This window comes from Nansenia antarctica, assembly GCF_963989245.1.
Source record: "Nansenia antarctica genome assembly, chromosome: 15".
In the NCBI taxonomy this organism is placed as follows: Eukaryota; Metazoa; Chordata; class Actinopteri; order Argentiniformes; family Microstomatidae; genus Nansenia; species Nansenia antarctica.
The window spans coordinates 28521226-28593288 of record NC_137685.1 but is presented as its reverse complement, the minus strand read 5'-3'; the positions used below and the strand labels follow the sequence as shown (position 1 = coordinate 28593288).

General features: G+C 44.1%; 4 protein-coding genes across 4 annotated transcripts; 3 read left to right on the top strand and 1 right to left on the bottom strand.

The window, feature by feature from the left end:
- Positions 1-14967: 14967 nt before the first annotated feature.
- On the top strand, positions 14968-17731 carry LOC308171293 (transcriptional repressor scratch 2-like; the record flags this gene model as incomplete). Its single annotated transcript, XM_080546127.1, has 2 exons — positions 14968-15130; positions 16899-17731. Exons 1-2 carry the CDS (start codon positions 14974-14976, stop codon positions 17729-17731), a joined length of 990 nt encoding a protein of 329 aa, XP_080402253.1. The 5' UTR covers positions 14968-14973.
- A 6167-nt stretch (positions 17732-23898) lies between these two features.
- On the top strand, positions 23899-25209 carry LOC308171063 (transcription factor 15-like; the record flags this gene model as incomplete). Its single annotated transcript, XM_080545936.1, has 2 exons — positions 23899-24447; positions 25150-25209. The coding sequence occupies 2 exons, from the start codon at positions 23899-23901 to the stop codon at positions 25207-25209; spliced, it is 609 nt and encodes a 202-aa protein (XP_080402062.1).
- A 7636-nt stretch (positions 25210-32845) lies between these two features.
- csnk2a4 (casein kinase 2, alpha 4 polypeptide) lies at positions 32846-57475 on the top strand. Its single transcript, XM_080545666.1, has 13 exons — positions 32846-32929; positions 48421-48624; positions 48844-48955; positions 49071-49172; positions 49265-49315; positions 50182-50241; positions 51475-51558; positions 51941-52051; positions 52453-52554; positions 52643-52743; positions 52965-53113; positions 53380-53469; positions 55856-57475. Exons 2-13 carry the CDS (start codon positions 48524-48526, stop codon positions 55972-55974), a joined length of 1182 nt encoding a protein of 393 aa, XP_080401792.1. The 5' UTR covers positions 32846-32929; positions 48421-48523; the 3' UTR covers positions 55975-57475.
- Positions 57476-57828: 353 nt separating this feature from the next.
- slc2a10 (solute carrier family 2 member 10) lies at positions 57829-60583 on the bottom strand (the record flags this gene model as incomplete). Its single annotated transcript, XM_080546126.1, has 5 exons — positions 57829-57928; positions 58036-58171; positions 58393-58515; positions 58691-59998; positions 60580-60583. 5 exons carry the CDS (start codon positions 60581-60583, stop codon positions 57829-57831), a joined length of 1671 nt encoding a protein of 556 aa, XP_080402252.1.
- Between the last annotated feature and the right edge of the window lie 11480 nt (positions 60584-72063).

Sequence of the window (72063 nt, the reverse complement as noted above, 5' to 3'; positions counted from 1 at the left end):
TGGGAATATATTCACCAGGCAAATCTTCGAGCAAGATCTGCCGCTTTGACCCTCTCCACAGACTTCTGTGCAATTTGAGGTGACTGCAGATTGGTCTGATCCTCCTTCTCCCTCCCCGCCATCCTCAGATGGGGCTGAAGGCGGAGGTCCTGGATGAAGAGCCGTGGTGTGGCTGTTACTCTCACATTCCATGCACTTGATGGCTGTGGTGCAGTTCTTGGCTAGATGAGTAGTTGTGGAACAACATCTGAAGCAGACACCGTTGTCTTTGAGGAAGGCCTTGCGCTCCTCGAGGGGCTTGCTTCTGAAACCTCTGCAGCGTGTTAGGGGGTGTGGCTTCTTATGGAGAGGGCATAGTTTTTTAATGTCCACTGCTGTTCGGCCTGAACCGTCTTGTGTGTCTTTCTCGTGAGAGACATCTGTCTTATGTGCAGAGACCATGCTCTTACTTTGTCTCTTGAATGGCTGCTCTGACTTCATCTGGGCTGTGTTACTCATCGATAGCCTGAAGCTTGGGTCATTGCGAGCTCGTGCCTCTTTGGTGATGAACTCGCAGAAGAATGTGAATGGGGGAAAAACTACCTGTCGCTCAGCTTTGTATCTGGAACCCTGTGATATCCATTTCTCTTGGATGTTGTAGGGCAACTTGTCTACGATGGGCAAAATGCCGCGTGAAGTGTCCAGATAGCTCAAACCAGGCAGGTAACCTTCGAACATGGCTGCTTCCAACTCTTGGAGAAGGTCACTTAGCTCTCTCAGCTTCACAGGATCTTTATTGCTGATCTTTGGGAAGTTCTCCAGCCTGTCGAAGAGGGACTTTTCAATTACCTCTGGAGACCCGAAGCACTCTTCTAAGCGTTCCCAAGCTTTGCATAGACCTTGAGATGAATGACTTACATGTACTGCTCTTATTCGTTTCACGTGCTTTGCAGATTCACTCCCTAACCACTTAATCATGAGGTCCATCTCTTCATTAGCACTGAGTAGTAGTCCGTCAATGGCGTTCTTGAAGGACGACTTCCATGCCCAGTAATTTTCTGGGTGATCATCGAACTTGGTGAGACCGGAGGTTACGAGGTCTCTGCGTGCTAGGTACCGAGCCACATCACTGATGTCCAGTGGCGGGCGGTGCATTTCACACCTAGGCCTTCAGTGATGTCCGACACAGTCCTACCTGAATTATTCTACCTCTTAATACCATCATTATGACGCCATGGCTCTAGAAACTAGACAGAAACACAGTATAACCGGGCGTTGCATCACCTTAACATAATCAGACAAGTACAACAGAGTTATATTAATATTTCCGAAGCATTTTTAATCAATAAATCCGCATTTACAATGAAGAGTGTGATCTTTAAGATCGCTTCGCTTGGATACTGTCAAAACGTTTAAATAAAGGGCACTTTTATCGTCAAGAAACGTGACAAAACAATTCAACAAGTCTCCTTGAGTACTTTTACTGCACAGCTGATTCACGTGCGCCACCCACGTAATCTCCACATCTCTTGCAACCTGCAACAGACGCATCAAACATTTATTTTATAAGCCTATATTTGTCATTTTAATTACCTATATATTAATTCGTTAATATTGAAACAAAATAAAATGAATTTTAATTACCTATATATTAATTCGTTAATATTGAAACGAAAATAAAATGAAATAACGAAATAAAATGACAAAATATATACAAATAAAATAAAAAATAAAATGCTTTGTACTCACCATAACAACTTCATTTGAAAACAAAATCCATCCTCCTTTCTTTCCTCAGGAATACTTCAATTACTCTGTTGTAGAGTTTATCTGTACGCTTCAGCTCCATCAATAAGTGCTTTTCAATTGACATGGAAGCTAATGCTGAAAGCCGAGTCTGTCCAGTAGCATTTCTGGCATACGTTTTAATTCGCTTTAAGGCCGAGAATGACCGCTCGACCGAAGCAGTGGACACAGGGATGGTCACTGCCACACATGCCAAACTGTAAAGCTGCCCCATGGTCTCACTCAGATTTTTCTGCTTAAGGAAATGAAGGAGATCAGTCGGACTTTTCCCTTCAAAATCGGTCATGGCATACATTACAGTCAGTTCTGTTTTTAGCCGGGACAGATCGAACAGTGTTCCGTGACTCTGTGTTAGGCTGGAGAAGGCTGTTTGCGGGAATTTCATCCGGTAGGTCTGAAAGTGCTGGGGGTCGAGGAGGGAGAGAAACATTAACTTCTCGTGGTCTTGGAACCTGTTCCGTATCTGACAAAGAATGTTGTCCAGAATATTGCTGTGGAGCTGTTGGTAGTGTGCGCGATCTCCTTGTGCTGTACGTGGGCCTCTGCGTGCGCTCGGACCACTTGAGATGCGCGCTGTGTCCTCGTAGATTTGTCTGAACCGGCACCTCTCTCGCTCAATTGTGTCACAGAACTCGTTCACCCTGGTCAGACAGAATTGCACATCCAATGTTTGCTTCTGGAGTATGGCAAAGAGCACATCTGAATGCTTAAAAATATCATTGAATGTTTCAAGCAAAAAACAAAACTCAAAATCATCCAGACGTGCATGAAATCCTTGAGCGCTAAGCACAGTATCCCCATCATACTCATCATGATGTTCTGGTATGTGGTCAAACAGCTCCTTGAGGGCAACTCTCTTCTCAAAGACTGCATTGACCAATCTCGAGGTATATTGCCACCGCGTTGGTGCAACCTTAGGAAGACGACGCTTGCAAATGTCATCCAGCAGTTGGGTGCGCTTAGGGGATCTGGAGAAAAATGCTGCAAGGCCATTGAGGCTGGCAAAAAATACCTTGCATTCTTTAAGCTTTGAGGCCCCTTGAGTCAGTACTAAATTGAGTCGATGTGCATAGCAGTGAATGAATAAGGCCATAGGTGCCCTCTCCTTAACTTTAGCCTGCACCCCATTTAGTCCAGATGCCATGACCGCTGCACCATCAAAACACTGTGCCACAACTTTATCCAGGCTACATTCATATTCCTCCAAGAAACGTAAAATAAGAGCGGCAATGTCATCAGCTCGCTTGCCGCTTGTAACGTCTTCAAATCTGACAAACCGCTCCTTGACACCTGTGTCCGTCACATAACGCAGGACAAGTGCCAGCTGTGCTACATTACCCACGTCTGTCGTCTCGTCCACCATAATAGCGACAAAGGGTGCCCTTTTAATCTCCATTTTGATCTCTTCTCCCATCACTTCAGAAATAGCAAAAATCAGGTCGTTTTGTATTTTGCCTGACGTCCCAGTAAACACTTTGTTTGTGGACAGGTGGTAATGTAAATCTGGGTTGTTTTCAGCCAGAAAAGAAAGAAGCTCAACGTAGTTCCCTCTGTTTGTGGACTCGGAGGTTTCATCATGTCCCCTAAATGAAAGTTCTTGTTTACCCAAAAACAGGACACAATCGATCAGACTTTTCAGTATGTCCCTATTTTTGGTCACCCTTTCGTTGTGAAGCTCCGTTTCCCTCCGCACTTGCTCGTTGAGCTGTAAATCCACTCGAGTGTCCCCAAAGGTGTTCAAAAGCACCGTTGCTTGTAAGTGCCCAGCCGTGCTTTGGTGTCTCGTTGCTCCCTTGGTTAGACAACTCAAGTTTGCAAAACCAGTGTGGCTCCAAACACCCGATCGATCTGTTGCAAATAGCAGGCATTGCCAGCAGTACAATTTGCAGTGCCTTTCGGAGCCTGTGAGCCAGGGGTACCGCTCGTAGTTAGCGATCTGAAAGTGCCGGACAAACCCTTTTCCCCGCTGAGAAAGGCTCGCAAGAGTCGGGGTTGGCCGTTCTCTGATAATGTCTATCTTTTCCTGGAAAGTTCTTCTAGAAAATGGCGTTGTTTTAAGATCTGCCACCACATCTGCCTCTTCTCCCCCTTCCGCCATTGTAGCTGATTGCAGACGGTATAAAGATACGCAAATTACCTTGCTACGCATCTCAATAGTGCGTATCCAATCAAAAGACGTGCTGGGTGCTGACATCAGATTGAGCCTTCCAGCAGGCGCCGTTGTTGATTTTGCTCGCATCTACGTAGGTTTACTAGGAACGCCACAGGTTTTCTCGTTCCAACGTGAAGTTACAGGTCGAATTCGCGGCACCGTCTGTTGTGAAGGCGGGCAGATTTGGGAGCCCCCTAGCAACACATTTTGATTGGATAAAAGCTCTAACATAAAGGCCAGCCCTCCAAATCTCAATTGGAGACTGGAAGCAGCGCAACCAAGAGGAAAGCTATGAAATGAAGAGAATAGACTATGGGGAATAATTCATACATATTTGTGGAAAAAATATATTAAATAAAATGTATATTCTGATGATGTTTAGGCCAGCAGAGAAGGCCTTGCTGGCCCTGACGGCACACCACTGCTGATGTCGGTTGTGTCACCGCTTCCTGTTGGTTTGTATGGTGAACCCTTGGGCCTGCTGGGTGTGAGCTGCTCTGATGTCTTTGGCCTACTAGGTCGCAGTGATGGAGAGCTGTGCTCATGCTTCACGGTGGAGGAGTGCTGTCTCTCGTATGAAACAGTCAGACGCTGTCTGGGTGGTGAGGAGGATCTCAGCCTATGGACTATCGGTTCCAGATTGGCTATAGAGTCCTTAACGTCTTCGGCAGATAGTGGTAGCTGTGACTGTTGTTCTACGTACTGGCGTGTGCGGTCAACAGTGGCATGAATGACAGCTTCGATACCGTTGTTTTCTTCCTCCGCTGCTGCTTCAAGAACATTAGCTTCAGCGATGGCTTCTGCCACTTCTTTCTCATGCAGCAAGTTCTTTAATTTTGCTTCCATTTGGGCTTTTTCGATCATAATCTCTGATTCCATTTTTGCATAGCCAGCACGTGTGCGTGCTACTTCCACTTTGACACGTGCATTGACAGCTGCCCTACTGGCTGTTGATTTAAAAGACCTAGATGTGCTAGAGGCCACTGACCTTGTCTCAGCATTGCTCAACTCTTCCATCATGAATATTGCTGTGTGCTTGGCGTGAGCAAGGATGATGGGGAGCAGTGCTTGCGCTGAAGATCTCTCTCCTTGAGTCGATCCGCCCGCTGAGTGGTTGCTTTTTTACTATTCTGTTCCCACTGCGCGTAACCAGGGCGCAACTTCCACAGATAGCGAACACACACTGACACATAAATGAATCCTCAGACGCTGGAGTAAAGTTTAGTTCTTTACTCAACCCTCAGAAACATGAGTGGTCGTTTGGTTATTTTGTAAAACTATAAATAAACATAAGAGTACAATTACTGTAATGCTCAAAACTATACTGTTACACTTTCAACATCAACAGTATGTAGCCAACATATAATATCAATATAGCAATACAAATAGTTATACTTAAATAATATAAGCTATGTATTTATAAACATATACATTATACATTGTAGTTAAACAAGAAAAGAAAAGGCAACTTACAAGCAAAGCCTTTTCCAGGGCAAGAATGTAAACAAAGAGATTCTCCGGAGCTTTTTCTCTCAACTAGCTGTTGCACGAGCTATCACGTCTGAACAGTGTGCTCACGTCATGTGACTAATGTTCGTCATGTGACTAATCAAAACCGAAACTGAATAAAGGCAGTAACAAATGTAATGTCATAAAATGTCCACTAGATGTCTCTAAAATGAAAACCTAAGAAACCATGACAGGTCGTCTTTTGGACAACTGTCAGGTCAGCAGTCTTCCCCATGATTGTGTAGCCTACAGAACTGGACTGAGGGACCATTTAAAGGTGTTTGCAGGTGTTTTTAGTTAATTAGCTGATTAGAGTGTGGCACCAGGGGTCTTCAATATTGAACCTTTTCACAATATTCAAATTTTCTGAGATACTAAATTTGAGGTTTTCATTAGTTGTCAGTAATAATCATCAATATTAAAAGCAATAAACACTTGAAATATATCAGTCTATGTGGAATGAATGTATACATTATACAAGTTTCACTTTTTGAATGGAATTACTGAAATAAATCAACTTTTTGATGATATTCTAATTATATGACCAGCACCTGTATTGTCTCTGAAAACAAGATATAGCACACTTATGTATTATTGCTTTAGTTTTCAACAGAACAGTCTTTTTTAGGGTGGTGTACTATCTTACATTTATGTTACGATAATCATGTAGGACTAGATATCGAGGGATATCAACATCTAGTCCTACATAACAGTATAATATTAGAATCATTTTAGCATTGTAAGACATGAAAGACCTTGTGAACTTCTATGACAACCTAGCTTTTTCTACAGTATATTTATGCTTATATGAAATGTGACAAGACCAGACAAATATAACTACACTGAATTATACCCTTGATCACTCAACTATCTCATTTCATAGGATTCATGGAAGCAGATTCAGGACACTAGAAAGAAGTCAAACTGCATTTTCTGATGTCTCAAGGTCTCAGAGTATGAAACCACTCTCCATCAGAAGAGAACAGAGGCTGAACAAATGGGAAGATGACGTGTCAGAGATGTGATTGTGCCCGCTCATCCGTCTTGTATGGAGTGAGGGCGAGAGGGAGAGAGGGAGAGAGGGAGGGAGGGAGAGAGGGAGTGAGGGAGAGAGGGAGGGAGTGAGGGAGAGAGGGAGGGAGGGAGTGAGGGAGAGAGGGAGTGAGGGAGAGAGGGAGTGAGGGAGAGAGGGAGGGAGTGAGGGAGAGAGGGAGGGAGGGAGTGAGGGAGAGAGGGAGTGAGGGAGAGAGGGAGTGAGGGAGAGAGGGAGGGAGTGAGGGAGAGAGGGAGGGAGTGAGGGAGAGAGGGAGGGAGGGAGGGAGTGAGGGAGAGAGGGAGTGAGGGAGTGAGGGAGTGAGGGAGAGAGGGAGGGAGGGAGTGAGGGAGAGAGGGAGTGAGGGAGAGAGGCTCTGTGGGTGAGGCAGACTCGTCCCATTCAACAGCTGTTCTTCTCCCCGTCTTGCTTGTGTCGGACGGCCGTCTTCTGCGAGGCTGACGTGGGGGGGACGGGACAAAGAGAGTCACATGACTTCCCTGGGTCTCAGGGAAGAGCAGCACAAATTCATCACAATGAGGGAGACAGCTGGGTGCCCCACAGCCTCCTATACCTCATATACCAGCACTCTCTGACCTCGGCGAACTGCCAAAAATGAAGTACACATTACGCATAGACACACGCACACACACACACACACACGCACGTACGCATACACATCACACACACACAATCATAAAACAGACATAGACATGTAGTGTGATTTTTCCATCCGAACTCTACGCCCAAAATTCTCAAGAATGTGTCCCTCTCTCTTCCAATCCAGTTTCACTCTGCAACAGTCACCCACAGGTCATGTCCAGTAAAGCAATACTGTTTTTCAGTGAATACATATATACTCTATAGGCTACTGCATTTCCTCTCACCAATGATCTTAACAGCATTTGCGTTGCATAGACACCTTTGTGTGTGTCAGTCGGGGCATGGGGGTACAGGGTATAATAAAGTAGCAGCCCCTCAATCACCATGATTGTATCTGCCGTGATGGACAACCCCTCCATCAGACCAACTGTATCTACAGCCATGGGGGGAGGGCCACACGCTTGACAACCGCTCAATCACCCTAATTGAATGTGAACGACTCCCAATCATCCTTGCCTTGTCTTATGAGCCTCCCATAGGCAAGCTGGTGGAGACAGGTGTTTTTAGGTTCTTAAAATGAAATACAATACATGCATTTATGTATTTTATTTTATTTTATTTTATTATTTTTTTTACTTATAAGCACATCAATAGTTTGTAAATATTTAGCTGTGGTTACAAAATACAATCCAAGATTATATACAAATATATTATACAAATAACAGTTGAGCTTTAAGTTTGAAATGATGACATTAGGAAAATGGAAATGATCATCTCCCATTATTGAAAATGAAAGCAATTTAATTTGAGCAGAACAAGTTAACGGATTCCACCTTGGTTTTGACATTCTAAGTTAGGCTGATAATTTTCCGCTATAAACTTGATGTGTTTATTATTCAAATGCAGCATAGACCAACCAATATCATAGGAAATATCTGTAGTCACATACCATCGCAATAATTAACTCCATTCCCTGATTGCACTCCATTTGTTGCATTCAGATGTAAAACACAGACTGAGAGTGTGGACCAGTTGTGGGAGGTGTCAGATGGTCTCTGACACACACACACACACACACACACACACACACACACACACACACATACACTCACACACCACTTTCCTGCACGACCTGGTGTGTATGGGTCTGCATGGAGCAGTTTGGAGAGGCCCATCTGCTCATGGGGGTCACACACACACACACATACATTATTTCAAAGAGAGAGAGAAAGAGTGAGAGCTCCACAGCTAGAGTGCTAATTATCTAAATGAGACAGATTTTTGCTTGGTGTTGATTTGCATTTATGAAAGGCGGCACACATACGTTGATACATTCTGTTTGCTTATAGATTTTCATATGAAATATGCTGTTTCTGTGTCACTCCGTAAACAAGCAACGAGGCAGCATTGGAGAGGAGGCACTTGTCACATAGGATGGCGAATTTGACCCTCTCTAAATGTACTGATTGGACATCTGAGAAAGAAAATCTAGGGAGAAATAGAAATGTAATAATAATATGGCGTGACCAATTTAGAAATTGAGGGCATATAAGCAAGTTCCACTTCGGGGTTGTAGAAGTTCTTTCATTTGCCTCATTTCAAATAAAAGCAGTTCATTTTAGGGAACATAAAGGCACATTCTAAGATAGTTATGAGTTGGTTCTTCTTCTCGTCTGAGTTCTGGTCTGTTTCTGCCTGTAGCCTACACGTGTCCGAAGCCGGGTACGTTTAGTTTTTTCACCTGTCTGTTGAAAAGTAAAATGGCAGTTAAACCAAAGTGACTGATTGGGGAAATGGAGAGTCATTTCAGCGAGGTCACAGGGGACCTGTAAACCCCCCTCCCCGTGTCACAGAGCTCCATGCAGCCTCCAATCCTGGCCTGGGTCTGGCCTGGGTCTGGCCTGGGTCTGCCCCAGCCAAGCAGCTGAGGCCCTGCTTGTCGCATGGCTTTAAGGTGACGGAATGTAGCCCTCTCCCATTCTCCGACCCCCCCCCCCTTTCTCTACCTCACACCCGCTCACGCCCATTACGAAACCCTAAGCAGATGGCCCAGAGACAAAAGAGTGTGAGAGGGTGAGAGATTCCCCCCCCACACTCCCTGCCCCCTCCCCTCCTTACTAGCAGCACACAGCCGTGGTCTCAGCCCTACAGCTGGCCCCTATCACACCCATTGTAACCCCTACTCAACACCCCTGCCCCCCACACTCTGCTTTCCTGGAGCATAAGCTTGCCACGTGCCTCTCAATTAAGCAGAATTGATGGCACTTTCTCTCATTTTCCTTTTACAACGTATGCAGATACAGCAATTATTGTCCAGTACTTCCATTTTCGAAAATTACCTTATTTTAAATGCTGGACATTAGCAAAACAATACATTCTGTTCGGTCTTGCTACAAGTCCCCATTTGAGTCCTGCAGGTAATTCCCCTTTTGACAATGCAATTGAACCGCCAGCTCTGAAGGGCTATTTGGCAAAGAGCCATTTAGTGTAAGTGCTCTCAAGGCCACCGAATGACACTTGTAGAGACAATGTCTCCCCAAGTGACACCATCAGTTGATTGTATATTGAATAGCGAACGGGGAAGTGATATATGCCCCCAGCCAAAAATATGCAGCATTATTGGCAGCTTGAAGTCCAAGGCAAGTGTCCTAGTAAAGTTAATTCACTTCTGGTGCAGTGGAGGTCTTTATCAATATCAGGTGCCAAGGACAACAGGATATGGACTTATAACCAATACATGAGCTTATTTCAGTATGGTAGTGGGCACAATGGTCTTTTTTATGGGGGTGAAGTAATGTCATGGATCTCCACTCTTTAGTAGTCTTTTTCCAACAGTAAGAATAGTGTGTACCCTACTGTACCCTACTGTACTTGTCCTGTCTTCATTTTTACGAAACCTACTTGTCTGATATTGTATCCAACGGTGAAGTTGTTGATATGTTGTTGACCTGATGATTCAGTCATTTGTCTATTATTTCAGAATACTGACTCAATCATAATTCTAGTGATCTCAAAAAAACAACACATCCTCATGTATTCAGATATGTACATGGAGTACATGGAGCAGTACAAGAACAGTAGTGCTGTTTACATGGAGCAGTACAAGAACAGCAGTGCTGTTTACATGGAGCAGTACAAGAACAGTAGTGCTGTTCTTTCTTTTGTCCCTCTGGCATGTCCCCACAGCCAGCCCTCTTATCATTATGCACCACCTTGTTTTTTTCCTTTTTCTTGGCCTTTTCCTTTTCGGCAGCATCTGTAGCGCGTGGGCTTCCACCCCGGCTCCCGGGAGACGGTCCTCTCTCCCCTAGCGCCACAACAACAGACACGGGGACCGGAGGGAGGGACGCGTTTGATTGATGAGCCCCGGAATGGAGAGGAGAGAGACGGACAGAATCCTTTTATCAGGATTGAGACCTGACTAGATTAAAATGTAGTTGTGCAACTCCCCCTTTGGTGCCCCCCAGTAGCCACCCACGTACCTCCTACCCCCCCCCCCCCCTCAACCCCACCCCCAGGTCCCCCATCACATTGCCTCCCTGTCACTCACTTCAGCTGATGGGTTGAAGTTTTTCTCATCTCCCTCCAAGACCTCTCATCTGACCTCCTACTCAAGGGTCGAAAGGTGAGGTGGTCAGGATGAGCTTGATTGGACAAGCCTGATGTGGTTGATTGTACATGCCTGTTTCAGTAAACTGGAAATTGAAGTTGAGGTTTTGTAATTTGTTTTGTCCTTTGCAAAAGGGTACACAAGACCATATACTGTATATGTATGTATTGAAGATTTTGTGAAAAGATTATACAACACCCATATATATATATATATATATATATATATGTATAATCTTTTCACAAAGTTATGTAACCATTATGCTTATGTTTTATGCTTATGTGAGCTAAGGACGGTATACTAAACACAAGTGTTTTCTTAGAGGAAAATCCCTTATCTTCAACTATCCACACATACCCGATAAGGGAGGAAAGAAAACAAGAAAACTATTTTCCTTCTTTTCTGATTCACTCGCTGCTAACTGCTGATTAAAAGAAAAAAGACAATCCCTCTCATTCATGGGCTTGCAGCTGTCTCATTGTCAGGTATCGAAGAAAGCGACTTTAGCCAGGCACTGAAAAGACATCTTACTGAAAAGGACTTGCATTTGTTTTTCAGAGGGCTCTCTACCAATGACTGGGGATGCGATTAGCACAAATTATCTCACTTATCGCTGCTAAAACAGACCTGCAATAGCCACTCTCTGGTTCCACACTCTCCATGGCCCCTACTCACTATGCACTTAGTCAAATGGAGCACACATGATGAACCAATGATGTGTATAGGAGAAAAACTCACAAGTGCACAACATGTGCATATTGTATTGTATGCATACTGTACCCAAGTGTCCTCGTTGATAGCAGGATTGCAAGTCTTCTATGCCTTCATCATTCCCTTTCACCAACATTCATGGACTATAAAGTCAGACTCAGACAGATTTAACCATTTGTGAGTATGAAATGTGTATGTGTGAGTATGAAATGAAAATGTGTGAGTATGGAATGAGAATGTGTGAGTATGGAATGAGATATTTGCGTTTTTTTGGGGGGGGCTGACAAGTTGTTTTGTACACTTCAGAATTCATCCTGCTGCTGCTGTCAGCAGTTACATCATCAGTGAAGACGAGTGAGCCAGTTCCAGTGGAAGCCATACATGCCCAAGCCATAACACCCCCTACACTATATTTCACAGATGAGGTAGTATGTCGTGGATATTGGGCAGTTCCTTTTTTATCCTTCGAACTTTACTCTAGCTATCACTCTGGTATATTAATCTTTGTCTCTTTTATCCACAAGACCTGTTTCCAAAACTCTGCAGGGTCTTTTAGGTACTTTTTTAGCTAACTGTAACCTGGGGATCCTGTTTGTGTGCCTAACTAATGGTTCGCACCATTGTTCCCCCTACTCCCCACCCCTCAAAAGGCTGTGCCCTTTGCCAGGTCGGCGTTGGAAATAAGAATCTGTTCTTAAAAGTCTTACCTGGTTAAATAAAATAAATGTAGCCTCTGTAATTCTGCAGGTGAGGGTAGTCTCTGACACATTCTCACATTCAAGGAGAGTGTTCCTGATCTCTGGACAGCTGCTATGGAGTTAGAGTGTTCCTGATCTCTGGACAGCTGCTATGGAGTTAGAGTGTTCCTGATCTCTGGACAGCTGCTATGGAGTTAGAGTGTTCCTGATCTCTGGACAGCTGCTATGGAGTTAGAGTGTTCCTGATCTCTGCACAGCTGCTGTGGGGTTAGAGTGTTCCTGATCTCTGCACAGCTGCTATGGGGTTAGAGTGTTCCTGATCTCTGGTCAGCTGCTATGGGATTAGAGTGTTCCTGATCTCTGGACAGCTGCTATGGAGTTAGAGTGTTCCTGATCTCTGGACAGCTGCTATGGAGTTAGAGTGTTCCTGATCTCTGGTCAGCTGCTATGGGGTTAGAGTGTTCCTGATCTCTGAACAGCTGCTATGGAGTTAGAGTGTTCCTGATCTCTGGACAGCTGCTATGGAGTTAGAGTGTTCCTGATCTCTGGACTGCTGCTATGGGGTTAGAGTGTTCCTGATCTCTGAACAGCTGCTCTGGGGTTAGAGTGTTCCTGATCTCTGGTCAGCTGCTATGGAGTTAGAGTGTTCCTGATCTCTGGACTGCTGCTATGGGGTTAGAGTGTTCCTGATCTCTGGTCAGCTGCTATGGGATTAGAGTGTTCCTGATCTCTGGACAGCTGCTATGGGGTTAGAGTGTTCCTGATCTCTGGACAGCTGCTACGGGGTTTCATCCACTGTAGACGTCTTCCGTGGCCTACCAGGCCGTTTGGAGTTTCTGAGTTCACCAGTTCTTTCTTTCCTTTTAATGATGTTCCAAACTGCTGATTTTAGTAGGTTCAATGTTTTGGCTAGGCTTCTGATTTATTTCTGATAGTTCAGCCTCATATACAGCCTTCCCTGACATTCATTGATGTCTCTTTGGTCCTCTTGTTGGCTGACACCAATAACAAACTCCAGAGGCAAACGCAAAGCCTAGAATCAATACTAGACAGCAATACTAGAGAGTTGCCTTATTAAACACATCTAACCAACCAGAAACACCTGTCAAGGCAATTGTCCCTTCACTTGGAAAAAGAGGGACTATGCCAAAAAAGTGTTGTAATTTCTGATTGGTAAAAACAATATGTACACAAAAAAATAAAAGCTGAGAATCTCTACTTTAACCTATTAGTAATTATTTTATTATGTATTATTTATTTAAAATCCAAACTTTATTTGGACATTTCTATAATGTACCTCACATTTGATCATGTGACTTCTGCGCCGTTTGTTAGCCGTTGTTTTTTTCATGCTGTTTCCCTTTTGAAAATAGAGTCAGGGTCAATTAAGCTTTGATGCAGCAGCTTTGAGGAAAATCTGTCTTTTACACCACAAAATGTGGCCAACGATGCTGTACACACTGTACCGTCCTGAAGCCATCTGTGTGTGTGAACCATCCAGGCTGGGTTTAAGCCCTGTTTCTCTCTACCCCTGCGTAGGTTGACCCCATGACCCCTCTGACAGACCAGGGTCAGCCTGCCACAGACGCCAGGCCAGAAGTCACCGGGGGTACTATTGGAACTGGAGGAGGGTTACGTGGGGGGGGGGGGGGGGGGTAGAAATTCTTAAGTGGACGTAAAAATGCCACAGAGATATACATCCAGCCATATCAAACAAGGACGGTGGTATTGTTCAAATTAAACAAATTGGACAGTAAAATTAATTAATATAAGTCATGTATTTTAATGTGGTTAAATGTAGAAATGTAGATAAGTGTTAAGTGGTTTATGCTAATAAGAACATACACATCAACATAATGCATTTGATCAATTTCACCAAATTGAATCAAATTAAATGGATTGCATACACATGTTACAACATTGTAGCAGTAGGTTAACATATGGCAGGTGTATATTGATGTGTAGTGAAATTCATATCCCTATTTATATAACCAACACAGCAAAAAGAAGATTATCATGGAATTAAATGTCATTAATTGAGCATGAGCCTTTGAGGATAGAACATTCTGAGAGCTGCAGGACGGGGGCGGAGGGGGGACTGACCGAACAGTTGTTGTTGGGGCAGCATAAACTGTGTTAGCTACTTCATTGGAAAACAATGGAGGACAAGATGCTGTGTGTAGTGTCACCCACGTGCTTCTGCCTTGCTATTGTCTGCTCTCCCTCTGTGTGAGGGGGGAGATGAAGGGGTGAGAAGAGGGGGGGTTGACTGGGTTGGCTGCAGAGTGTGTGTGTGTGTGTGTGTGTGTGTGTGTGTGTGTGTGTGTGTGTGTGTGTGCGTGTGTGTGTGTGTGTGTGTGTACGTGCGTGCGTCAGTGCGTGTGTTTGCGGGGATGCACAGACGGCTCGTGGTAATTTGATGTGTGTCCCCGGGGATGTTTGATGGATTAATGCTAAGCAGCTCCCTTTTCCAAAGCACCACCTGATCTTTGGGGGCTCGTGCCCCATATAAAAGCCTGCGTTAGTGCTGAGCTCAGCTAGTCTAGCCATCTCTCTCTCCTCCCTTCATCTCTCTGTCTCTGTCTCTGTTTCTCTCTCTCTCTCTCCACTGTCTTTCTTCCTCACTCTCTCCTCTCTCCTTTCCCACTCCCAAGCACGTTCCTCCTTTCCTTTTTCACTTCTTTCTGGCATAGAGGCCATCCTGGCCTGAAAGAGTTTTTGTTGTGAGGGAAGAAAAAAAATCTCAGAGCATCTTTGGCGTCATTAACCTCCATTTTGGTTTTCTTTGACTTTGGCCTGCCATAGACTGTTCAGGTCTATTTTTCTTTCCTTCTTCATATGTGGCACTAGGATCTATCTGCCTGTTGTGAAAATGCCACGTTCTTTTTTGGTGAAGCAACTGAAGGTCCATGATTTCTCTACCTCCTCCTCCAATCATCATCATCAGCACTATTCGGATGGGTCCTACACACTGACACGTGCCATCACTGAGTCTGCAACCAACTTGGCGGTCCGTTTGAGTGAAAATGGTGAGTCAAGATACCTCTGAATTGTGTTTTTCGGGACGGACACCAATCTGTTTTCTGTTCATATGTAGATACTGCAACATCATATTGCAATATCATAATTGTCAATAACAATATTTGTTTACTCTGGATTATTTTAAATGTGCAAGGTAACATCATTATCAATAGTACTACTACGCTAAAGGAAGGGGAAAAAACAACAAAAACAAAACAGACCCAAACCGTTGATTCCTGATATTCCTTCTGCCTTTCAGCCTGTGATGTTGTGTTTGCTACCTAATCCCCCCCCTCCCCCCTCCCCCTCTCCCCAAACCAAACCATGCCTCCAGACTTTTGTTTTCTAACTCCAGCGATGGTAAATAGTATTCAGGTCACGCCGGACCAATCAGCTTAATACAGAGCAGATCACACAACAGGCTTTGCTTTAATGCCATTGTGTACATGCATAATGGCTATACATGTATGCAGCAGGCATTAGGCGATATAGAGGGATCTGATCCAAGCCTTTTGTGAGGTCCCAGAAACCTCAGCAGAAAGCAGATATCCACATGGGACTTGGTTTGTCCTTAGCTGGTGCCATTGCCCTTGAGTCCTCCTCTGTTATCAGTAACCCCCCCCCCCCCTCCATCTCTCCATCGCTTCATCTCTCCATCTGATCCTACAGGATGTTGGGTACCCGCAGGGGGTTGTATTGCAGCAATCTAATCCCTCTCTCCAGACCAATGAGATAATATGACAGGTTGATACAGAGAGAAAGGCATTGGTTAGAAAATAAGGAGAGAAAAAGAGCATGAGGGTTATCATAGTAGTCATTTCTGTTTAAAGAAAATAAAATAAACGAATGAACCTGATCTTATTATTACCCTATAAAGTTCTATTTTAAAGAAATAGGAGTCTATAGAAATGTGTGTTATGTTTGTGTTTTTTGGTGGAATGTCCTTCAGCATCACAGAGCTTGCGAGATCATTTGTCCACAGATTTAGGATGCCAGCTGTCTGGTTCCCTTTGTGTTGCGGGGGGGAGCACAATATACTGCATGCTGCTGTCAAGATCAGACTATAACCCCCCCCTTTCCCCCTCCCTATCCCTAAATCACACTCCACCTGTCACTCACTCTCTCCATTACCATACTCACAGGCACTTTCAACACCACAGATGGGGAATGATCTGATTAAAATGATTTAGTGGTTAGGGATTTCTCTACTTAAACATTGTGTGTTTTCCACTCTATGATAACAGATTTAGATATGGTGCTATGGGTTTGCGACAGGCGGATAAATTCTATATAGAACTTAACTAACAAGTGTTTTTTGGTAGTTTTTTTTGTGAATGTTGTGTTAATTTTATGAAGGAGTATTCATCTATAGGCCTATTTTGCGTTTTGATATTTATGATAGCGCTTCTGTTCTGAGCCAGATGACTTATTGATTGGTGCAAAACTGCACTGAAGAGTCATTCATATTTAATTTGCAAAGCTTGCTGAGCCAAGCACTTGCAAATGGTTTCCTGTATACAATTTCATATTGATCTGCAATGCACAGAAGACCATGAGGAGTTTTTTTTCACCAATTTGCTTTACAAATACAAAATAAATGCAACGAATGCTGTGAATTTCATAAGGATCATAACAAGTGCATTCCAAAAAACCTATAACATTGTGTATTATGAAAGGTGTTTACCAAACCATTTTTCATCCAAAACATCTTGTAAAAGTTTTTGCCAAAGATGGCCTTTATTCTTACAAAATCTTTTTCTCTATTAAAACCCCCAGGCTACATCCAAGATTACGTCATCCCTTCAATATGCCAGAGCACAAAGGAGACGGGGTCCAGGAGGCAGACCGGGCTCTCCTCAGGGCCCCTGTACTCCCCGGGGAACGGAGGGGGGAGTGGAGGGGAGGAGTTCTCCGACCACGACATGGAGCAGCCAGACAGCCCCCGGTCCAGCGCCGCCGAGTCGGACAGCAGCAGCATCCTGAGCCCAGAGGAGGGCTGCGCTGTGGACTCCTTCCTCATCTCCGATGGCCGCTCCCGGAGACGGGGCAACAAACCGTCCCCCCGCCAGGGAGGCCCAGACACAGACAGCAGCCAGGAGGCGTCCTCCACAGCCTCCACGCCGACCAAAGGCAAGTCCAAGGGCCCGGGACGCCATTCGTGCGGCGAGTGCAGCAAAACCTACGCCACCTCCTCTAACCTGAGCCGCCACAAGCAGACGCACCGCAGCCTGGACAGCCAGCAGGCCCGGAGGTGTCCCACCTGTCACAAGGCCTACGTGTCCATGCCGGCCCTAGCCATGCACATGCTCACCCACGACCTGCGGCACGAGTGCCACGTGTGTGGCAAGGCCTTTAGCCGGCCCTGGCTGCTGCAGGGCCACATGCGCTCGCACACGGGGGAGAAGCCCTTCGCCTGCGCCCACTGCGGCAAGGCCTTCGCCGACCGCTCGAACCTGCGCGCCCACATGCAGACGCACTCGGCCTTCAAGCACTACGAATGCAAGAGGTGCAACAAGAGCTTTGCACTCAAGTCCTACCTGAACAAGCACTACGAGTCAGCCTGCTTCAAGGGCTCCGGGGACGAGGAGGACTGCTGCTCCGAGGGTTGATCCAGTAGAGAGGAAACACCACTGTTTATGTTCTCTTTATTTATTGAGATACAAGAAGGATCTCCTTCACTGGAGAGACCTGGTCCAAGACACCACGTGTCTTCCTGTCCCTGCCTTTTGATTGAAAGCAATAAGGTCACTAGGAGGTGTTGAAGAAAATAAGAGATGATTGGAGATGAAAAGAATTGAATAACCAAGTCAGTATTTATTTGAAAAATATGAATATTTTGTATTAGAGCATTTTCGATGGATTGTTATTTATTTATTTGCAATCATTTACATTCCAGTGTTATTTTATGTGCCAATTACAGTAGCTCTCAAACACTTGCTGAAAAGTGTATTTGTGTATTTATTCATTTATTTATGAATGTATTTATTTATGAAATTGTTTATTTATTTGTTAAAACATAAATTCATTCATTCATTGTGCATGTATTTAGTTGATCCATAAATAGATCTCAGAAAATGCTGTAATATATTTCAGCAGACAAAGCCATATATGGTTTAATAATAACTGTTGATACCCATGTTCTACACAGGAAATGTTCAATATACCCATTTAAATCTATGCAGAGGCTGTTAAATGTAAATACAGTGTTATGCAACATGGTGATACTTTGACATTAAAATAAAAAAATACGGTAATACTGTTATGCCGCTATGATGGAGGTTTGGTCTACCAATTTGGTAGCTACCATAAATTGCTTATTTGCCCTGGTTATTGGGCTACCACAAGGCTGTTGAATCTGAACTGTTCTCAACTATATAACAGTATGTAATTGAGAAACAATTATCAAGTCCTATTAATTATTAAAAGATGATATTTTGATTACGTTTCTCACTGTTTCCTGTGTATTTTATCTGAGTCATTCACCAGCATCCGTAAGTATCAACTATAAACATGTGAGGAGATACACCCAGCACATAGAACTTTCACAGGGAATGTTACAAATATCTTTATGATTAGAAGGTAAATGTAGTACATTTATCAATTCAGAATATTACATTTTGTTTGATGCATGCTTTCATTTCCTTTTCATTTTACGCAACATTGTTGAGTCTATTCAGCAAGCAAATAACAGACAAACAGACACCAGGCCAATCCCAGACACTGACAGTACTGGTTGCCTCCCTATAGTCTTTCCTCAGTTCCTCAGTTCCTCCCCTTAGATCTCCTCCAATGAGAAAAAGCACTTTGAGAAGGAAGCCAGGAAGGAGGATGTGAAGAAAAGAGGACAGACTGCTGTAGCTCTTCTTCTTCTCCAGCAGAGGGGGCAACCACTTTGATCAAACTGGAAATCCATCGCAAAGACACCTCCATATACAAACAATAACATTTCCATTCACATATAGGTGTGCTAGTGGTGTACAGGGTTCCTCCTCTATATGGGTACTCTTACGAGGTCCAAATCTCCAACTGCATCTCCGTTGGCTCTACTCAGACCAAGGGCAAAAAGGCCCCTTCACCACGCCACGCTGCCGGGCTGAGGACAGGATGTGTACTGGGTCAGGTGTCATGAGAACCAGGCCTTTCCCCCCTCTGGCCCAGACGGGTCTGAGCCCTCCCCCCGGGCTCCCGACCCATGGGCCCCCTAAGGGAAGGTCAACTATGCTATGAGCAGCGCTCTAGATGACTATTTTGAGACACAATGCTGTCCGTGCGCATACACATGCACACACATGTACACACACACACACACACACACACACAGATGCACACACACAGATGCACACACACACACACACACACACACACACATGCTTTTCCAAACCACAGGCTGTTAAAAAGGATGTAGTCATAAAAACAGCTCAACCCCACTGTACATAAGCAATAGGGTCCACCCTCCAACTACTCCATCAACTAGGGTCCCCCCCTAGTCCCCCCTCCGTCTTTCTAGCCAATCAATGCTAGGTATGGGGGGGCTCCATCAAGTGCAGGTAGAGTCAACAGAAGGCTGGAACGGATGGGGCCTTTTTATAGCCTCCTTTATCAAACCTTTCACCTTGGATGTAGGATCAGAGGATCAGAGGAGAAGAGCTTTTATGGCCGTCTTGTAGATTTCACCGGGCTGATAAACCTCCCGACCTGCGGACGGACTGGATCTGAGACAAGGAGCCTGCGGTCCCCAGCGGCCCATGAGGAAGCAGTCACATGTGAGCCAGAGGAACCGCAAGCCTGGTTGGACGGCTGTTAAGGAGAGCGGCGGGCTTCTCCGAAGAATCGTCGCGTGTGAGAAGACTTCCTGTCCTGAGGGGTTGACGTTCGGCCTGTCTGGGAGCGACCAGGGTCTCAGAGGACGTGACGAGGACATGCTAGTTCATCAGCCTCCGAATCTGACGGCACCTGTTGCTGCTATTGGATATCCCTCCTCCCAGGGCTGTTGTTAGGAGGTTAGGACATTGGGGGGCTTAGCTCAGCCCACGTTGACGCGGGACTGGGGGACTTGGGGACTGGGGGACTGGGGAGGGGGGGGGGGAGTCGGTGGTAGCAGAGTTTTTGATTGACGGGTGGTAGCTTGCGCTAAATCGATGGCAATGCGCTAAATTGATGGCAACGTTTTAATTTAAAAAAAGAAATTCCCCCCAGGATCCGGAGAGCCGGGGCTATTCAGAAAACATTCAGGGCTTGAGCCACAGATGACCAGGCCTAACCACATGCCTGCCTCCTTCCATAAAAAAAGGCCTGTGGTTGATGTTGTTTTTGTTGGTATGGTATGGTTAATATTCTTCCCCTTGGAAGCAAGGTCATGATGTCATCATTTCACAAAATGCAGTTGTTACGTTAAAAAACGTACCAAAAAAGTACAAATCCTTTCTCAAGGTCTACATTCTGAAGGCTCTTCATCTTCAGATGAGAACCGTAACTGGTTGAGAATGCAGTCAGTCATACTACTGAAGGCAGAGGCCATTTGTTGCTGCTGAACTTTAACGGACAGTCTCACCTGCCTTGATCACTCAAGATGTCACAAAATGTGTAAGACGATCAGTATCTTTGGCACGGAGAGGGAGGGAGGGGGGAAGGGGGGAGTGAGAGAGAGAGAGGGGGAGGGAGATGAAAAGGTATACTGTTGCTACTGTATCTCTCACTAGTCCTAATAAAGTGTATGAAATGGAGAGCAAAATACCAAGCTGGTTCTTGCCTCCTCTCCTGAGTTTCTGTCACTCAACCCAACCCAAACTGAATGTACAAAACATAATCGCTCACTCCTGGTGGGAAGTAAGGAATACAAGGTGTGCCATTATCTCATTGAACCATAAAGCCTTCATGAGGTTGTTCTGGGGAGATCTGGTGTTTGCAGTGGGACCACCTCTCTAGCTTTACAGGTACTGGAAAAGTCATCCAACCTATTCTAGAATGCATGCTATTTTCTACACACTCTTCTCCACTATTCTTACTGAATCTAATATAGACATTAGATTGTTAGAACATCGATTGTAGATACCTATTTCAGATATTGAAACATATTGTAGATATTATTCAATCTATTGTAGATATTAAACCTATTGTGGACGATTGAATCCATAGTAGATATTATTGCAGGACGTCAGCCTGCAGCTGGCTGGTTTGCTGCTCAGAGGAGCTTCTTTAGCCTCCCCCGTGCAGCTGTTCTTCATGGAGGCAGTGAGTCAATGTATGTCTGACCACAGAGAGAATCACCCAGTGGCTCACTGTAGCCCTGCTCTGCTGGGCTTAGCACAATATTGTGGCTGACTTGCACTGTAGTCATCATATCATCACTCACAACGATGTAGGGGTTATCCAAGAGCAGGGGGGGGTGGGGGTGGGGGAGGCTAGGGTGAATCAACGAGGGGTGGTGAGATGTCTGTCATTGCTTCAACATTTTCTCCTCTTTTCTTTTGTCTGGTCCTGTTATTTTGCCAAGACGTTTCCAAATAAATGTATTTATAATGTCATGATTACAGCTGTATGTCAGCATCTAGCAAACTGCAAATATCTGTTTCTTATTATTTCCCCTTCTGTTTTCAAGACTTAACTTTCACATCCTACTCTATCATGATAGTCTTATCGGAAAACACTTTCACCTTAGCCTTACCCACCACACACTTCATTATCCCTTCATCACCATAACAGGGTTTTTAATGGCATTCCTTAGATGCAGGGGCAAAAGTATTTATGGTTCCAAACTGTGAGGTGGTGGAGAAAGCGTGCAGGGGTCGTGTTGCTGCGTTGGCCGAGCGCAGTAAAACTCACGGTGTCCCGCTTTACGAGTGGAACCAGGTCTTCTGTGGGTCGCCATTGTTGGTGCAGCTGAGCTGGGGGCCAGAGGCCGCTCCTGGAGGTTTGATGTGTCAGGGGTTGTGTTTGTGAAAACAGGCCCTTTGATGACACTCTGCCAGTGGATCTGGAAGCCATTTGCTTTTTTTTCCACCAGAGAAAGTCGGTCTTGATCACCTCTAGCATCTGCTCAGTGTTTATTTACCCACAGCACTTAACCCAGTAGACAAACTAACCTGGCTCACTGTTGCGCCACTGTTAAATTGGCCTCTGAGGAAAGTGTCCGTCAAGTATCTGTGTCTGTGTTTAATTTGACCTTATCAATACTATTTTTCCATGTTGAAATAGACTTTAGACCTCCTTGCAAAAATAATACACTATATTGTCATTGGATAGATACAATTAGTGTCTGTTTTTTTATCATCAATTGGCTAATAATAAATAAATAAATAAAATAAAATAAAAATAGAAATATATATAGTGTGTACGCTAATGTAAATATTAGCGTACGGGTAAACAAATTTATACGGTGCCATTTGGACTTCATAACTTGTGAAAAATAAATTGTTGATTTATCTATATTTTAATGTTCTATTATATAAAGGACATATCTAGCTTGCTGAAAAACAGTGGTCGAGCTCAGGCACCTACATTTTATTTTATTTAGAATACCCTCTGTAGTTGAATAGGGCGAGTGTCTCCAGAACAGAGTGGACACATAACAGGGTGGACACTAACAGGGTGGACATTTTGAGTTAAAGTTAGCCTTTAGCCTGCCTGTGTTAGCATAATGCCTAGAATGACCATGAATACATGATGAGGAATCTAATTTGCACTAAATACTTTTTTTGGAAATTATTCAATTTGATTGATCTCCTCAATATTTAGGCATAACAGGGTGGACACGTTATGGTCAACCACATTAAACTCACTGGATAAAAACATAAAAATCAGATGGTAAAAGAGGTAGAAAATCACACAGCTTACCACATTTGAAATCCCCTCCACTGATGTGATGTCACCTCATGAGAGTGATGTGATTGAGAAATATGGTTTTCTTTTAAAAGGGACATTAACACAGCATAACAGGGTGGACAGTGATCGCAGGGACAAGCAATATTGTAAGCAAAACCTTATTTTTTTGTACAAAAAAAAAAAATGGATAAAAACTATATTTGATTTCAATAGATATTGATCAGGAAAATGAAATAATAATAACATATTTGGAAATGTATATGTTTTTAATAGTTATTTTTTGGATTGAAGTTGAATGAACAACACTGGGGACATCCCAAATCCCATGCAAAATCAAATTTACATCTTTAACCAAAGCTTTTAAAATGTAGAAAACAACAACTTAGAAGCCCATATCATTGTATTCATAATAAATAACACAATTGACTATACATGGAAAAACCTAATGGAATTAGTATTTGTCCAAATTTAGACAAAATACAACATGATTTAGTACTGGGGACGGAAAAGGCACCGTATAAAAAAAAGGACACATCAATATCAGACGTTTGTTGCTCTAATTAGGCCATTTGTGGTACAATTAACCTCTTGGCATGAAGGTAGGTCGGGCTATTGTATGACAGTGGGTTTGGATGACAGCGGTTCTATTGGACAGTTATCGGTGTGCATGTCCCAGACCACCCCTCCCCTTCTGCTGCAGAGCCCCAGTATAAGAGCCCACTCTGGGACAGTTACACACGCTCTGTTGACCACCCGGCCGCACCATCCTATGGGGATATGTCAAAACAATATTTTCCTATGCAAGGGGGAATTAATATTAATGGGCACGTTCTGATTGCAACGGCTGCGAATGCACACAAAGTAAATTGTAGGCTACTTTATTGCAAATAAAAAAAGGATACACGTTTTTTTTTTTTACCATATTTTTCTTCTTCAATTAAGCATTTAGTTTATAATGGCTTTTACTATGTTAAGACCGGTGGCAACACACCCCTTCTCCTACCCTCCTCCTGACCTCAACACGATGTCCGACGACGAGGAGAACAGGAGCGAGAGTGACGGGAGCTCGGACATAGGGACATCGGACCATATGGACCAGAGCTGTGGGTGCGTCTCGGATCAGAGCTACGGGACCGGGTGCGTCAGCGCAGAGTTCCACAGGGTTTCCCATGTGGTCGGAGTCGGTGGGGTTGTTGTGGTCAAGCAGCGCAACGCAGCCAACGCCAGGGAACGAGACAGGACCATGAGCGTCAACACCGCCTTCACTGATCTCCGGACACTCATACCCACGGAACCGGTGGACAGAAAACTCTCTAAGATCGAAACGCTCCGGTTGGCGTCCAGCTACATTTCGCACTTAGCCAACGTGCTGGTGCTGGGGGACGGCCGGGGGGACGGGCAGCCCCCCTGTCAGCCCCCCTGTCTGCACCGCGCCCAGGGGGATGGAGAGGCCAGGCAGCCCAGGACCATATGCACCTTCTGCCTGAGTAGCCAGAGAAAAGGGGTAAGTGTGGCCACAATGTAAAGTTGTCTGGATGTCAGATATTGGTTTAATACATCACTATCAACAACCACAGTTTGAGAAACGCTCGCTGTTATGTGTTATAGCCTACATAGACCTCACCAGAATAATGATGCTAAAAAAAGTAGAATTATTGCATTTGAACAAAGAAAATGTGCATTGCAATACATCTGATAACAAAGCATGGTTACAAACAGTCAGATCATTTACCAGATGATTTCTAATAAATACATAATAAACATGCAATATAATTAGCTCGATGTCAAAAAAGTTTAGCCTATTTCCTGATAATGCAAATCAGGATTGATTGACATTATTAGCTTGGAACAGTCTGCCAATACTGTGTTTAGACTGATTATCTAAATGACCGTGGAAATGATCCATCTCAGTATTATGATTTCCCTATTGGGACTTCATTTATTTATGTCATATGCAGCAGGCCTATGCTAAGATATCCTTTAAAGGCAAAACAATAAATAGTCTATATTTATACCAGTTACTGACATCTAACTGCACTCAATTATTTTTTTATTTGTTTACTAGTTATCCACACAGGAGAGGATAAAATGAAGGCCAGAGTCTAAGATTTCTAATGTTTTGATCAACAATATTTCCTACTCTGGATTATGTGTTTGAGAAATAAATCTGGATGAATTGTTGGTTAACATGGCATTTGTTTTGCAGGTGAAAGATGGAAGAGACTGTAGGCATGGAGGCAGTGCACTACGGATGAGTCGGCGATAGGCACAACTCTCTGGTTCCAAGGAATGTTGATTCCCAGTCAGAGAACTCAGGGAAATCTCACTTACACACATTGTACACACCTGTGTATAAATCAGAATACCTACAACCTTTGGAAAAAAGACTTGCAGATGGGATCAGTTTCAGGGAATCTGGAGGAAAAAGACTGCTCCAACCAAAAGCTGGTTATGAGAAACCATTCTAAGGCTACTGTTTGCAAATTGTGATATTGAAGGAATGTTTGTTATAAATGAGACCATATAACCATATCAACCCATTTTGTATTTTACTTCCAAATTAAATATTTTTTTTACATAGTTGTAGTTGTCTTGTCAGTCCTCCTATAATGAACATTTTTATTGTGTGGATATTGTGATAATGGGGTTTTGTTGTAATTTACATATAACTTACAGATGTCATTCAGGAAGTATTATAATTCAATCAGTCGAAACATGAAACATTAAAACTTCAGAAAAAACAGACACCTTGCATTAAGGTATAATAATTTAAAGAAAAGCATTGTAAAGCATTTCTACTCATTTAAATTACCTATTAGTTTCTAGACAGTTTCTGAATATGTGATAAACTGTTGTAACTCAATGATTGAAATTGTATACTATCACTTAGATAGTATCACTTTGCTGGCGCGGTAGTCAAGGGAATATAGTGCACACAGGATTAGAGACACTTTTTGCTTTTGGTCCCCCAAGCACTAATGTGACGATCACACACTTCTAATCATTGAGTTATATTCTGTATCAGTACTGTTTATACCAGATTAAAAAAAAAAAATCTATAAACTTACAAATCTTTAATAACATTAAACCTTTAATGTAAAGTGTTACCTCAGTAGCAATGGAAACAGGTTTACAAATAGTCTCAGGGCAAAGATTACATTTTTATCCAGTTCTTCTGTGTAATGCCAAGATATTTCAAAAGAGGAAGTCATCAGTCTTGTCCTTTGTAGTCAGGGCTTTTCAAAAATAGTTTGACCCACTCCAGAATAGAAGAGCAAACGTCATTCTGACTATGGCATAGCTATGCCAGTGTGTGAGGAAGACATGAATCACACCGAATCATCATATTCTCTGTACAAAGGTAATGGGAAAACAGGAAAGGCAAATGAGTCGTGATGGTAGAGCTATTGTAAAGACTAGTGATTACTCATGTGGACCATCAGAGAATGTGACACATTTCTGGACTGATGCCCAATAATATCTGTAAAAGTGGGTAAAAGGTAGTCAATTAAATGTTGGATTGACTTATCAGATGTTGAATGAAATACGTGTGCGTCAATCTACTACAGCATTATGCATTTACAGGAGAAAACAATTATTATCATAACGCATTGAAATGTATTGAATACCTGCCAAGTCTTGCAGAGTATACAAGAGAGAGCAAAAAGGAGAGGTCAGAGCTTTAACACTGGTGTGTTCGAGTGGATCTCATGGTTTTTTTAATGCACATGTGTTATTGATTAGTCACAGCTAATATCACCTACAGCCTGTGTCCAGAAAAACACAGCTGCTGATATATGAATGGTGTAAATCACTAGTCTCTGGTGGAAAGGTTTAGGGGTTAAGGTTTAGTGTGTGTGTTTATTTTATTCATACCTGTGTGTGTGTCTATATATTATGTGTACCTGTGTGTGTATAGTGCACACCTGTGGTGTGTGTGTGTGTGTGTGTGTGTGTGTGTTACCAATGACTTGATCAGCCGTTGTCATGTCAAAGTCATCACTGCATTATATATAGACTACACAATGTATGATATAAATAAGAGTTATCATGGTAGATAACTTGTTATCATGGTAGATGGTAAAATCGCTTCATGGTAGTAAGTTACATGGCCTCCTCCGGGGAGTCGCTTGCATAAAAACACTCCCAACACTGCTCTCTGTCCACCTGCTGTCAAACCTAGCCTAATTAGAAGCTGCTGCATGAGCTTATCCTGCAAGTCTGTGGGCCCACCGGAGCCTTCCAAATGACTCCCACAGGGCTCTGAGGCAGGAAGATGTCATAGAGGAACAGGAAGGAAAAGCCTGAGCGGCCGACCCCACAGAGGCCCTCCCTTGGGGCCCAAGTCCTGGGTCAGTGCCAGTCCTGACATCAGCCCGAGCTGGGACCCAGATGTCCAACTTCTAATTTTAATTCCTGGGTGGAAAAGCCTGGCATTCTAAGTCCAGATGAAATAGCACAAAGAAGCACCAACAAATGCTAATACTAACAGCTAACAGTGTATCACATGGCATGCATGTCGACATGTTCTTGGCCTTAATTGGACCATGTAAGTTGGCTGAGAAGGGAACACATTTACAACCTATAGCACCTGTATTACGTGATATCTTACAATGTCTGGTTGCGAGACAGGTTTACACGGTGAGGTTTAAGACGGAATAAAAGTCAAAAGTCGACATTTGGAGGGAGATTATGCTGTCAAAGTCCTCAGCAGCACTTTTGAATTGAATTCCCTGCCATCTGGTAGACATCTACCAAGGATACCATGGGACAAATATGAAGAGGTAATATTGTGATACAGTTCCTCCGCCGTGCTCCGACCAAAACAGATCCTTATGGTGCTGTACCTCAGACGGCCGACGAGGGAGGCGGCCCCCCCCCGCTCACCCTATAGCTTCCTGCCCAACCTGTATGTCGGGGGAGATAATCGCCATCAGACACGCACTGCGGCCCTTTCATGAGACAAGGGCTTGGATACGCTGCTTCCGACTTTTTATGATCCTTTTCCATGGATGGGAGGGGAGGGAGAGCAAGGAGCAACCCAATCCTCTGCTGCAGCCAAGCAGGCCTAACCAGAGCCAGACAGAGGAGGGGGTGGGAGAGTGTGTGTGTGTGTGTGTGTGTGTGTGTGTGTGTGTGTGTGTGTGTGTGTGTGTGTGTGGTACCATGGTCCATAAGAGTGCTGCTGTTGACACACTGTTGGGCTATTGTTTCCCTACAGTGCGGAGAGGGAGGAAGTGTTGGAATTCCCTGAGACATTAGCACAGACAATGTCAGTCTGCCGGGGCTGGGTCCTGATTACCGTGTGTCCCTGGCTCCTGCTTCTGCTGCTGGGCCTCCGGCGCAGGGCGGGGTCCTTTAATGCAGAGGTGAAAAGGCGGCTAATTTGGAGCTCAATTTCTCCCCTGTCAAAATAATATAACAATATGAGTGCGCAAGCAGTGCTTCAGGAGGGAAGAGGCTGCCTTCCTTAGTAACATCCATCATTGCAGTAATCGCTAATGGCTGCTCTTAGCGTGAGTATGGGGTCAAGAAGGTCATGGGGAACTGCCCATTGACAGACAGGCCTGTGTGTAAAGAGGTTGTGCATTTGCTCTTTTTTTTCAAGACTTCTTTCCTGTATCTAAGATCTGAACAGGCTTGTGTTGACATTTAAATTATATGAGATATGAGATGGTCTTGACATTGCTCAAGAGAGAGACGGTGGACACTTTTCACACACCAGTTCCAAAGCGTTTTAGCTCTGAAACTCCTCATGCTGACTGAGATGTGTGGGAAGAAAAAGGCTAGATGTCTGAAACTTTAAATAAGATATACCGGGCCATTTAATTTAGTCAATGCCAGGAGCAATTGTTTGGAGGATATCCTCAATCAGGACCCAAAGAGCACAATGAATAGCCTCAGTGACAGAAACATGTTGCCCTAACAACCTCAGGGACATGCATTGGAAAGAAGAGTGGCCCCCCTCTTTCCAAATAAAACACATGATGTCATTGTTTCTATACTGTTTGTTTTGTTCAGATACAGCTGTTAGTCTTCTTTTCAGGTCCAGTAAACGTCATTTCTGAATGTTTGAAACTATGCACATGATCATGCAAATGCTTTTGTAGTGGGTTCTTAAAACATTGAGATAAGTAAGATTTCAGGGAATGTGGTCAAATTAATATACTTTTCACTTTGATGAATATGGCTTAGCCAACATCAAGTGTTTTGTAATTAAATAATGAAATGCATTCGCTCATGACAAGGGATGGCCCATTCTTTGAACATAGCAACCTTGTTTGTGGTGTGAGAAGAAATTAAATATCACACATCGCCCCCTTGTGGTGTGAAAGTAGTCCATGTTCTCCTCTCTTCACATTGGTGACATAAAAAGATGACAATGTATACATACCATGTATTTAATTTCCGTTCTAATAACATTTACTTCCTGTGAGTTGATGGGTTGATCGCATGGACAGAAGTGACTGCGCACGCGCAAAGTAAATTGTTCTGTTTGCCATTAATGCAATGATACATGTTTTCTAATCCCCACGTGATAACTGTAGACGAAAAATAATAACGTCACACCGCAACTATTCTATTACCAATGAATGTGATGTTTTAGGACGTTTTCTGTGGCTGTGATCGATTCAGCCTACCTTCAACCCTGTCCCTCCACCGTATGGGTTCTAGTTCAACCCTGTCCCTCCACCGTATGGGTTCTAGCCTGTCCCTCCACCGTATGGGTTCTAGCCGCAGCTGTCCCTCCACCGTATGGGTTCTAGCCCCAGCTGTCCCTCCACCGTATGGGTTCTAGTTCAAGCCTGTCCCTCCAACGTATACACGTCGTCGGTTCTGAACCACATAGTGAACTGCACCAACTCAGTCACCGTGGACAAACGGGTCCGGGTCTACCCCAACACGAAGCCATGGATGACTGGGAAGGTCCAAAAACTGATAAACGAGAGGGACAACGCCTTCTTCGCAGGGAAGAGCACACCGCTGTACAGCTCCACCAGGGCCAACCTAAAGCGCGGAATCAAAGCGGCCAAGGCAGAGCACAGAGAGAAGATTGAGGAATGCCTCCTGAGCAACGACTCCAGGCGGATGTGGCAGGGGGTTCAGCAGATGACAAACTTCAGAGCCAACAGGCTCACAGCCGCAGAGGACGACCCCCTGCTGGCGGGAAAGCTGAACACCTTCTACGCCCGGTTCGACGAGGGGCGAACGGAGGTAACCGCAACACAAACACCACTCTCTCCAGCTCTCAGCAGCCTCACCCTCACAGAGCATGAAGTGAGACGCGTACTGAAGGCGGTGGACCCCAGGAAAGCCTCGGGGCCGGATGGCGTCCTGGGACGGGTGCTGAGAGACTGCGCCGACCAGCTGGCCGGGGTTTTCACCAACATCTTTAACCAGTCCCTGTCTCAGGCCACCGTCCCACCCTGCCTGAAAACCTCAACTATCATCCCAGTCCCGAAGAAAAGCACGGTGAGCTGCCTAAACGACTACCGCCCGGTGGCACTCACACCAATCATCATGAAGTGCTTCGAGAAACTAGTCCGGGCCCACATACTCACACGCCTCCCGCCCAACCTGGATCCATACCAGTTCGCCTACAGAGCCCACAGGTCCACAGAGGACGCCATCGCGACGACTCTCCACGCCACTCTATCCCACCTGGAGAGGGGAAACAGCTACGCGAGACTGCTCTTCGTGGACTTCAGCTCCGCCTTCAACACCATCCTTCCAGACAGGCTAGTGACCAAACTACTAGACCTGGGTCTATCACACTCTATATGTGCGTGGATCAAGGACTTCCTGACCGACCGCCCCCAGAGGGTGCGGGTGGGCCCCCACACCTCCACAGCCCTCAGCCTCAGCACTGGGTCCCCCCAGGGCTGCGTGCTAAGCCCCATCCTCTACAACCTCTACACCTACGACTTCACCCCCGTCCACCCCAGCAACTACATCGTAAAGTTTGCAGACGACACCACCGCGGTGGGATGTATCTCGGGGGGGGACGAGGCGGTGTACAGGGATGAGGTAGAGCAACTGAGCAAGCTGTGCAAGGTTAACAACCTGCTGCTGAACAAGTCAAAGACCCAGGAAATCATCGTAGACTTCAGGAGGAAAAAGTCCGAGATCCAGCCCCTGCTCATCGACGGAGAGAGCGTGGAGAGAGTCTCAACCCTCCGATTCCTGGGACATCACATGCGGGATGACCTGACCTGGAAGGACAACACAAAAGGCACCATCAAGAGGGCACAACAGCGGCTATACACCCTGAGATGCCTCAGGAAGGAACACAGCAAGCAGGAGATACTGGTGACCTTTTACCGCGGCGCAGTGGAGAGCATCCTCACTTACGGCATCTGTAACTGGTTCTCCAGCTGCACAACAGCGGAGAGAAATGCGCTACAGAGAGTCGTGAGAACAGCACAGAAGATCACCGGCGCCCCCCTCCCCTCTCTGGAAGAGCTGTACAACACACGCTGTCTCAGGAAGGCCTCCAAGATCTCCAGGGACCCGACCCACCCTGGGCACGTACACTTTACCAGGCTGCCCTCGAAAAGGCGATTCAGGACCCTGGCCGCTAAGACAAACAGACTGAAGAACAGCTTCTACCACAGGGCCGTCCAGGCCCTGAACACAGCAAAGACCTAAGTTCTGGGCCCTGGACAGTCTGGACGGATTGTATGGCAGCTGCTGGACTGAAAAAATCAGGTGTAGTGCTGAGGCACAAACATGTACATTTCAAGCCTGCAAACTGTGACACTTTAAATAACGTGAAACAATACTATTGTGCAATATGACAACCCTAGTCGTCTATCTGTACAGTATAGTACAGTGGATTGTGTACATAGCCTTTATTTATGTAAACCAGCTCCTTCCCTTCAAGTTTTTTTTTTCTTTTCTTTTTTTTCCCCTTTCCTAACACCAGGGGAGCCACCCCTCCTAAATTTCGTTGTTTGGTACCTGTACTGTAGCAATGACAATAAAGTCCATTCGTTATTCGTATGGGTTCTAGCCCTGTCCCTCCACCGTATGGGTTCTAGCCCTGTCCCTCCACCGTATGGGTTCTAGTTCAGCCCTGTCCCTCCACCGTATGGGTTCTAGCCCCTGTCCCTCCACCGTATGGGTTCTAGCCCCTGTCCCTCCACCGTATGGGTTCTAGCCCCTGTCCCTCCACCGTATGGGTTCTAGTCTGTCCCTCCACCGTATAGGTTCTAGCCTGTCCCTCCACCGTATGGGTTCTAGTTCAACCCTGTCCCTCCGCCGTATGGGTTCTAGCCCCTGTCCCTCCACCGTATGGGTTCTAGTTCAACCCTGTCCCTCCACCGTATGGGTTCTAGCCCCTGTCCCTCCACCGTATGGGTTCTAGCCCCTGTCCCTCCACCGTATGGGTTCTAGCCCCTGTCCCTCCACCGTATGGGTTCTAGCCTGTCCCTCCACCGTATGGGTTCTAGTTCAACCCTGTCCCTCCGCCGTATGGGTTCTAGCCCCTGTCCCTCCACCGTATGGGTTCTAGCCCCTGTGCCTCCACCTTATGGGTTCTAGCCTGTCCCTCCACCGTATGGGTTCTAGCCCCTGTCCCTCCACTATGGGTTCTAGCCTGTCCCTCCACCATATGGGTTCTAGTTCAACCCTGTCCCTCCACCGTATGGGTTCTAGCCACAGCTGTCCCTCCACCGTATGGGCTCTAGCCTGTCCCTCCACCATATGGGTTCTAGTTCAACCCTGTCCCTCCACCGTATGGGTTCTAGCCACAGCTGTCCCTCCACCGTATGGGCTCTAGCCACACCTTCAACCCTGTAGTCCTGTCCCTCCACCGTATGGGTTCTAGCCACAGCTGTCCCTCCACCGTATGGGTTCTAGCCGCAGCTCTCTGGCAGAGCAGCCATCTTGTCTCTGAGACAGCAGACATCTGCCGCAAGCACACCCAGGGAGACCACCCTCTCTGCTCCTTAGAGGGGATCTCTGGCGCTGACTTGACCAAGAAGGTAACTATCTAACGGGCTTTATAACCTATTTCAGTCTAATAGTGATAGCTATCCAGCCATCTCCTGACTCCTGAGAGAGCTTCCTAGCCTAGCCTAGCCTAGCTTAGCTACACAGTGGTGACACCGGTAGTGTTAGCATGTAGCTACCAGCCTAGCCTGACTAACCACCCCGGGCTCAGCTGGACAACAAGCCTTATCCACAGTTTTTCTTACGTCCAGCCAACTAGTTAAGTTTGTGATCTTATCTTATCGAAGACGGATAAATTAATGAGCTAAGAGCCAATTTAGGCTAGTAACGGGTGCGCTGAAAGGGACACACCTAAAGGTAGCTAACCGCTAACGGTATCTTAGCTGACTAACGTTAGTCGCTGCCACACTGAGTAACTAACGTTAGCTGTTCTAGGTGTCAGAGTTCGTTAGTGCGTATCTATCTACGTAGATGGGCTTTAGTTTAAGTTTAGGAACCGAGCCAGTTCGAAGTGTTCCATTACTGGATGTATGGGGGGGGGGGGGGGGGGGGTGACTAGGAGACAGAGAGACTAGGAGACAGAGAGACTAGGAGAGGACTAGGAGACAGAGAGACTAGGAGGCTAGGAGACTAGGAGACTAGGAGGCTAGGAGACAGAGAGACTAGGAGAGGACTAGGAGACAGAGAGACTAGGAGACACAGAGACTAGGAGAGGACTAGGAGACAGAGAGACTAGGAGACAGAGAGACTAGGAGACAGAGAGACTAGGAGACAGAGAGACTAGGAGACAGGGAGACTAGGAGACAGAAAGACTAGGAGACAGAGAGACTAGGAGAGGACTAGGAGAGGACTAGGAGGCTAGGAGACTAGGAGACAGAGAGACTAGGAGACTAGGAGACAGGGAGACAGAGAGACTAGGAGACAGAGAGACTAGGAGACAGAGAGACTAGGAGACAGAGAGACTAGGAGACAGAGAGACTAGGAGAGGACTAGGAGACTAGGAGACAGAGAGACTAGGAGACAGAGAGACTAGGAGACAGAGAGACTAGGAGACAGAGAGACTAGGAGACTACTAGGAGACAGAGAGACTAGGGGACTAGGAGACAGAGAGACTAGGAGACAGAGAGACTAGGAGACAGAGAGACTAGGAGACTGAGAGACTAGGAGACTAGGAGACTGAGAGACTAGGAGACAGAGAGACTAGGAGACAAGAGACTAGGAGACAGAGAGACTAGGAGACAGAGAGACTAGGAGACTAGTTACCTTGGTGTCTATGGGGGGGGGGTTAACTTGGTGTCTAGCATTGCAATATTCTAAGCCTGTCTAGTAGGGGCCTCCCAACACATCCATTACAGAACATTGAATGATTTGACATTATAGTGGCTAGTAGCAACCATGTCTGCAAGCCAGCAGTGCTCTGAAGTCCTATCATGGCTTCCATCAAATGTTAGACTACAGTGAGCTGTGAGGTGCATGAACTACGGTAGATATCAAAAGTTGCTCCAGGCACCCTCTTCAGTCAACCATAGCAAGCTGTGTAGATTGTAGAATCAAATAATTGTTTTCAAGGCGAGTTAGTCCACTTGTTAACACGACGACCAAATTGTGCCCTCAAAAGTCGCCCTCAGTTTCAGATTATTTTGCACTACCAATTGACTCAGCAGCGCGCCACTGCACCATTATGGATGTCATCCTCAGTACTGTTGACTGAAGAAAATATAGAATGGTTATTAAAGTATTATTTGTTGTGTGACACATTGGTGTCGATATTCTGCGATGCTCAATATATTCTTACATTTTCAGTAGTGTTGTTCCGATACCATTTTTTGATACCGATACCGATACCTGACCGTGCAGTACTTGCCGATACCGAGTACCGATCCGATACCACGGCGCTTGAAAAAACAAATTTAAAAAACATGTTTTTTGAGCCGCATACTCACCTCGATGTAAAATTATTGCTAACACTTAGTCTGGCACTGCTCAAAACCTTTGTAAAACAGGAAAAAATACCAACAGAGAGTGAATGCTATAGAACTTTTTTTTATTGTCTACCTGGTATGGTGACAAGAAAATCAACCCCTTATAAAACCTGAAATGTGGCTCTCACAGATGCCAATCAGTGCAATATCCATTTAAGATATAAAACAGTCGTAGTAGTAGTGCAACAGCAAGTGAACATTTACAAACAAAATAACTTTAAGATATAAAACAGTCGTAGTAGTAGTGCAACAGCAAGTAAACAATTACAAACAAAATAACTTTAAGATATAAAACAGTCGTAGTAGTAGTGCAACAGCAAGTGAACATTTACAAACAAAATAACTTTAAGATATAAAACAGTCGTAGTAGTAGTGCAACAGCAAGTAAACATTTACAAACAAAATAACTTTAAGATATAAAACCGTACAAGTAGTGCAACAGCAAGTAAACATTTACAAACAAAATAAGGCCCATTTGAGACTAACATAAGATGTAGGCCTACCTGAGGGAATAATAATATTTTAGAAGTGCAGCCTGAATTTGGTAAAATAAATAAAAGGATATTTTAAATGTTAGGAAATGTTATCACAAATGTAAACAAACTCCACTTTAAAAAACAAAAACAAAAGAGCTGGAGCAAAATAAAGTGCACTGCACATTAGTGCAGACATGTCACATAGCAGCACTCAGTCCTCCAAATTAAAATCCTTAGGCTTCAAGTTCAAATACATAGGCAGGTTCTTCTTTAAGAAGATGAGCATTTCTACTCTCTCTCCTAGCAGCCTGTTCCTCTTTTCATCCAGTATGTTGGAAGCTGTGCGTGTTTGTTTTTCCGCGATAGTGAAAAGCTGCCACGCCATTGGTTGAGAGCAGCTGCTCTGGGCCAATAGCGTTCCAGCAGAGGAGCATGCCTGGGCATGTCTGTGTTAGGAAGGCTGTGTCAGGCTACTATAGCAGACAAGCTGAGAAAAACGCAACGTGCTGCGATTGAACAAGAGTTTGGTATCGGGTGTTATTATTTGTTAGTACTCGCCGATACCGATACCAGCATTTTTGTGCGTATCGGTGGCCATGCCGATACTAGTATCGGTATCGGAACTAGGGCTGCACGATTAATCGATTTTAAATCGAAATCGCGATTTGAAATGATGCGATTAGCTAATCGCAAAGCCTGCGATTTGCCTGCGATTATTATTATTTTTTTTTTTATTTTTTTTTTTTTGCCATTTAGCAGACGCTTTTAATCCAAAGCGATTTACAATTACGAATTACAGGGACATTCCCCCTGGAGTAACTGAGGGCTAAGTGCCTTACTCAAGGGCACACTAGTAGTGGTGTGGTTTCAGGCGGGATTTGAACCTTCCGATCACAAGTCCAACTCACTATCCACTAGACCACCACTACCCGTATGGGATACGTCATACAGCGCGTCGGATTCAACGTCAATGTCAATGAACGTCAATGTCAATAAACGCACACGCACAACAACAACATCGCACGTGAAACGCCCACGTTTCGGTAGCTAGCAACATTCATGGTGGATAAATGACTTCAGCAGAGCCAGAAGCAACGATTTAGTCCAGAAGAAAAACAGCACTTCTGTTGTAAGTATTTCGGGTTTAGGACGACAGATGTGCAACCAAAACAGGTGTTGGGCACGACCTGTCGTGGAACAGTCGCTACATCCAGACGCAACGCCACAAACCTGTATCAGCACTTGAAAAAGTACCACGGGCAGCTCTATGACGGAGAGTTAAGTGAAAGTCCCGTAGCCCAGTCTAACGTTAAGCAAACTAGAGTTTTAGAGTCGTTTGCGGCTGTTACCCCGTATGAAAAGGGCTCACGAAGGCACCGTGAAATAACCAATTCCATCACGCATTACCTCGCTAAAGACATGGTGTCTATTAACACTGTGAGCAACGAAGAGTTTAAAAAACTAATCCAAACGCTGGATAAAAGATAATGTGATTCCATCCCGCACGTACGGAGCTGAGACATGTGGACTACTATGCAACAACAACCGATCTGTGGTCGAGCCGTGCACTTACATAGGCCTACATTACGACGAGTTGAAGAGCTTTATCTATTTCAATGTTTACAGAAAGGACCTATTCTTTTTTACTGGACATTTTTATTATCACTTTATTTAACTTGATTGCAGTATGTGCAATATTTAGATGCTGCTCCTGAGCCATAATTAAATAACCTTGTTTGTAGAAAGGTCCTATTTTATTTTCATATTGGAATTGTTCAAAAAAAATTGACACTTGAGAGAAACAAAATGGCAGCTGTTTAAAAAAAACATACATAAATATGTTGTTCCAATTCATATCTTTTCAGTTCTCATCCTTGCATTAGAACAGTTTGATGGCATAAGAGCAGTTAACAGTTTGATGGTATCATGTGGTAATGCTCTCTGAAATTAGCCCATGATAGAAGGTGATAGACAGATTCATCCAATCACCTGCCAAGTATTTTTTGAAAGTACCTGCCCTTTTCCAAACAGCTTCCAATTAAGCTTTCCTAGATGGTTGTGTGAAACAAACCACCTGAGTCAGGTTAGTAATGCTCCATCACATGTTTTAATCTGAAGCTTGATTTTAAAGCAACCCAACTTTAAAGCAACCCAATGTAAGTTTAGTTCTTTCACTCGTAGCTCGGGCTGTGGGGGTGCTAGAGGAGGGAGCCTCTAAGTCCCCTGAAGACGTACAAACAAACAGCACGTTGATACGACCTTCCTAGCCGGAGATATGGCCACACTTTACAAAAACTTCCTCTTTTTTTTTCTTCTTTTTTTTTTTTGCTATTTAAAAAAATAATAATCGCAAATTAAATCGCAATCGCAATATCTGTCCAAATAATCGCAATTCGATTTTCCCCCCCAAATCGTGCAGCCCTAATCGGAACAACACTAATTTTCAGCTTGATTATCTACCAAGTTGGTGTGAGTATTCGGGCTAGGGACACCAGGCATTTGTCTCAAAAGCAGTTTACAAACAGATACACAGCTTTATCAGCTTGCTCTCTCTTACTGGTCTGTTCTAGTTCTGTCTGTCAATTGTTGTGTGACAAAGATCGCCTTGAAGAGACACATGATCTTGATATAGGAGTATGAAAAAACCTCGTCTGAGCAGCTCTTTGGTAAACAAATGTAGACATTATTTAAATTCATTAAGATTAAAGGTTAGGCTTTTAAGAAAATCAGGAAACGTGGCCTGGGGTGGTCCAGTGGTCTGGCACCGCGGTCTACAGTGCACATATGGATATGTCTGCATTAGAGTTGGGTGGTATTACATACTGTAAACTGCAGTATTTGAAAATAGCAACGGGATGGACGTTTTTTTTTTTGGGGGTTAACCGGGATTCAAAATGACATTGAGCTGCCAATTTCAAATAATGGAGCCCTATACCACTACTACAATACATTCATGTAGAAAACACCGGAAGCACAGTCGCAACACAATTAGGCTACCGTATTTTCCGGACTATAAGTCGCACCCGAGTATAAGTCGCAGCAGGCCAAAAATGGGCCATGAAGAGGAAAAAACCACATATAAGTCGCACTGGACTATAAGTCGCATGGTTCAAGGGAACGGGCTTGGCGGAATCAGCGGGGAAAGAAGACCATGAAGCGCTACCGGAAGTAGCAAAATGCTACTCGCGGGTACAACATTGCAACGTTAAACAGCCTCTGGAAGGAATAAATGACTTTAATATCGTTTCTAACGTCCATAACATTGTGTATAAGGTCCATAACATCATGTTTAATGTCCAAATTGTCGTGTTTAATGTCCACATTGTCGAGTATAATGGCTATTCTATCGCGTATGAAGCGCTACCGGAAGTAGCAAAATGCTACTCGCGGGTACAACATTGCAACGTTAAACAGCCTCTGGAAGGAATAAATGACTTTAATATCGTTTCTAACGTCCATAACATTGTGTATAAGGTCCATAACATCATGTTTAATGTCCACATTGTCGTGTTTAATGTCCACATTGTCGAGTATAATGGCTATTCTATCGCGTATGAAGCGCTACCGGAAGTAGCAAAATGCTACTCGCGGGTACAACATTGCAACGTTAAACAGCCTCTGGAAGGAATAAATGACTTTAATATCGTTTCTAACGTCCATAACATTGTGTATAAGGTCCATAACATCATGTTTAATGTCCACATTGTCGTGTTTAATGTCCACATTGTCAAGTATAATGGCTATTCTATCGTGTATGAGGCGCTAGCGGATTTACTCCTTGGTTCATGTCAGTCAGAGATTACCGTATGTCAGTTCATGTCAGTCAGAGATTATGAATTATTGATATATAAGTCGCACCTGACTATAAGTCGCAGGACCAGCCAAAGTATGAAAAAAACCGCGACTTATAGTCCGGAAAATACGGTACTTCATAGTTTCACAAATATAAGTGGTTGCTGGAATGCGATTTCTTTTCTTTTCTTTGCATTTAAGACACATCCATAGAATTCAACCAGCAAACATCATATTCACATCAGCAGCGCAGCGGCAACTTCAAAGAGACAAAGCGGAGATTCCTTATTTGAAGGCATTGAGACAACACAGCACCGGAAGTCTACCCAACCGGGATAATACCAGCAAGCAATCAGCCAAACAGTAGTGAATATGCAAGCCGTATTCCATCCATTAATACACAGCTTAATGCAGACACACCAGTAAACTACCTGGCTTCTGTGATTGGCTTTGGCTGCGGATCCCGAAGTAGTAATAGTTGACAGGTTCCGTAATTTATCTCAGATGGTCACTTAGTTAATCTCCTTCCATATTATGATCCAATATGCCATCCCATGTTGTTTCTAGTAATGTGTTTTTTTGTTGACTAACTGGAAACAAATTTAAAGTCGCTGAGAGAATGAGGAGGGCCTTGTTTGCTATTTGTCTAACACGCTACCAAAATAGTGTCCAGGGTTTGACGTTAACGGTTGCTCGATTGCCCGGGGCAAGTAAACATTTGGGCAAGTAAACCCGTCTTTGACTTGCCCGGTCGGGCAATTTCTCCTATCAGTTGCGGGCTGCCGCTGTCTGCCTTGGCCGAACCTCTCTGCCTGTTGGGAATTACGTTGTTGACGCCATTAGATGTATCTTTTAGTTTGTTCAATCGAAACATGGCTGAAGGCTCCCAGCCGAGGTTAGCAAAGTTAGATTATGAGAAAAAGAATAGACGCAGAACTAGTGCTGTCCCAAACGACTATTTTTCTAACGATTAATCTAGCGATTATTTTATCGATTATTCGATTAGTCTAACGACTAATTTATCGATACGTCTAACGATAATTTTTGTACTGTAAAAAAAAAAAAATCGTATTTGTCTCCACCTCACTGCTATGTTTAGCCAACTTGAATGCCAACATGGCCATTTAGAAGTCTGTCCATCACCACAACACATAGCTAGCTAACGTTACTCTCGCTGCTATGTTATGATTAGCTAAATTGATGCTAACGTAGCATGCGAGCTACGAGCTAGATAACGTACAGTAGGTGCTCGCACCACAATGACAATAGGCTACCGTAGCTAGCCAGCTACATAGCTAACGTTACTAACACCAGAAGACAAGACATACGAACTGTGGTGAGCTACATTGCTTGTGTAACATTAGCTAGTAGCTATCCATTTTTCACTCATACACTTAATTGTCTCGCCTGGTAAAATAAAGGTTTAAAAAAAAAAAAAACGGCATTTTTTTTATTTACGACTAACCGACGCATATTACGCTAACCGACGTATTGACGTAGTCGATGACGTCGACGACGTCGAATAATCGTAACAGCCCTACGCAGAACCATATACGTGGGTGGAGAACGATACCACAATACCAGCTATGTACTGCACTGTCTGCAGACAATTCCCGGGCGGGTGAACTAGGGGTGGGACAAAATATTGATACAGCGATTTTCTTATCGTGGCATCTTGCGAATGCGATACAATGATCGATTCACGTCGGCAAATATCGATTTACTGTATATGCCGGTTTTCTGGCAGTTGCTCGTTGTAAAAACTCGTCAGCACGCAATCACAGCACGAGTCAAACCCTGCCGTGTAGTATTCGACAGAGATGTAGAAACGTAGATGCCTCATTGGCCACTGCTGTAGCCGCTATGCGTCTGACTGTATCGTCTCAAACGAGGCTTCTACTGTATGTAATATTTATGGTATCTACTGTATGTAATATCTATGGTATCCGCAGTGTAAAGTTGTATTTAGTCGCAACAAGGACAGTATTCAAGCGCCCAGGCTATGCCACAACACCTTGTATCCGTTCGCAAACTTTGTTTGAGAAAGCTGATAAAGTAGCATGTTATCTATTTAAAATGTGACAAACAATGTCAAAGGAAATGCAATGTCGTGGATTCTAAATGGTAGAGGACCTGCATGCCACTGAATTGCTCTGTAGCCTCTTCTAAATAGGACATCAGTCTTCACATTAGGGCTGCATCATGCCCCAGCAGAGGAGCTAACATACTAGACACTGCTACGTTACTATCAACGAGGCTTACCGCTCGTTCCCGAGGGCACCGCTGGGAAGGTCCGACCATGCCATGCTGCTCCTCGTCCCGAAATATAGAGAGAAACTTAAATCCTGCAATACGACACCCAGCCATGCAGTTTCGTATCGCTCATAGCCACTGCTAGCTTCAGCAATGTTTGAAGTGTCTGGGACATCTTTTTTCTTGAAAAATCCATCCATCTGTCGCTGTTTTCGTTTAATTTTTCGAAGTTATTTAACGTGATATCTTATTTGTGCACCTAGCTAGCTAGATCAGCTTTTTGTATCTTTTAGATGGTACTACCGGTGACTTTTAGCCCGTTATTTGCGAGGAGAAAACACAGGCGCCCGAGCATTTCGGAAGGCAAGACTGCTGAGCGTGGATGGTTGAGTCTGCACGGTTCTCATGCCGGTTCACATTTAGACCAATCAGGAGTAGCCCTTGTGTCACGTTGTCAACTGAATGTTTAATGTCATTAATCTGATTTTGGATCAGCGGTTAGAGAGAGATGGGCGTGGATTTAGGTGCACTTTTAGTCAACATCCATTATAGCGCTGATCTAGGATCAGATATATTTTAATCAGCTAAAATGTTCAGAGGTGGATTATTATTATTATTATTTATTTTTTATTTTTTGTGGACTGAATCAATTCGTGGCGGAGGAAATTCATTCGTGGCGGCCCGCCACCAATAAATGCATATAGAGGAAACACTGGGAGGGTTACAGCTAACTTCCTATTGTTTTATTATATAAGTCCTGCTGGGCTCAGCCCTTCCATGGTCTCCTGCTCTCCATGCAAATGCGTTAGTGTGAGTTCTGGCGAAGCGTCAGCTAAATGACTGTAATGTAATGCGATAGCCAGTGAGTGTTTGCTCGCATTCATGAATTCAATATTGCATGACAAGTGTATTTAGCTAGCTGGCTAACGTCAGTGGTAGAGCAGAGGTGATAAGCTAAAGGCTAGCTAGTGGTAGCCTACCAAGCTACCCGTGAGTTAGAGTGAGGCACTGACTGTCGCCTAGCGTATTGTATGGAGTGAGAGGACACATTGCATTGTTTTGGAGCATATCTGTTATATAAAAACATTAGTGTCTTGTAGTGTTGTCACGATACCAATATTTTACCCTGCGATACTATACCAGCCCAAGTATCACGATACTGAGTAGTATCGCGATACCGCGGCACTTTTGTAACACTTTTTATTTTTATGAACATGCAATGTATTTATACAAGTTACAATAACTTAATGAGTGGTGCATGAATAACATGCATTTAATGCATTACACTGTAACTCTACAGGTAAGTAAAAGTACTGAAACCGATATTTTTGTGAATAACATGTTTATTAATAAGTAGTTTGAAACATCAAACAGACCAACTGGCCTTTTGCAAGAGTATAGCAAAGTAGGTGTGTGTGTGTGTGTGTGTGTGTGTGTGTGTGTGTGTGTGTGTGTGTGTCTGTCTGTCTGTCTGTCTGTCTTTCTGTGTCTGTATGTCTGTCCGTCTGTGGGGTCTTTTTCACGAACTTGAAAAGTAAAAGCAAACACTGGCATATCAAAAAAAATAGAGGGCTACTTCCAAACTGTAGCTCAAGACTTAACTCAATTTAAGAAAACTCAGTGGTTTTAATTTTCTAGTTAATGCCCACTGAGCTCGCAGGAACCATAGGAACAACGTTTGAGGTTGCTAACCTGTTAGCCGACAAAGCTAACGCGATGGGTAGTGGCGAAAAAGGCTGCGTTCGTCAATTCGCTCTGGAAATCTGACCCGCACTCGCGGAACGCCTCTCGTCCAATCAAACGAATCGGTCGCTCTGTGACGTTGCACCCAGTGTGCGCTCCGGCGCTCTCGGAGCGAATTGACGAACGCAGCCGAAAGTGTTATGAGTTGCCCCGCTGGTACCGTGTTCAACACGGTAGTATAGTATTCCACGGTAGTACCGTTGTATAAAGCTTATGGTATAGTAGGCACCGTGACATTTTGGCACCGCGGTATATCGTTGGTACCGGTATATCGTGCAACACTAGTGTCTTGTCTGTAGCCTATATTGCACTTTGGGTTACTGACCTTTACATTAAGCAAAGTTATTACCTAAAACAATGCATGTATTGAGCTAGAGTTCAACTACTTTATTGAAACAATCTACCGCCATAGTCCATGGCCTGTTGTTAAACCTATTTGATGTAGCAAAGCCTTTTTTATTTATATTATTTTTTATTTTTTATTAATACTTATTCATTTTGCACATGTATATGTATAGGCCTGGCTGATTTAGAAAACATAAAATAAAATTTGCAAAAGAAATATTTTTTAATAAAAAAATAATAAAAATAAAACTTTCCCCCCCGCTTTTTTTGTATACGATTAATCGAAAAAATAATCGGCAGATTAATCGATTATCAAAATAATCGTTAGTTGCAGCCCTACTTCACATAGATACTAGAGATGCTCCGATCAGGGTTTTTGGTGCCGATCACCGATCACCGATCACTGGAATCAGTGATCTGCCGATCCGATATCACCGATCACCGATCACAGCGTCGAAAATGGCAATTGAAGCATTCTATTTATTGTGTAGCATTATTTATGTTTTTAATTATTCTTAACACCATTGACATTGTATATTAAGTATTCAAATGAAATTAGGAGATGAGAAAGTATCATGAATTGACAACCATCTGTTTTATTGAATTCACAACCACCTGTAGCTTACTTCAGGAAAAACAAATAAAATGTGAAAATAAAAATCATAATAAATAAAATGTACACTGTCACATCAAATGTGCAACATTCCACTCGAATGAGAGGAACTAGGGGCTCTTAGAGAACTTGGAGCTTATACTGTAGCTTTCCTGAGGAACAATAAACATACCCAAACTAAACTGCAACATAAACAGGCTATAGCCAAATATAAAATACTGTTTCAAGTCAGTCAGTTTCAAGTCATATTTAGGAGGAGATAAGACAGCAAGTCAGCAATAATCAATAAAACAAAAAAACAAAACATTTCACCTAAGGAGATTTCAGACTCAAACCTTACTTCTGATTAAGCAGCATCACTGTCAGATTAGCCTTGAGAAATACAAGCATCTCAGCGTTTTTGGCACTCAGCCTGTTCCTCTTATCATCTCAAATATGTCCTGCTATGCTGAAAAGTCGCTCGCTATCTACACTTGTGCAAGGTGCACAGAGAAAGACCTAAAACTCTCGCGCTAATAGTTGTTGTTGCTATGGACCTTAGTCTAGCTTAGTGACTTCCTGCTCGCGGGGTCACATGACGTCGCTGAACACTACCTACACTACGCTCGTGAAGTCGCGCTGGAACTCTGACCAGCACTCGTGGAACGTCTCTCGTCCAATCAAAGCACTCGGTCCCTTTATGACGTCGAGCCCAGTGTGCGCTTCGGCGCTCTCGGAGCGAATCGACGAACGCAGCAAATGCCGTATGATATTCGTGGTATTGAAAGTCCTTGCGTGCGTTCCTCCGCGAGGAATTTCTTTTGAGCAGACATTACAAACTACATATTTGTTGTCTCTTTCCGACACTGTGTAATATTTCCAGACTGGCGACGCCATTTTGTAAACTGATCGGTCGTGTTTGATCGGCCGTTTTGAGAACTCCGATCAAAACCGATCAAGGCCATATCGGCCGATACCGATCGGCGCCGATCAGATCGGAGCATCACTAATAGATACAATAGATATCTATAGTCCTTCCTTAAACATTGTAACTCCAGCTTTCTGGGCAGTTCGGCCTTTTGGCACTTTATTTTGTATGATGGCAGTTTATTTATTTATTGTTTGTTTCATTGTTCACAACCAGCAACAACAAAGTGGCTGCTTTTTGCCTTTATAATGGTATTTTTTCTTCAGTTAACACAGATTTCGTGATGAATCGTTGATGACTTGTCTCACAATGTATCGAATATCGCTGTATCGTGATACCATCGGTATCAGGGTGCAAAATATCACAAGGTTATTGTAACGTGAGTTACCCACCCCTAATGTGAACTGTGACCCGGCATTAAACATGTGGCTCACCTGTACAGAGAGGGCACGGAGGGTGTAATTGGCCCTGACTGAATACTCTGAAATAGCACTTATCATTTCACTGATCTGAAATGACTACTGATTGACAGGTTACATTTCTGCCATATTGCTTTTACCTGTCCAATCCATGCTACAAATAAGTTAATAGTTGGAACAAATTCTCATCTACAATTAAATATAATGATTGATGTAATATAGCTAACAGTGTTTCCTCTATTTATTAGTGGCGGGCCGCCACCAATGAATTTCCTCCGCGACTAATTGATTCAGACAGTCCACTTTGATTCAGGCTGCGCAGAAAGGCAGCGAGTTATTATGACCGGAGAACAGAAAAAAAGCAGATTGAAGCTAGATTTAGGCCGCTTCCAGACCAACATTTCGTTACGCTTTAGGGCGTAGTTAGTTACAATATGTTACAATGTTGCAATTAACCTCGTCGTTTGTGTTCGCACTGCAATCAAGACTGAATCAGATAGCGAGGCGACGCGCTTTCAAAACAGTTTTGTGATTGGTCCGAATGTGTGTGTGTGTGTGTGTGTGTGTGTAATGCGCGTTCCGCATGTTCCGCTGCAGCTGTAGGATATATTGGTATTTGATCACCTTGTAGGAGTGACGGCAATAACAGGACGATCTAGTCGGTAGAAAAACAATCATGTCCGCTTTATTCTCACTCTCTGCATGCGTACTGACAACAACAACAACATTCATTCATCTCCGTCCCACTTATATCACGTCATATCACCCGCTAAGCAGCATGGGTGATGTAGTAAACACAAACATATATAACAATGCTTTATACAAGGCTGGAACGCCGTGAATTATGAATACTTTGCTCGCTAACGAGCGGTCACTACAACCTTCTATATAAAATGGGCGCGACAGATAGCCGCTCCGCCACTAATGAAAAATCCTGGAGGAAACACTGGCTAATGAGTTTTTTAAGAAACGTGTGTTCTGTAGCGATTTACACACAATCAACAGGCAACGGCAGGCAACCTGCAGGGCAAGTAGGAAAAAACCTTAACGTCGAACCCTGTACCGCTCATCCATAATCAGACTTAGCTGAGGTGCTGGAGCTGAACAGTATCAAATGGAATGAAAAGAAGCTGCATCCGCACACTCAAAACTGCAAAAAGCAATGTTTCATTGTGCAAGCTTTCGGTCTATCGTAGACCTTCAGGCATACGTGCTACCAAAAACTATTTGCATCGTGTCCTACAGACTGTTGCAGTTTGCTGTGGTCTGCAATGTACCCCATCCAGTGTTTCCTCCAGGATTTTCCACATGCTGCTCACCTTATGCGCGTGCACGCGCGCTCAAAACAAAGACGTGCGTGTTTTCACTCTAGCAAAACAAGCAGTAGGTGCAACAGAACACATACAGGCTAAAACATTTTGGGCCGCTACCCACACGTTTAGCTGTGTTGCTCCTTCCACGAATGCATGATCCTTACAACTTGTACCTCGTTGTAAAGGTGACTAAACAGGCTTTCCAACGATATAAAATACAATACCAATTGGTATTATTAAGGGGATATCGACCGAAATAACGTTTCCGAACGTTTATCTAACGTTACATTTAGGCTGATCTGTGCATGATAGTGCTGCATTTTGACATAATTCTTATCGCATTTCCCCCCGTTGAGCTGTATAGCAGCACTTATTAACGTGAAGTGCTCTTATGACACTTACCTCCTCCTACTGTCCCGGCTCGCTCCAGGTCTGTTGTGTATAATGGAGAAGCGTTTCTGAAAGTACGGTACGGGTAGGATACAAATGCGTGCTGTACCGTCCCGTACCTGTCTGGTCAATGGAAAAGCACCATTAGTGGACTGTATGAATTTGTGGCGGGCCATTTGTGAACATTGTTTACAAAAATCGCTTTCATAACATCTTCAACCACACACTTTGCTGCGCAATGTGTGTAGGCTATATATAATAAACGCCTTAAGTGTTTGTCCAGCAGCACTGTCTGTGTGGTTGAAGACGCTATTGAAAGTGATGACAGACCTTTTTGTAAACACTGTAATTTGTCAAATAAATAACCTGTCAAAAAAGACTATTTAGAAGCAATCATAATCGTGTGTCACGTGACCGCTTCTCAGAAGAAGGATACGCAATCACAGCATTCGTCTGCTGTAACACGCTCTGCGCTTTATACTCGCAGAGTTTCCCATACATAGTCGAATTTGTCCTGACAGTCTCATTACGAACCCAAAGTATTTTTACCGCTGTTTTTATTCATTTATTTTACGCAAAATGTTCAGCACTGGTCGTGGAAAGTGTTCGAGCATGTTTGCGGAAAGGATCGGGCTTTAGTCCACCTTTCACCAGCCGCTGTCACAAATTCATAATTTGAAATTGACGGCTCCGTTGCGATTTTGAATCCCACGGTAAAACCGTAAACCGCGGTTACATTTGTATATGTATAAATATGTATATGTTCCTTACCTGTCTGTCTTCACTATATCCAATACAATTTAAATAAATAAATAATAATAATCAGAGAAACAAAGTATAAATATTTTTTTCATGACACTAAGGGAATAGGCCATTTGAATGAAATCAATAATCGCATAGCTCATCCTTTCCTGCTTCATCAATTTAAGCATGTGTCAATACTTGGGGGCAGTGACACGTTTTAAATTATTTATTCAGGCTTGCACTGGAATGAGTTTCCCTCTGTCTCTGTCAGCCTGTATCACTGTTAACAAGACCAGGGGTTTCCCAGCTACCCACTGTTATCTTGGCACACAGCTGGTAAGCAATTAGCCTACTGGACGTGATGAGATTTGCACCATCCAACTGTTTGTTGGGAAGGCACTGAAAGTAGTTGTATGATCTGTCATGTTGAATCTTCATTCTTCAAGCATGTTGGTATTTGAATGATACATGGTCAGTAATGCACAATGCATATTTTGATAAATGTCTAATAGAGCCCTAACCCCCCCCTCCCCACTATCCTGTCAGGAAGAGGCCCCCCTCCCCCCACCTTCCCTCTTCTCCCTTCCCCCTCCTCTTCCTTCAGTGCAGCAAGAGTGCCCCCCTCCCCATATCTGCCAAGCTGTCGGACATGTCAGGACCCGTGCCGAGTCGGGCCCGCGTGTACACTGAGGTCAACACACACCGGCCCAGAGAGTACTGGGACTACGAGTCCCACGTAGTGGAATGGGGGTGAGTAGCTAGGACATACACGCATACACACATAGTCGTGAAACAATTAGGACACCTAATAAAATAGTTGTTTAGCTCTTTTTTAAGAAATATGGACATATCAATATTTTTTTAACAAAGAATGAACAAATGCCAATTCCTACTAAGGAAAAAGATTGTCATAGAATGCGTTGTCATTATGTAATGTTTTATACAATGTATACAATGTCCTGGCCTTAGAAACCAAGACGACTTCCAGTTGGTGAGGAAGCTAGGACGTGGGAAATACAGCGAGGTCTTTGAAGCCATCAACATCACCAACAACGAGAAGGTTGTGGTGAAAATACTCAAGGTAAAGCCACATCCGTACAGTACGTTTTAATACAGATTACTCTAATGGGGATGTTAACTCATGTTTGAGCGAAAACTGTCCTGAAAATCTTCTACGATTTTCATCCCGATTACAGCCTGTGAAGAAGAAGAAAATCAAGCGAGAGATCAAGATTCTGGAGAACCTTCGTGGAGGCCCCAACATCATCTCCCTCATAGACATCGTCAAAGACCCAGTGGTAAAGTATTAAGGAATGAGAGATGTGAAAATATATCAACGTTTATTAGATAACTGTCAGAACTTTGATCATGCAACCTCCTCTAATCTCAGTCCCGGACACCTGCCTTGGTCTTTGAGCATGTCAACAACACAGACTTCAAGGTAAGACCAATCATCCCTTTATAGGCTAGATCTTTGTCAGAGTAGAACATGTTTTTCTTGAAACAAAGCTGTATGAAACCAAACGTATGAAGGTGTTTCCCCGTGCTAGAGCGTTTCTCCTCTTCAGGTTTCCATCCTTAATCGTTGCCACATTCCCATGTCATGTTGAAATGGAACAGTGTTGTCAACATGGTTCCCACGGGTCCTTGAAATCCTTGAAAGTTTGTGAATTTGAGAAAAAAAAATCAAGGTCTTAAAAGTTTTTGAAAATAGACATGGGTCATTGAAAGTGCTTGAATCCCCCCCCCCCTCTCTCTAAAATATATATATATATATATATAAATAAATAAAAACGTAGCTCGTCAACTAGTAAATAAGTAATATTGTATGTAATATTTTTTCGCTGTGCTGTGGTAGAGAAGGCAAGAGACCCTCTAGTGTTCACACATTCAAGCCTCTCTTTTTAATTGTTGTCTGTGAGCGGATAGTTCCTATTATATACATTCTCATCTAGATTGTGTCAAGTTTGTTTTTAAATGGGCTTATAAGAGTTGCTAACTTTGAAAGATTTGCAGTGATGTGTTGAACAGACCAGGATGTAATGTTAATGTTATGTTAATGTTAATTTTATTTATAATGCGCCCCCCATCCAACTTTTACATCGGCCCGGGGCGCAGCCCGGGTAAAGGAACAGATAAAGACAAGGACAAGGACCAGGAACACAGAAAGCAAACAGACACAGACTACTTAAACGAACATCTCAAGGGATACAATTTACAACAAATAGGGAGTAGACTTAGGGAACATCATCAATGTAAAGGCTTTAGAAGCATGATCTCACCCGACTTCTACCCTCTTCCTCCCAGCAACTGTACCAGACCCTAACAGACTACGACATCCGATTCTACATGTATGAGATCCTGAAGGTGAGGCTGTTCAGAGCTACATTCCCACTCTGTCACTGAGACTCCCCCAGACATGAATTAGCATTGTTTTAGAAAGAAGAAAATATAGTGCACAGAAAGTTAAACTATTGTTCTAGTTGCATTTGTTTTCTTCTTCCATCAACTATGTTTGTGCGCATAGCTGGGTAGACAACTATAGCCCCTTTCTCACACAGTCCCCTGTAAATTGCATGGAATCCCAACCCGGGTCTGCCAGTGATTTTCGCCGTTCACACTTGAGCCAAATGCCGGTAGATTACTGGGTTGTGCCTTTTCACACATGTCGGAAATTCCCGGATTGGGCAATCTACTTGAATCATTCAACTGGATGCAGAACTGGAACGAGAGGCGCGTGATATATATATATATATATATGCCATATATCATACCTCTGTCTTGTATTCATCATATTTTCATCACATTCATTTAACAACTCGTATTATGCTTACCATCACCAGGTTCGCTCGCCAACTAAAGCACTTGATTACCGTTCAATCAACGGCGTTGATATAAACATACTATACTAGTCCAAAAGCACAGTATGGGAGGACTTGGTGATGGTAAGCATAATACGAGTTAACTCAATTAGACATATTGGTATGCGCTCTGTGCTGCGGGCTCTCCCTGCTGACTGTGCAATGCAGGACAGCTGCTGGGAGGAGATAGTGTGTGTGCTCGTAATGCATATATATCATAAAATGTAAAATTGATAGGTAAGTAAGGAATCTAGCTAACTATGGTTGGAAACAAGTACTATCCAGTTGTGGAATTATATTGGCTGCCCCTGGCTTACACAAGCTACTTGAATCACGCATTCAACTGGATGCAGAACTGGAACGTAGTAGACGTGATTTGAATGAGACAGGCGCGTGAGATGCAGATGCAGCACAGCTGTTAAAGGAGACCTACCAGGGAATGTTCAGGCTTCTGTTCACACATAAGCCGACCCGGTAGATTCCATGGAAAAATACGTGGTCCCGACCCGGGTAAATGCCTGGTCGAATTTCCCAGGTCAGTCACGTTCACACACAAGCCGACAGAGGAAATTCCATAGAATCTACTGGGAAGGCTCGTATGTGTGAAAGGGGTTTATTGTTGTGTGCATAGCTGGGTAGACAACTATGTTTTGTAATGCCATATTAACGCCATATTGCATTACCGTGGAGAAAATGCCTCTTTGTCACTAACAGAAAACATTTTGGCTCTTGTCTGTAGGCCCTGGACTATTGCCACAGCATGGGAATCATGCACAGGGATGTGAAACCACACAATGTGATGATTGATCACGAACACCGCAAGGTGAGTGTTTACGACTGATGCAGTAGAGGCACTGAGTTATCTACCTTTGTGCTTGCCCATAGACGGGACATGCTGATGCCAATCCTAACATTGAATTTGACTGTAAATGTAGATTAAATGTACCTCCTGGTGGAGAATGTTATGTTAAGTGCAATGGTATTGGTATCAGGGAGACATCCAAAGCAGGTCTTTGAACTGTCCGTCAGTCCATTGATTTCCTTGTCTCATTAACAGATAGATGTACACCACAAATTGAATCAAAGTTGACAAATCGAATCAGGAATCATGTTTTGATTGAATTCACTCGTCATCCGCTCAGTCATAATCCTATGTGATATCTGCAATGCTCCCCTCAATGTAGACCACTGTTTGTGTTTCCCAGCTGCGCCTTATTGACTGGGGTCTGGCTGAGTTCTACCACCCAGGGCAGGAGTACAACGTCCGCGTGGCCTCTCGCTACTTCAAGGGACCTGAGCTTCTGGTGGACTATCAGGTATGTCTTCCTGCTGCTTAAATGGCCTTTCATTTGACTTGAGTCGGTTTGAGTTTGCCATAGCCCATTCAAGAAGAAGTAAGAGAATGCTCGTGTCTGAGGTATATTGGACAATGGACCACTACCAATCACGCCTTTTCTTTTCTGGTACGTCTTGCCTTACTCCATCTTACCTTTCACATTAAGTGAAATGCGTGGGGTGGAATATCTAGCACCACAATTGCAACTTGAAACTACTTTCTTGCAATGTGTGGTTGACCCCCCCCCCCCCACACACACACACACACACACACACACACACACACACACACACACACACACACACTACATAAGTTGAATGCAATTCCTGTAAATTGCTCTGGATATAAACAATAAAGAAAAAACTCTTGATTGTGTTCCAGATGTATGACTACAGCCTGGACATGTGGAGTTTGGGCTGCATGTTGGCCAGCATGATCTTCAGGAAGGAGCCCTTCTTCCACGGCCATGACAACTACGACCAGGTACAGTGAGCCCTCTGTCTCCATGGCCTCAATGGTCCTGGTCCAGAGAGGAATGTTATGTGGAACTGAATGTTTTTTGTTTTTTAAGCTGGTGAGAATTGCGAAGGTCTTGGGAACTGAAGACCTCTACGACTACATTGACAAATACAACATTGAGCTGGAGCCTCGGTTCAACGACATTCTGGGAAGGTGCGTGCGCTCCAATGTTACGTGTTAGCAGTAGACACCTGTGGCCTCGTTCATAATGGCTGCTATTGTTTGGCGACAGCGTTATATGACATTTAATGTGACCTATAATTATTAGTGGATAATGGAGGTTAGTGGAATAAGGAAGGTGGTAGTAAGTACCTGAAGCATAGTGAACCGTTTCAGAATATATACCATTTCAACTGTCTGTCCTCTTCCTCCAGGCACTCCCGTAAGCGATGGGAGCGTTTTGTCCACAGTGAGAACCAGCATCTGGTCAGTCCCGAGGCTCTGGACTTCCTGGACAAGCTGCTGCGATACGACCACCAGGCCCGGCTGACGGCCCGAGAGGCCATGGATCACCCCTACTTCTGTAAGTAGACCATGGATCACCCCTACTTCTGTAAGTAGACCATGGATCACCCCTACTTCTGTAAGTCTAGATTAATGATAACTAGCCCACTGCTTTTTACAACCTGTGGGTTTACCAACGAGACCCTCCTATTCCCACGAAGTTCATTATAATCCTGTCATGAATCGGGAATGTGGTGTTATTTGAGTGGCAGCACACAGTGATTGTTGCCGTCCTTATTTAAACGGTGCTTTCTAGTGTTTTATACAGTCTTTTTCTACCCACAGATCCCATTGTGAAAGACCAGTCTCGCATGGCGGGGTCGACTAACCTGCCCAGTGGGAACACAGCCGTGAGCACAGCCAACATGATCACTGGTGAGAGCACACACACAAACACACACTCTTAACACACCACACATTCTTCTCTGAACCGAGTCACGTCAGTGTGTGTGTCATGGAGGATATGATGTTAGCAGGAGCCTGTGCTTTGTTTTGGGAAGTAAATTAAGCAGCTGATTTGGATCATGTGAAGATTGAATTAAGCGGGGGGTTTTCAGCTGCAGAGTGTGGACAGGCCCATACACACCCATACATACATGCTGCAGTAAATTAGTTAGTTATTAATTAATTTCACAGATTTCGTATACAATGTACAATTGTTTTGTCTATATACCACAGCCTTCAATGCGAGGCATTACACATACGTATATTGTAATTTACTACAGTAATTGTTTTATAAGTAAGTAAGTAAGTAAGCCTTGAGAACTGCTGGTTCTTGAGCCTAATGGCGGCAGGAGCCTATCTCCTGTTTCTGTAGCGTGAGGCGGCTTGATGTACAACCCCTGGACGTGACGCTGGCATGTCGCAGGGTCTTACCCCCAATTCAACCCTCAACACTAGCAGCGCAATGGCTGTTTCGCCTACTTTTAGCGCGGTCTCAATGTCAAATGACCCCCCCCCCCCCTACTATTTGGTGACTCACACTGTATTTACTGGGCAAAGAAAAAAACAATGTGGTCGTTTAGAATGGAATCTAATTAATCGTTTGCGATATCGATGAACATTATTGATAAAGGTAAGCTCTTTATATCTGTTATATTAAACATAGACCCGATTCTTCCCCCAAATTTGGGGGCGTGAATAAGATGTTTAAATGTGTTTGGGTGGAAATGTCCGGTCTGCAACGTAAGCAGTATGGTACTTAGCCTATCAGTTCCCCCTCGCCGCCCCCAACAATAGTATGGAAATAAACTGGAACCAATAAACACTAGTTTGCAGCCCCCGGTGAGAACCTTTCGGAGAACACCCAGATAGCAAACAAGCTTGAGCTTGCGGAGGTGCTGTGGGTGCTAAATACTGCAGCTTAACACCAATCCTACAACAGCAACGATGGCATAGGTGAGCTTTTTAAAAACATGTTCCCAGATTCCGATATCGCGAAAACACAAGAAGGCCGAAGAATATTTCTGAGCTAGAGGTGTTCTGCCAGGAAGAATGGGGGAAAAAAAACAAAACAAGAATTGAAAGACTCTTAGCTGGCTACAGGAAGCATTTGCAAGCTGTTATAGTTGCCTGAGGAGTTACAAAGTACTAGCTGACAGGGTTCCCAATCTTTTGCACAAGGCCTTTTTCCTTGTTTTATTATTTTGAAACTGTAAAAAGTAAAAAATAAAAATCTTGCTTTAAAATGAAAATGAAATGTGTCATGTTTAACTTTGTACCATTTAGAGATTAGGTTTGCTTCTTTTCACTTAGATATTAATTGTAAAAGGCATTTTGATCAGGAGTGCAGAAATATTTTTGCACCCCACTGTACCTGTAATATGTGACAGCAGCTGGTAAAACCAGGAACAAGTCAGCAGCCGAAATTTAAATACATTTAAACATTGTTGAAAATCAATGACACACTTGCTAGTCGACTAACACAGCTTGTATTATGAGCCTGCTAACAATGTAAAGTAGTGTTATAGTTAACTAGGTAGTAGTGGGGATTACTCACCGAATCCATTGCACTGCAATATTTTGGCTTGACTCGCGAGTGTGTCGTTGATTTTTAACAACATTGAAATGTGTTTACATTTTTCTGAACAAAAGTCTGAACAATTTGATTGGTTGCCGACTTGTTCCCAGTTTCACCAGTTGCTGTTACATATAATAATTATTATTATTAAGCTATTAAACCTGATGTTAATGGATCTAGCATAATGCGTACAGCATGTAGGCCTAGCTTAGCGAGTGATGCTCAGATAAGAATCACTATACTTACATGTTTGACATGATTCAGCAAACTTGTCGTCCCTCCATGTTATGCCAATTTTGGTTGGAGCATTTTTGTTACCTGATCATGTTGCCACACCACTGATGTCCTTGGCATCCTTGTCTCTCTGGCTTCTCTAGCCACGTGGAAGGTGTGCTCTGAGGTGAGGCGACGTGGATGCGGGGCGCGCATTATGATGCATTATGATGCATTATGATGCATTAAAACCAGCTATATACTGTAGGTATATAGTATGTAATCCCCCCCAAAAAATCTAAATTATAGGCCTTAGCTGACGAAATGTATTGTAGTGTAGCTTACTATTGCAAATAGTTTTGTTGCAAAAAAACAAAACTTCTGAATACTGAGTTGAGATTTGAACGTCAACTTAATGAACGAATACCCGAATATTGCAATTGTTCGGACCAGCCCTATACTCATCACATCAGAGCTCTCCTGGAAAGTGACAGATGAATGTATTGTCTTTTTCCTTCTCCTCTCCAGGCATCTCTGCCTTGCCAGCGTCCACTGCCCTGGGCCCCCTCACTGGCTCGCCTGTCCTCTCAGCCGCCACCAACGCGCTGAGTACCCCTGTGCCCACTGCAGCCGGAGTCCCCCAGTGATGGCACCCCCCCTCTTTCTCTCCTCGCCACCGCTGAGGAGCAACCAACGGGTGCCACTCTGCCAGTCCAACGCCCACCTCTACATCCTCACACAGTCTGCTCCTGAGGGCCAGGAATGCCAACCTCTGAGGCACTCTCGCTGAATCATGTTCTTCTTTTACTCCTTGAATGAAGTTGACTTTAACCTGACATGAGTTGAATGTTCTGTGTAATTGACATACAGGTATTCCTTTCATTTTGATGAAACAATAGTGATAATTTGTGTGTGTGTGTGTGTGTGTGTGTGCGTGTGTGTGTGTGTGTGTGTGTGTGTGTGTGTGTGTGTGTGTGTGTGTGTTCAAAGTCCAAGAATGAGTCACAAATCCACGGGTGAATGGGTCTCCCACATGTTTTGTTTTTCTACATCACAAAATAGTTAGCAGAAGGCAAAAGGAATGGAATGGTAGCATTTGGACCAAAAGGAGCACATTCTGTATAGTGTACAAATGCAATGTTGTCAAAACAAGACCTGGCAAGAACACCATAAGCAATTCCCATATTTAGTCCAGTCTAAAACCTTGCGAAAAAAGACTTGTCTACATGGCATCTGGAAGTGTTTGGTGCTGTTCTGTGCTACAGTTGTGTGTTAACACTGAAGCCGCCTCACTCTCAACTTCGACGAATGACACTTCAACACTTCTGCCTGATTATTATGTATTGCCTTTCTACCAAACCAGATACCAGTCTTCTTTTGATATAAGGGTTCCCCCGATCATTTTTCATTTTTCCAGTTTTTTTTTGTACTGAAATGCTGTGGAGTGCTGGGTGGTTTTCATTCATTGTGGAAATGGTTTGATGGCAGTATTGTTACCCGATCCCATGGAAAGCTAGGCAAAGCCATCCTGTTCAGGTTCTTTTGAAAGGTTTCTCAAATGTGCTGCTCTCCAGTTCCTTGAATTAGTTCAAGTGGTAAAAAAACCAAAGTTTACTCAATCGCTTGGGAAGAGGAGACTGACCAAACCTAGGTTGTTTTGTAGGAAAGAGTTACGCTAGTGAGGTACTTAAATATGGGTGATGTTAAATCCAAGATCACAACTGAACATGTAATCACCTGCGTCAAAGTTACGTTAACTGAAATGTAATTCTTTATCTGCTGTTAATACCTGAGAATAGTGATTCTTCTTTTTTGTATTTAGTTCAGGGGTAAGTTGTTATTGATCACCAGTTTGGCTAACACGTACACATTGAAGGAAGTCTTGAACTTGGAGGATTACATTTTCCCTGCGTTCTAGTGCCAGAGATGGGAGTCTTGAGTTTTAGACCCTGCTGTACATATGCATCTTTTTTTTCCATTTGAAATCATGAATCAATCTTTCAACATGCAAAGAATACATGCATACATCAACATGATAATGAAGTTGTATGAGTCCTTACATCACTGTATATATTTTTATGTCCTTATGTAGAAGACTAGTATTTGAAAATATTTGTGTAAATAAACACGTGTTTTATTTATCAAGTACATATGTTTCTTTGCTTGGTTTTATTATTTTAGGAGAATTATTTAAATGAATTGTGACACCAGGAACAAAGTCTCCTAATCATGAATTTGGAATTGTCATTATTTATTTACATTATTTCATAGTTATGGATGGTAGCATGATTTGCAAAACCATGTGGTTTTATGATCATTTTCACAACACATAAGAAAAATATACTTTAAATACCAGTGTAGTAAACTGCTCAATCACAAATCAGAACTGTCTGCAGCCAGAGCTGGATGATCGTTCTTTGTTTAAACCAAAGTCAGATGGTCCAGTCAAGGTGGTGAAGAGTAACAATAACACAATATATATACTTCTCGGTTTTGCCTACTCAACATTCATTTGCTGAGCTGGCTGTCTGGAGTCTTTGATACCCTGTAGAGGTGATCCGCCTGCTAAGAACGCTGCAGCATTCCTCCTTCTTGTGTATCCTACAAAAGAAAAGAAAAACAGGAGCAAATAAATAACAGGAGACAGCTGAATTTCTTTTCACATTGTATTATTATTTTTGTCATATAAACAATATTTTTTGTTTTACCTTTTCAAACAGAGCTCCCTGTCTATTTCCTCCAGAGACTTCCCTTTAGTCTCTGGTAACATGAAGTAGAAGAACACCACTGCTGCCACTGCAATTAGTCCATACGCTAGGAACGTCCCTGATAGACCGATCGCATCTGTTGACAAAACACACTATCAAAACAGAACTCTTGCTCACTCCAAGGTTGTTCAACTACAGTCAATTCAATTGCCGGGCAGATACCATGGCAGATTGCCTGACACATAACTAATAAGGTATGTATGTTGTGTTGTTATGGTTATTGTAAACTGAGTGCCATATTTTGGAGTATGGTAGAATCAGTATATCTTCCAAGAATTTGAACCAAAGCTGACATACCAATGACATTCAAGAAGGAGAAAGTGACTATTAAGTTGGCAGCCCAGTTGAAGCAGTTGGTGAATGCAAACGCTCTCCCTCGGACCCCAGCAGGGAAGATCTCACTCAACACCAGCCAAGTCACTGTGCAATGACACAAACATTTATTTAAACTCAGGAAATAGTAATGATACATAATTTATCAAAAGGAATGCACAGTGCATAAGAATTCAAAAGAGCAGGGTGAAAGTTATGTACAAAAATGCAGAGTGTAACCCAAGGTAACAAAAAAAATGTTGACCTGCAGAAAGGTACTTACTTGGTCCAAATCCAACTGAGTATGCACTGACGACTGCCATCATGCAGGTTAAGATGATCCAGTTCGCTACTCCGTTGTGGACGGCTGGGGAAGGCTCTAGAAACCCAGAGCTGGACGTTGTGGAAGAATGAACCCGTCTGACATCATCATATACAGAATCACTAACTTCTGTCCTTTGGAGGTGTCCTCTGCTTTCACTGGCAGAAACGTAATGGCTTGACTGATTGTCTAGGGTTGAATGTGGCAGGGTTGTGGTGTTGACCATGTAATCATCAGCACCACAGGGTCTCTTGCCGTTGAACACTGAAGGCCCACTGAGAAGTCCTATTGTCATCAAACTCACCGCCATGACGGTACATCCCCCAATGAGCAGAGGCCTCCTGCCCACCCTATCAGCGAAAACCATGGAGACCAAGGTGGCGATAACTTTGACTACCCCCAAGCCCACAGACGCCAGCACTGCTGAGGCATCGCTCTCAAAGCCCAGGGAGTGGAAGATGGTCGAGGCGTAGAGGAGCACATTGGGCTGACCAGTGAACTGCTGAAAGATCACCAAGCCCAGACCGATGATTGTCCTGGTCCTCATGTTGTCCTTGCGATGAAAGAGGTGCAGGATACTGTATTGTGTTGTTGTGTTGTTGTCAAGTCTAATGGAAACATGCGCTTCAGCCACATCCTCCACTTTGTGGTTTTCAATTGAGCGAATAAGGCCCCTTTCTCTTTGAGCATTTACCCTTTGGCTTGTGGTTGCTCCGGGGTTGGATGGAAGAAACCAAATAGAAATGAACTGAGGCAATGTTGGCACGATGGCTAATCCAAACATGTACTTCCACCCCTCCTTCACATCAGAGAGGATATAATTCATAGCATAAGCTGCCAGAATGCCCACGGTGATGCCCACCTCGTACAGTGTCACCAACAAGCCCCTGTGCTTGGGAGTGACCATCTCCGACACAAAGATACAGCAGGACATGGAAGAGATGCACATGGCGAAACCCACCGTGATCCTGCCCACCATCAGTGCCCAGAAGGAGCTGCTCACCAGGACGAGGCTTCCCCCCAGGATGAGGACGTTGCTGAGGAGGATAGAGTTCCTACGGCCGTGGCGGTCGATGAGACATCCACCCACCAGGGAGGCCAGAAGGGCCCCGACCAGGAGAGCACTGACCACAGCCTCCTGCTGGACACAGGTGAGCCTGAACTCTGCCTGGAGCTGGAGAAGGGCCCCAGAGATGATCCCCAACTCATACCCAAAGACCAGGCCCCCAAGTGTGGACACCCCACTGGACAGGAGTAGTGTGGGGCAACCTAGATAAGAGGGAAAGAGCTTTGAGTATCTGAAATGTCTTTACCACTTGAACACTTGTAGGTGTGTAGACTATATTGATAATAGTTTAAAGAGAAAGTGAACATGTCACAGTGAAAGCTGTTGGGTCCAATTACATTATTATTACATATGTATTATTACATATTTACCCTAAACAAATTCTTTAATACATTTTTTGTAAAACAAAAACAACAACAACAACAACAACAATTCATTCAACAACATATATTCATTAAAAATATCCACAGTATGTTCTTGAAGTCCAGGTGTGCACCATTGATTCTCTTTACAAATATGCTGATGCTTCTGGCAAAACTCATAATATGATATGGGTATAAAAGCTTTAGTACACACAAAAGCTGCAATAACATCAAAGATCATTCGGGTTTTTATCTCAGTTCTGAAGTTGACAGGCTCTGTGCTATTATAATAGACATGCATGTTTGGACATAGTTTTAGTAGAAAAGCCTGTGGAGTTTTATGTTTGGAAATGTCATCATACAATTAGCAAGATAGCTTAAGATGATGAAAATGATGATGATGAAAATAACTTCAAACTTACCCATCATTTATTTTCCTTTTTTCCAATTAACGCACATTTCAATTGAGGCAGAGACTCAGCCAAAGATTTCCCCAAAGCTCCTCTCCTCTGAAAATGAAGCAAATACAATCCCAGCAACATTAGATTCTAAAGAGTGTTTAGGGATGCAGAAATATATGCTTGCACTATGCCTGAAAAGGAGACATGTCCTGCGGTTCACAGACAAGGCAGGGAGCACAAGAGCCATTGCAGCCCTGTCGTCATGACAACTCCCTTGTTGATGCTATGATTTCATTAGACAAGAGCACTTGAGATTGCCTCAACAAAATACATTGTAGCCACTAATCAGATCAACGCTTCCTCTGCATGGAAAATAAAAAAGCTATTATAATTGTGAATTTGTTACAAATGCATATTCCCAAACCCTACACAGTATTAACTTCAAAATGCAGAAACCATTGACCAATTCACACAATGAATTTATTCTAATCACAAGGGCATTTCAGAGCCCATTCGTACTCACTTGATAGGCCTATAATTTCAAGAGTTTTAGACATGCTTTTATAGACTAGGCCTATAAGACTTCTAAATGCAAACAAATGCGATAGAAACATCGCATGCACAGAATTGTCAGAAAATCGGGAAGCAAATAAGGCTATCATTGTAATTAGAAGGATTAGGCCTATAGGACAATAAAAAGGGCAACAAACATGTGATGTCATTGTTGATATGCCTAATTTATATGAAAAATATAATCACCAGCCCCACCTCCACCATCACAACAGACTACAATCATTCTTCTGGCTCAGTTGTGAACTTGGTCTGCCAGTGGAAAAGCCAAACCGTTATTCAGTATAAGAAGTGAAAGGCATGACCTGCGCAACAATATGTCCACAAACATTAGTCCTAGGCTTAAAACAGACACCGTATCAAATATAGCGTTTGCATGGAAATTGGATAAGAAACGTTACCACCGTTAACGCATTGTTTCCATGAAGGCAATGTCCCGTTAAAACAAGGATTTGGGGAAAGTCAGTTGCATTGCCTGGATTCTGCGCCTGGTAGCCTACAGAGATGGAATTCAGCACTGAACAGGCTACAGAAAGAGTTTGTACATTTACTTACCATGTTGCAACAATGTGTTTGGTGAAGATGCGCTTTTGGTCCATTCAGAGCACCAAGGATCACTTTCCATCAGGAAGTTGAAGCGACGTGGCAGAACAAAGTGTCTCAAGTTGCAAGACCCCGACCAGACACTTCTCATACTTCAGACGCCAGGGGCCGCCAGGGGTCCCAGGAACATTCCAAGGGAATTCGAACCACTGAAGAATTCCTCAATGAGATTATAGGAAACTAGCAGTGCAATAACTCGCATACTCATTTCCCCGCCTTGAGGCGTCATCAATTTAGGATTACATAATATTTTGCCTAGAGTACATTGAAAAACGTAATAAAGAGTTTGTTATTATAAACAAACATCTAACGTTCTCACTTCATCCCCGTAGATGCATTTGTATGAAGGTAGATGTGGGTCAAAACTCGTGAGGTTGTAGATTCGATTTGAGAACTTGTAAAATAAATATTTGCACTTTTGTCTTGAAATCTGCACTTGGAAAAAAACATTTGCACTTGTATCTTGACATTTGCACTTGCAGATTCGCACCTTGAGTTTTGACCCAATTCTTGCAATACATGTCGGTCAAAACTAATTTGAACACTTGTAACCATGAAGCTAAGAGAGCAGGGGGGGGGGGGCACATGCAGTGAGTGATTGATTGCAGTGCTTGACAAATCACAAGAGAGCATTTTCGGGAGGATTAAGATCAGTTTCACCTATGGAAGATGGGTCCCACACTCCTAGGGTAAGTGACAATCAAATGTAATATCAATGAATGTAATAACAATAAAACATTACAGCTACATATTTTACTTCAATCAATGTTTTTCATCAGTCCTTGAAATCATTTAATCAATTTTTAGCAATCAATAGTGTCTATGAGTGTTCTGATGTCTAACGTTTTGTTATGGTCTTGTTATTTCAACATTCTAGATAGCTATATTTAAGTTGATTGTGATTGTGCTGATTATGCTGCTAACATCCCATAACTAAAGCAAATGTGACTTAAGTTTATTTTGGAATGGAATGTGAAAAATGTGCATTGTTGTATGAAGAAAGAATATCAAGGACTACTGTTTTCCAGTTCTTTGGTAATTAACTAAACTTAACTAAAATGTTATTTTTCAGGAATTACTACCCATGTAATACAAACCTTGAAACATCAGGGGCCTCATTTATAGAAAGTACTTTGGATCAAATTTGGTCTTACCCGTGTCGTACGTAGAAAACCACGCCAACGTAGTGATTTATACAATTTCAACGTGAGTCAATTTGACCGTGGAAACGATCGTAGCTCTACGTCAGGTATTGACTTGACGTACGCACATTACCTACTGGTTATGCGGAGTTATTACAGGCATGTGAGCTGCACTGCCTACTGTAATTTATGCGAAGTTAAAGTGGCTCGTAATAAAATTAACGATGTTGTTATCAGAATTTTTTTGTTTAATTCAAGATTTAAAGGGAACTGATGTTTATGATTGTATTTCAGTCTTCCTTTATATCAGTGGCGGCTGGCCGATAGAGGGCGCTGGGGCGCCGCCCCCACCTTCACTTCCTTGTTGCGATTTGTAAAAGTTATTTTTTTAAATAAACATTGTTTATTCACAAAATGTGGCTGATATTCTGTCGGCGCCTATCAGCATTCATTAAAAATCCTCCAATGCAATAAACATTTTTATCTGTGTGTGTGTGTGTGTGTGTGTGTGTGTGTGTGTAAAACTCACTGTTAAAATACATAGGGAGAGAACGCGGGGCGCCGTGTCAATGCAAGTCTATGCCAGGACAAATACTTTTCGGTTACACGTGAGCTGTAGCAGCGCTCCAATTGGCTGTCTCTATTTCTTGGCCAGGACGCACATTTGTGCGCCCTGGCCAAGAAATCTCCGGTTGTATTGCAGACAATGCATTATGCTGAGGACTCCCGACTTCCGGTTTTCCGGACTTCGGGCTTCCGGAGTATTTTAAATGAACATTCGTAATGTCTGTCTCTGATGTTCATGGTCAATTAAATCAGCCTATTTTGTGCAACTAATAATGTTCCCGCTAATGGGTTAACCAAGCAGCCTTGCACCTAACGTGCAAGCACCTATCTTCGAACTATTCATAGCAATATGCGCGGGGCAAGGCGGAGGTACGGGTAAACACGGCTCATGTTCTGTCATCAAAGGTAAGAGTTGGTTTTCTTTAACTCAGCTGATGCATTGTTGTGTTTCTGACATGGTCTGGTTGTGTTTCTGACATGGTCTGGTTGTGTTACAGACATGGTCGGGTTGTGTTTCTGACATGGTCTGGTTGTGTTTCTGACATGGTCTGGTTGTGTTTCTGACATGGTCTGGTTGTGTTTCTGACATGGTCTGGTTGTGATACATCATTGAATGTGTTGACCTGCTGTGATGTGTTGACCACCATCACTCTCCATCATCATCCATCATGTGTCTATGAAATAGATAGTTACTGTACTACTGACTGCAGCATTCATCTCTGCTCATTGATGTAGCCATGTCACACAGACACATAGTACACATATTCATCTGCTACCTTTATTAACCTGAGTGTAGCTGTGAGGCCTGTACTAGCCTTGTTGACTAGACTTCCTCCTTGTCTGACACTGGGTATTGGACCGTACCGACGTCCATAGACCGGTCACTCTTCCACCTCAGTGTCTGTAGTTGACAGGGTAACTTCTCCATGGCCCACACGGTCATTTTAAGGGTGAAAGTTGAAATTATACAGTGGTTGTAATGCCAGTGCGTGTTCTATGCGCGTGCACGCGAAAAAAATCGTGCACGCGAAAAAAAAATCGCGCGCGCTGCGCGCGCGAAAGAGGACCCCCCCGCCACACTGCTGTGCCCCACCCCAAAATTTGGGCACCAGCCGCCACTGCTTTATATCCTTCCTGAGCTGTCAAGGCAACGCCATCTCCCCTTCAACATGCCCGGCCATGCGCTAAATTATACTGGATTTCCTCTGGTGTCTGGGGCTTCGCAAAGGGAGTGAGCAGCCAAATGTTCAATGTCACCTGATAACAAAATACCATTATATTATTACAGTATAAGCATTTGCCTGGTTAGTTGTCATGATCAAATGTTACAAATGCAACTTACCGAGAAGCCACCCTTCTCTGCCCTCTCCCGCTTCCAGACGAACGCCTACCCTATATTATAGCACTTGGCTTAATTCAGCTGCTATAATTGAGCCGCTATCACAGGGCGTAAATACAAGCCTCATTCACCTGCGTTCAATTCCAAGTATATTTGGTATTTATACCAACGTACGCAATTTTAAACAAGCGCAGCCCGTTTTATAAATAATGCTTACGTCCATTTAGAAACATGTGCTTACTACTACCTGGAGTTTGTATGCTCTCGGGAGCTGGTGGTCCTTAGTGCAGTGTCAGTACATGAAGTATGATACACTTTTTCAAGTACATCAGATATTTTTATACTGATTACAGCATTATACATTGTGGTAGAAGTCTAGGGTTAACCACTCTGCAGTTTTGGCTCTTTAGAGATGAGGTTCAAGAAATAAAGTCTTGTTACACCACAATATGAATACTGACATGTATTGCTTGCAAGCAAGAGACATACAGAAAGGCTAAGTCCAAAGATGCAGTTTTATAGTGGGGAGAAAACATTTGAGAAAACATGTCTTTTCTATAACACACATTGACATGTACAATACAATTTAATTATACTAGAATAGGATATATTTGTACAGTGCAATTTTATTTAACCATGATTTAACCATTGTGACAGTAGCTGGTGAAAGGGGGAACAAGTCAACGTTGTTGAAAATCACAACACACTCGCTAGTCAAGCCAAAATACTGCAATGCAATGGATTCGGTGAGTAATCCCCACTGCTACCTAGTTAATTATAACACTACTTTACATTGTTAGCAGGCTCACAAATCATGCTCTGTTACTTGACTAGCGAGTGTGTCATTGATTTTCAACAATGCTGAAATGTATTTACATTGTTCAAAATAAAAGTGTGAACATTAACTTGGCTGCCAACTTGTTACCCCTTCCACCAGCAGCTGTCACATTTATATAAATTCATCCATAGAACCAATTGGACCATAGAAAAAAATACTTCCATCATCAACCCAAACCACTGTCATTAGTGCTTTCCAGCTTTCCAAATGGTTGTAGAATTGGTTGTAGCTGGTGTAATGAGCCAGCTAGCGGAGGATGCGGAAGCACGTGAACAAAATTGGGTTCTCGGATGGCACCACCTCCAACTGCATCTCCTTCATGGGCTGCTCCCCACCCAGAATTTCACCAGCTGCTTTAGTAGATCCTGAGGTACTGCAAATGGGTAAGAAATATTGAAACAATGAAAGTACAAATTTAGACTGTTTCCAAAACCTATGCAAATACATAAATGTAATAGGACTGCAAACAATTCATGAACATGGGTGTGTACAACTGAAGGTCCTTCCAAAGTTACTACCAATGTTGCTTTAAAACACTCACAACATTGGTGTCATTATCCTCAATAATAAGCTAATAAACCTATGGGACATCAATGAACACAATCAGGAGAGTATAAAAATATACCTGTCTCCACAAACTGCCGCAGGTAACCCGCAATTCTGCATGTGATTGCAACAGGTGTTTCTCTCTCATCCTCGTCTTCCCCCTTTGTCGGCCACAATGTTGTATAGAACAACCTAAAATAGAACAATATGGCAATGATCAAAAAACAACAGGTGGGGGCGCTTAGGTGGCATAGCGGGTTAAGCGCTGACCATGGAACCGTAGGGTCCCCGGTTCGATTCCGGCCGGGGACATATCCTGCATGTCATCCCTCCTCTCTCTCTCACCCATCCTTCCTGTCTAAACTTCACTGTAACTCACCACTATACCACCAATGCTTTCACATGATCCCGATATCATATGGTTAACTTAAGGTTGGGGATGTAGCTCTGTGGCTGAGCTTTTTGATAACAGAGCTTCATTTTCAATCGGTGCTTACGAAACCTTGCGCATTGTGACAGGATGCCTGCGTCCTACCCCCGTGGACAACCTTCCCATCCTAGCAGGCATCCAGCCCGCAGGCCTCCGCCGCATGGGAGCCACAGCACGTCTCGCCTGCCGGGCCGTGGAGCTTAATAACCATCTGCTCCATGATAGGCTCACTATAACAGCGGAGCCCTCCCGGCGTCTCAAGTCGAGACACCCATTTGTGCCTGCCGCACAGGATCTCAGGCAGCAATGCAGAGATCCCAACATCAGTGCGGCAGGATGGGCGGATTATATGTGGCGCGCGGAGTGGGAGGCTAACACCTCCAAACTCCGCGACCACATCCCAGTCGCCGGCCCTGAGCCCCTCGGGATGGACTTGCCAAGGCTATCCTGGGTGGGGCTCAATCGTCTCCGGACCGGCGTCGGGCGTTCCCTCGGCCCCAAGCCTGGTGGAGTGGAGAGGAAAAACAACTACCCATACGCCGAAGAAGAATCGGTGCTGTGGCTTCGGTGCAGGCATTGGCTATGTGGAAACGGGGACATAGGTTGCATTGGCCGGGAATCAAACCTGGGTCAACTGCTTGGAAGGCAGCTATGCTCACCACTATACCACCAATGCTTTCACATGATCCCGATATCATATGGTACGATCATGGAGGACCATCACGTTCATGTAACGATCGAGGACTCACCCCTTCAAAATGTGGCGGCGTCCTAGCTGTCACTTTAATTTCATGAGTTGCATTACTCAAATCTCAAATCTTTCCCCAAATGGAAGCGCTTTGGCTCAATGCTTCAACACATGCTGTCGGCAGGTCGCTGCAGAATTCCAAGGTCAAAAAGCATTTCATAACATCCTGGATTGAAGGATCTGGTGGGAGGAGCCAACGACTTACCCGATTGGGAATCCATCCTGGGCCGCAGTGGTGAGTGTGGTGTTTGTCCTTTGCTAGATAATGTTCCAAGTGTCCTGACTCAGCACAGACATGATTGTCAACAACTTACTCTGTGTCCCAAAAAGCCCTACAGCTCAAGGTTGGCGATGTAGCTCAGTGGTAAAGTGCATGTCTGAGGTCCATGATTCAATCCCCTGCATCTCCAAGAAGTTCTTAGATGATGCCTACATTTTGAGCAAAGGCTACTGCTTCTGTATCCAACAGTGACCCTCTAAGTTGGAAATGTGAAGACCTGGCAGAATTCCTGTCACCCTTCGATAGCTCAGTTGGTAGATCGGAGGACTGTAGGTTCAACAGCAGCAATCCTTAGGTCGCTGGTTCAAATCCGGCTCGAAGGAGGCCACCTTTTTACTTCTGGATGACTTTTAACAAAGTGTAGTGTAGGGATGGGAGGTGGAGTGTTGTATCTTGATAAAACGTGTTCCCTGACCGGGAATCGAACCCGGGCCGCGGCGGTGAGAGCGCCGAATCCTAACCACTAGACCACCAGGGACTGGGCCTTGTCCTGTGTCTTTGATGTTGTCTCCTTTTCTAGATAATCTTCCTGACTCAGGACAGACAAGAGGGTCAACAGCCTACTCTACCATTCTATAGCTTTGTGTCCCAAAAATCCCTTCAACTCAAGGTTGGGGATGTAGCTCAGTGGCTGAGCTTTTTGATAACAGAGCCTGCCGAGCTTCATTTTCAATCGGTGCTGTGGCTTCGGTGCAGGCATTGGCTATGTGGAAACGGGGACATAGGTTGCATTGGCCGGGTATCGAACCCGGGTCAACTGCTTGGAAGGCAGCTATGCTCACCACTATACGACCAATGCTTTCACATGATCACGATATCATATGGTACGATCATGGAGGACCATCACGTTCATGTAACGATCGAGGACTCACCCCTTAAAAATTTGGCGGCGTCCTAGCTGTCACTTTAATTTCATGAGTTGCATTACTCAAATCTCAAATCTTTCCCCAAATGGAAGCGCTTTGGCTCAATGCTTCAACACATGCTGTCGGCAGGTCGCTGCAGAATTCCAAGGTCAAAAAGCATTTCGTCACATCCTGGATTGAAGGATCTGGTGGGAGGAGCCAACGACTTACCCGATTGGGAATCCATCCTGGGCCGCAGTGGTGAGTGTGGTGTTTGTCCTTTGCTAGATAATGTTCCAAGTGTCCTGACTCAGCACAGACATGATTGTCAACAGCTTACTGTGTGTCCCAAAAAGCCCTACAGCTCAAGGTTGGCGATGTAGCTCAGTGGTAAAGTGCATGTCTGAGGTCCATGATTCAATCCCCTGCATCTCCAAGAAGTTCTTAGATGATGCCTACATTTTGAGCAAAGGCTACTGCTTCTGTATCCAACAGTGACCCTCTAAGTTGGAAATGTGAAGACCTGGCAGAATTCCTGTCACCCTTCGATAGCTCAGTTGGTAGAGCGGAGGACTGTAGGTTCAACAGCAGCAATCCTTAGGTCGCTGGTTCAAATCCGGCTCGAAGGAGGCCACCTTTTTACTTCTGGATGACTTTTAACAACGTGTAGTGTAGGGATGGGAGGTGGAGTGTTGTATCTTGATAAAACGTGTTCCCTGACCGGGAATCGAACCCGGGCCGCGGCGGTGAGAGCGCCGAATCCTAACCACTAGACCACCAGGGACTGGCCCTTGTCCTGTGTCTTTGATGTTGTCTCCTTTTCTAGATAATCTTCCTGACTCAGGACAGACAAGAGGGTCAACAGCCTACTCTACCATTCTATAGCTTTGTGTCCCAAAAATCCCTGCAACTCAAGGTTGGGGATGTAGCTCAGTGGCTGAGCTTTTTGCTAACAGAGCCTGCCGAGCTTCATTTTCAATCGGTGCTGTGGCTTCGGTGCAGGCATTGGCTATGTGGAAACGTGGACATAGGTTGCATTGGCCGGGAATCGAACCCGGGTCAACTGCTTGGAAGGCAGCTATGCTCACCACTATACCACCAATGCTTTCACATGATCCCGATATCAGATGGTACGATCATGGAGGACCATCACGTTCATGTAACGATCGAGGACTCACCCCTTCAAAATTTGGCGGCGTCCTAGCTGTCACTTTAATTTCATGAGTTGCATTACTCAAATCTCAAATCTTTCCCCAAATGGAAGCGCTTTGGCTCAATGCTTCAACACATGCTGTCGGCAGGTCGCTGCAGAATTCCAAGGTCAAAAAGCATTTCATCACATCCTGGATTGAAGGATCTGGTGGGAGGAGCCAACGACTTACCCGATTGGGAATCCATCCTGGGCCGCAGTGGTGAGTGTGGTGTTTGTCCTTTGCTAGATAATGTTCCAAGTGTCCTGACTCAGCACAGACATGATTGTCAACAGCTTACTGTGTGTCCCAAAAAGCCCTACAGCTCAAGGTTGGCGATGTAGCTCAGTGGTAAAGTGCATGTCTGAGGTCCATGATTCAATCCCCTGCATCTCCAAGAAGTTCTTAGATGATGCCTACATTTTGAGCAAAGGCTACTGCTTCTGTATCCAACAGTGACCCTCTAAGTTGGAAATGTGAAGACCTGGCAGAATTCCTGTCACCCTTCGATAGCTCAGTTGGTAGAGCGGAGGACTGTAGGTTCAACAGCAGCAATCCTTAGGTCGCTGGTTCAAATCCGGCTCGAAGGAGGCCACCTTTTTACTTCTGGATGACTTTTAACAACGTGTAGTGTAGGGATGGGAGGTGGAGTGTTGTATCTTGATAAAACGTGTTCCCTGACCGGGAATCGAACCCGGGCCGCGGCGGTGAGAGCGCCGAATCCTAACCACTAGACCACCAGGGACTGGGCCTTGTCCTGTGTCTTTGATGTTGTCTCCTTTTCTAGATAATCTTCCTGACTCAGGACAGACAAGAGGGTCAACAGCCTACTCTACCATTCTATAGCTTTGTGTCCCAAAAAACCCTGCAACTCAAGGTTGGGGATGTAGCTCAGTGGCTGAGATTTTTGATAACAGAGCCTGCCGAGCTTCATTTTCAATCGGTGCTGTGGCTTCGGTGCAGGCATTGGCTATGTTGAAAAGGGGTCATAGGTTGCATTGGCCGGGAATCGAACCCGAGTCAACTGCTTGGAAGGCAGCTATGCTCCCCACTATACCACCAATGCTTTCACATGATTCCTATATCATATGGTACAATCATGGAGGACCATCACGTTCATGTAACGATCGAGGACTCACCCCTTCAAAATTTGGCGGCGTCCTAGCTGTCACTTTAATTTCATGAGTTGCATTACTCAAATCTCAAATCTTTCCCCAAAGGGAAGCGCTTTGGCTCAATGCTTCAACACATGCTGTCGGCAGGTCGCTGCAGAATTCCAAGGTCAAAAAGCATTTAATCACATCCTGGATTGAAGGATCTGGTGGGAGGAGCCAACGACTTACCCGATTGGGAATCCATCCTGGGCCGCAGTGGTGAGTGTGGTGTTTGTCCTTTGCTAGATAATGTTCCAAGTGTCCTGACTCAGCACAGACATGATTGTCAACAACTTACTCTGTGTCCCAAAAAGCCCTACAGCTCAAGGTTGGCGATGTAGCTCAGTGGTAAAGTGCATGTCTGAGGTCCATGATTCAATCCCCTGCATCTCCAAGAAGTTCTTAGATGATGCCTACATTTTGAGCAAAGGCTACTGCTTCTGTATCCAACAGTGACCCTCTAAGTTGGAAATGTGAAGACCTGGCAGAATTCCTGTCACCCTTCGATAGCTCAGTTGGTAGAGCGGAGGACTGTAGGTTCAACAGCAGCAATCCTTAGGTCGCTGGTTCAAATCCGGCTCGAAGGAGGCCACCTTTTTACTTCTGGATGACTTTTAACAACGTGTAGTGTAGGGATGGGAGGTGGAGTGTTGTATCTTGATAAAACGTGTTCCCTGACCGGGAATCGAAAGCGGGCCGCGGCGGTGAGAGCGCCTAATCCTAACCACTAGACCACCAGGGACTGGGCCTTGTCCTGTGTCTTTGATGTTGTCTCCTTTTCTAGATAATCTTCCTGACTCAGGACAGACAAGAGGGTCAACAGCCTACTCTACCATTCTATAGCTTTGTGTCCCAAAAATCCCTGCAACTCAAGGTTGGGGATGTAGCTCAGTGGCTGAGCTTTTTGATAACAGAGCTTCATTTTCAATCGGTGCTGTGGCTTCGGTGCAGGCATTGGCTATGTGGAAAAGGGGACATAGGTTGCATTGGCCGGGAATCAAACCCTGGTCAACTGCTTGGAAGGCAGCTATGCTCACCACTATACCACCAATGCTTTCACACAATCCCGATATCATTCAGGGCACCACTTTCCCCAGCTAGAGTGCCCATGGGCTGACGTCCTTTGGGAGAACTGTGTCAACCACTGCTAGTTTGTGTGGGTTGTAGGCAGCTTCGTCTGACACATGCTGGTAGTTATGCTGGTAGTTAAACAACAGCTCTATGCTAGCTAAGTTAGGGCAATCACAACCCAT

Excerpts from the sequence above, each read along its gene's own strand:
- csnk2a4 (XM_080545666.1), top strand. The coding sequence starts at position 48,524 with ATGTCAGGACCCGTGCCGAGTCGGGCCCGCGTGTACACTGAGGTCAAC. Across the intron at positions 53,114-53,379 it reads CATGGATCACCCCTACTTCT|ATCCCATTGTGAAAGACCAG; the intron begins GTAAGTAGACCA and ends TTCTACCCACAG. Across the intron at positions 53,470-55,855 it reads CACAGCCAACATGATCACTG|GCATCTCTGCCTTGCCAGCG; the intron begins GTGAGAGCACAC and ends TCTCCTCTCCAG.